Raw genomic sequence first — 72,089 nt, forward strand, 5'->3', positions numbered from 1 at the left:
TCCTGAAAGGCAAACATAGTGCTGGAGAGAAAAGCACGAAGCTACAAGTATCCCCAGAAATCAAGAATGACTGGGGGCAGTGAGGCAGGGATGAAATCTAACAAAGGGCATTTCAAACACATGGGTGTTTGCAAGAAGAGGAAATGAGAACAGGACCATCCTCCTCACCCCATCGTATTGCCCCTTGGTTGATCCCAGTGGTAATTAGGGTGAGAAAAACCAGCAAACAACAACGAACAGTCCCCACTTGAGTGGGCTGAAGAGACAGCAATGTCCTCAGGGAAAGCAGAGATCCTGAAAGAGTACGAACATTAGGTCACATTTAGTGAGAACTTAGAGAACACAGAGAAAGTTGCTGACAGGACTGAGTTCCAGGGCACCAAGTGGAAGGGTTTGGAGGGGTAGAAGTAATGGGTGATGGACTTCCATGAAGGGCTATAAGAAGAGGCTGGGAGGCTTGGAGCTTTGGGTGGTGACTCCAGTAAGCAGGGATATTGACAATGGTATTGACCTGGATGCTGTATTGGGAGAAGGTAGGTTATCATTTCTACTTAGTCTCTGGAATTGATTGTCAGGTGGGATTGGGAAGCAGGGTCAGTTCTTATAAGGAGATCACAAAGCTGTGGGCACCCCCCATGCACCCCTTAACCACGCTGTAGGCAGAGTTGAAGCTGGAAGGCCTGGATGAGTCATTTCCTTGCTCTGTCCACACGCCTTCTTTGGTAAAAGGTCATTAATTTAAATTAATTACTGCTAAATTTCATCTTACTAAATCAAGTCCATATTCTCAGCCAGCTGAGATGTCTTTGACATTGTATGCTTTCCCTGTGGTTTACAAGTTTTTTTCAAGAATTAAAAAAATAGTACAAATAGTACAGAGAGCTTTTGTTTGAAAAGCAATCCTCTCCCACATACACCCCACCCACAGCCCTGCTCTCCAAAAGCCGTTTCACACTCTTTGATTGTAGGTTTCCAATTGGTTCCTTCATTTTTCTAGATAATATGCTTATGTTGGTAACTCTTCATTTACCCAACACAGATCCATTCTCCCCTACCCTGTGCCCAGGAGATGGGGGCAGACTGCAACAGCTTCATCAGCAGAACACGCAGGTAGGTTAGACCAGAGGGGGCCCCACCTGCCCCAACCTCTCTCTGTGGTTCTGCAGTGCTGTGGTCTGCTAAAGCAACAGGGGAGGGGAGGCCCCTCACCCAAGGTCCCCACCATGCCCAGCTCCATAACAACATTCCTCTACTGTCGCTTAAGATCTAAGGATGGCGCTCGTTTACAGGTGGCGCTCGTGTCAGGATGTGAGGCTCTTAACCCAGCCCACAGCTCTGAAATGAGTCCCCCTTAAAACACTCTGTGCCTCGTTCACCTCTTTGAGTGCATCCATCATCTTTCTCACTCCAGGATGCTGCCGACTCACCTCCCAGAAGAATGGCGGCAGCTCAACACTTTGACATCACTCCTCACGTCTTTTTCCATTGCTTTCTCCAAATACTGGACATTTTTATTGTTATATTCGCTTCTTCCCTGGGTTAATAGTCTTTGCAACTTTAAACAGTATGGTAAAGCACACACTCCTGCATGATCCAATGTCATCTGCCTCTCAACCTCCCTGTGCAGAGTGGACTATCAGCATCCTCCCCTTTCCTTCCACTTCTCACCTTCTACTCCTTCTATCTGCTACAGATGGGCCTTGACTTGCACAATTCGGTCTCACCAAAAATTGCATTCGGTTCGGTGACCCTGGTTGTCTTCAGTGTGTGTGTGTGTTTCCGTACAGGCTCATTCTAAACCCAATTACCAATTAACAGTGACAGCAAGTAATAGTATCAGGTTTTCCCACTGCAAAGCCAAGTGGGGTGAGAGGTTTGTCTCCTGTTCTTGAGGTTCCTCTTCTTGGCCCCTGCACTTCCCCAGGGAAAGCACCACCAGCCTGGGGCTGCAATGGATTAACGTGCCTCACACTCTGTCAGTAGCTCGAAGCAATGCTGTACTTTAGTTCGCTTCAGATTTGGCCCATGGCTTATTTGTACAGCTTTTTGTTTGTTTTCTGAGGTTTTAGCCAACATGTTTTCCTTGTGGAAAAACAAAGCGTGCATTCTCAGCACATTTGCAGGTGTCTCCAGCCGCTTGATCGTCCTGTTTCGCCTGTGGAGCCTCCTTTTCATTTTTCTCTGCCCCGCTGTCCCTCCAGAAGTTTGCCATCCTCCAGAACCAAAGCGAAGCCCTGCGATCCCTCCCCTGCCCTCCAGGCACACCACTGTGGCCCGACCCTGGGGCTCCTCTTCTTGCTGTTCTCCCTGCTCGAATGGATTTTCTTTTCCAACAGCTTTCTTCTGTGTAAAAAACTTTTTCAGTCTTTACATTTCCAAAGACGTCTTTATTCTTCTCTCATAGTCCATTGATCTTTCAGCCAGGTATAAGATTTAAGGTTCAAAGTCATCTCTACTCGAACTTTGAAAGCACTGGTCTGTTGTCTGCTAGCTTGTTCATTACTGATGTGAGTTCTAATGCCCGTTCTAATGCCAGTGTGAAAACTTTATTTTCTGTAGAAGCCTCTCTCTCTCAACCTCATTTGCAAAGCTTTTGAAACCTTTCTCTTTAAAATATTTGTTCTGTAGTTACCTTATATATATGTGTGTGTGTACATACATACATACAGATGGATGTATTCTTTTCTTTTTGCTGGCCTTATCTGCATTTATTTATTATTTATTTATTTTTATTATAATTTATTTATTTTACTTTAGGTGTATACTATATCTGGCACTTCTCCCCATGTTATCCCTCCCTCCCCTCCCCTCCCTCCCCATCCCCCATTGTCTCTCCCCTACCCCCCCAACTTCCCCCAGTGTGTGTTGCTCCTCTCCCTGAGTCCACATGTTCTCGGTGTTCAACACCCACCTATGAGTGAAAACATGGTGTTTGGCTTTCTGTTCTTCTGTCAGTTTTCTGAGAATGATGGTTTTCAGATTCATCCAAGTCCCTACAAAGGACATGAACTCATTTTTTATGGCTGTGTAGTATTCCATAGTATATATGTACCACATTTTCTTTGTCCAGGATGTATTCTTTAAATTCAACCATTTCAGTCTGAAGACAAGACATATCAGTGTCTTTCATTAGCTCTGAGACATGTTCTTCTGTTTCTACTCTTCATTCTTCTTTGTCTTCTTTACATAGATATATACATACATATATAGTTATGCCTACAGATATATATAGTTATATATATAGTGTAATATATATATAGTTATATAGCCATAGTTTTATATATATAGATGTCTCCCATTTTTTTCTGTTCTCTCTTTGGGAAATTCATGTTAGTTGGAGGTCCTTATATTATCTATCATTTTTTTCTCTATTATTTTCTCTTGGTTTGCTCTTAGTCTAGACTTTCTTCAGCTTTTACTTCCAATTCATTTTTATACTTTTATGTTTATTTTTGAGACAGAGTTTTGCTGTCACCTAGGCTGGAGCACAGTGGCACAATTGTGGCTCACTGAGGCCTTGACCTCCCGGGCTCTGGTGATTCACCACCTTGGCCTCCCAAGTAGCTGGGACCGCATCACACTTAGCTAACCGGTTCTTTAACTGTATGTTTATTTCAGCCATTATATTGTTCATACTCAAGAATTTCCTCATTATTTTCTTTACCTTTTTCATAGCATAATACTCTTATTTTATGGTTTTTATGTTTTCTCAGACCTCTGAGTGTATTAAAGTTCTGCTTTGTTTGTTTGCTTTAAATTCTCTTAGTTGTTCCTGTCTTTTTTAACTGAGGTGAGATTTTTCTTTTATTCAACTTCTCCTTTTTCTTCCGTGTTCAGACTTGGGTATGTGACTTGGTTGTTACCCACAGTTGTCTTTTAACATTTACACATAAAAGACCAGACTGATTATTCTAAAGGGTGGTTAAGGGTTTCCTCTTCAATTACCTGAATCTGTCTCCTGATCAGCCTCTTTGCTGAGTGAGAGTGTGGGCTGAGAGATCTGTTTCCAAACTGTGTGGTCTCTGTTTCGCGGAGCAGCATGGGGGGCTGACTGACAGGCCATGGCCTCAAATCCTAGGCTGTTCTTGCATTGCTATAAAGAATCACCCAAGACTGGGTCATTTATAAAGAAATGAAGTTTAATTGGCTCACGGTTCTGCAGACTATACAGGAAAGATAGTGTCAATATCTGTTCAGCCTCTAGAGAGGCCTCAGGAGGCTTCCAATCACGACAGAAGGTGAAGTGGGAGCAGGCATTTCACATGGCAAAAGCAGGAGCAAAGCCAGGCGCAATGGCTCACGCCTGTAATTCCAGCACTTCCTGAGGCCAAGGCAGCCAGATCACTTGAAATCAGTAGTTCAAGACCAGCCTGGCCAAAAAGCAGAAACCCTGTCTCTACTAAAAACACAAAAATTAGCCAGGCATGGTGGCACACGACTGTAATCCCAGCTACTCAAGAGGCTGAGGCAGGAGAATCGCTTGAACCTGGGAGGCAGAGGTTGCAGTGAGCCGAGATGGTGCCACTACACTCCAGCCTGGGTGGCAGGGCAAGACTCTGTCTCAAAAATAAATAATTAAAACAAGTAAAGCAGGAGTGAGAGACAGAATAGAAAGGTGCCACATACTTCAAAAGAGCTAGATCTCAGGAGAACTCACTATCCTGAAGACTGTACCAAGAGCAATGGTACTAACCCACCCATGAGAATCCCACCCCATAATCCAATCACCTCCCTTCAGGCCCTGCCTTCAGCACTGGGAATTATGTTTCAATATGAGATTTGGGCAAGGCACACATCCCAATTACATGAGGAGGTGTTTACCTCTCACACTAGTGGCTTTCTTACACAGTTTCTTAGAGACATCCACACTCTTCTGTCCCTGTGGACAAATTTCTGTGGCCTGCCTGACATTTTATACCCAGAGGTGAGGAAGTGGGGAGGATATATACTCCCGCTGCAAGCAGAGATCTTCAACCCTTGTCTTCATCCCAAGTTTCAAACCCCACCTTCCAACCAGCCATCTCTGAGCCCAGACCCCTGTGACTCTGGCAGGCTTAGACCCCCCCCCACCGACTCCGCAGACACATACACTCCTCCTCTAGGCTTCCTCTGGGCTACTGCCCCAGCTCCCTGTTGCCTCCCTCTCAGCATACCTTCACACCCCATTCAGCAGCCGGGAATTCCTGACCTCTCCCAGGTGGCTGGAGGAACCCCACACACTTATTTCTTCCAGCATTCCTTTGTATAACTGGAATGGGCTCTCAAAAGGGAGAGAGTACAGAACATGATAAATCTACTAACTTGAGCCAAATACTTAAAGGAACTTATACATGAGAAAATAAATAGTTAAGAGAATAAACAGTCACCCATGTCCCATGGCTTTGGCATGACCATTCCCACCTGCCGGTGGACATAGTTATATCTGGATGTGGTCATGGCACAGCTAATCCATGCATGTGTGCTTGTTTCACATGGTATTTTTTAGTTTTTTTCTACAGTGTTATGAAGGTGCGAACCTCCCAGGGGAGCCTGCCCCAATCCTTCCTTCAGAGCACATCAGACACAGATGTCATTAACCTATTTGGGGGCAAAGTCACTCAGCAAAGCAGCAGGTGGTGAACCAAGAATGAGAGGCACCTGACACATTCTAAATCCTGTCTGTGCTTGCTTGTGAGACCATTCCGGAAATTGAATGAAGTTACCTATGCAAAGCTTTTAGCGACAATGTGGCAAACACAATTACCATTCGGTTCCCCATTCTTGGTCACTGTTGGGGCTCAGAAAACAATACCCCAAAGTGTGAGTCCTGGTTGGACTTCCAGCTCAGGCATGGAGCCGCTGTGTGAGAGTCACCTCTCTGGACCTCGGCTTCTGTAAAATGAAGAGTGAGCAGGAAAACAAATGAAAACGAAGCAGCATCTGTGGTGACAATTAGCTGTGACAGTTAATAATACCCACATGAGAGAGGACTAGTAGAGCACATTCTAGGTGCTCAGGAAACTGGCTCTATAATCCTGTGCCTGCTGCTATGCATTTTTAGGGAAAATTGCAGACTTTCTGAAGCATCTGAATCACCCAGCTTGTCTATATGTTGTCTCCTTTTTTTCATTGACTCTTTTTCTAGAAATTCAAGCTCCTCCTGACATTTCTCTGGGCTCTTTTTTTATTCACAGACTGTAGCTTCCCAACTTTTCACAACCTCAGTCCATAGAGGTCGGCTTTTAGGGCCCACACCAGAAGTTGAGGCTGGCCTACGCATCACCTCAGTCCGCCCCAGACCACCCAGTGTTCCCATTGGGTTTTATGCTGTTCCTGTTCCCTTAGAGATGCCCATTGGGAAGCTTCCAGAAGAAAGCCATTCTGTATCCCGAAAGATCTACCCTTGAATGAGATGCTGCTGTAAGTCAGGGGAGAAGACTACAGCTCCCATAGCTTCACACAATGTTCGGGTGCTATTGGGGCTCACAAATCGATACCTCAAAATATGGCCCTTTGACATGCTGAACTGAAGAAGCCTCAAAGTCCCTCTGGCCTTCCCCTTTCTCATCTCCCCCTGCAACACCTCCTGTCTCAATCCTCTGTCTCTCCAAAGCCCAGGATGCAGTTGTTCTCTGAAGTTCCCTAATCTGCCTAAAATCTGGACCTTCCTATGAAGAAAGCAATGACCCCTGGTCCTTTCCCTGAGTTTTCATTAACTGAACTCACATGGCAGGAAGAAAGACTGAAGTCTGTCAATGCACCTGGGCAGACTTTTGTCACAGACTAGCAGGCACAACAATTTGTCACAGGCCACTGTATGTTCTTCAAGCCTATTTGGGTTTCCCTCAAAATCATCTACTACTCTCCTAAAATTGTCCAGACTTCCTGATGTGCTTTGGGTTTGTAATCCCCAATGTTGGATGAGTGCCCTGGTGGGAGGTGACTCAATCATGGAGGTGGATTTCCCCCTTGCTGTTCCTGTGATAGATTTCTCACAAGATCTGGTTGTTCAAATGAGTGTAGCACCTCCCCCTTCTCTCTCTTCCTCCTGCTTCAGTCATGTAGAACATGCTTGCTTCCCCTTCTGCCATGATTGTGAGCCCCAGCCATGCTTCCTATACAGCCTACAGAATTGTCTCAGGTAGTTCTTTATAGCAATGCGAGAATGGACTAATGCATTTCTCTTTCTCCTAAGAAGAAGGATATAGAAGCACCCCATTGGTTGACTGGGTAATCATTCCACAATTCTCCTATACTGTGCATGTTAAAATAAGCTTTTAGACCTTTTCTCCAACTAATCTGTCCTTTGCAAGTTAATTTTTCAGTGAACCTTCAGAGGGCAAGGTCGTTTTCTCTTGGCAACTTCAGCGATTTCCCATCCATCTGCCTTGCATGGTGAGAGCCAGCATATAGCAACTTTTAAAAGAAAGAGAATCTAGCAGCTCAGTCTGAGCAGGGATGATAAGGTCTCTTCTCTTGCCTGGAGGCACTCATTTGAGCCTTCAAACTGCCCCATTAATGAATCCTCAGAAAGATGATTCTGCTGGGAAAGAGGATAGGTTCCCAGTCAGGGCTGGGAGCTTGTGTCCACAGAGCTCTCTGTGTCTGGATCAGGTACAAAACTGTCTCTCTGTCCCCACACTCTCCAGTCCCCACCTCTTACTTGTCCACCTCTTTAGAAAGAGTCTGTGGGAGCATGAACAAACCAAACTCCTCCTTCTTGTCCACATTCGTCATAAAATATGTATAGCTGGACTTGGGTTTTCTTAAAAGCTACCAACTTGACAATTGTGTAAATCAAACTCTGTTTCTGTGTTAATTGGAAAGAACCAGATAAAGGCCAAAAGAGAAGTTATTTGAAATACACATGAAAAGGTGATATTTTCTTTTGTGTGTAAAAGTTCAAATAAGTCAATAAGAAAAATATTTGCCACTCCTATATTAGTCAGGGTTCTCTTAGAGGAACAGAACTAATAGGATATATATATATATTAGAGGAACAGAAAACCGAAGGTCCCACAATAGGCTGTCTGCAAGCTGAGGAGCAAGGAGAGTCAGTTCCAAAACTAAAGAACCTGGAATCTGATGCTCGAAGGCAGGAAGCATCTAGTACAGGAGAAAGATGAAGAGTGGGAGGCTAGGCCTGTCTCTTCTTTTCATGTTTTTCTTCCTGCTTTATATTGGTTAGAAGCTGATTGGATTGTGCCCACTAAATTAAGGATGAATCTACCTTCCCCAACCCACTGACTCAAATGTTAATCTATTTTGGCAACACCTACACAGACACAGCCAGAATTAATACTTTGTATCCCTGAATCCAATCAAGTTGACACTCGGTATTAACCATCATAAGTCCACCCCTCGTCAACTTGAACCCATGCACGTCTCCTGAGATCATACATAATCTCCAAATAAAGACAATAATAAGGTCATAATTACACCCAACATAATGCAACTACCCTTCACACAACCCAAAACATGCCAATCCCCAGCCCAAATACTATTACATACAGTAAACAATACTTAAATATTGATGTGAATTCAATAAACCCTACATTACATGATAAAGGAAAAGGAAATAAAATAAAGATATTTTCTTAGTACAAGTATATACTTGCACAAACATGTTTTTAGCAAAAAAATGAGGAAATACTCATGACAATTACAGTCCCCATTTCTGCAGCTGGTCACGTGGTCATAGCTGGTATTGATGACTCCCTTCTTCTACTACCCTTTCTGTATTCCTCTTGCTTTCAGCAAGTACCTCTGAAGGTCATGTTTTTTTTCCTAGTGGAGTGACTCAAACCTTCATTCCTGAAGGATCTGGACCATTTGTAGTCCTGCCTGAATTGGGCTGTTGTAGTTTCCCATTGACCTTAATCACAGGGCATGTTAACATCAAGACACCCCAGTGGATCTCTGTATTTCATGCATGCTCTTCCATACCTCCATTGTGAAGTAGTCAACTGATTTCATCTTGATAGTCTGGGTCAATCACCCCAGTCAACATGGTAACTCCATTCTTAGCCTGTTGGCTTAAAGGTAGGAGGAAGTGAAGATTGACAAACTATCCAGTTGGCAACCTTCACTTCCAGTTTAATGAAATCATGCTTGTCTCCTGGTGGCAGCATTCCTCCATCTGGTATTAAGACCTCTAGGCCAGCAGAACAGAATATCATGAGAACAGTAAGTAAAATTTTTGAGGGATCATGGTAAGTGGTGCCATTTCCAATTCCACCTTTTGATTTCTGGACCCATGAATCGTGGCTAGGGGAGAAGCAGCACCATATATTGGATGCTGATGCAGAGCATACATGGCCTTCTGGAGAACTTTGCCCCAGCCCTGCAAAGTATTGTCACCTAGTTGGCATTGTAATTGTGACTTCAAAAGGCCATCCCACCATTCTATCAATCCAGCTGCTTCAGGATGATGGGGAACATGGTAAGACCAGTGAATTCCGTGAACGTGAGCCCACTGCTACACTTCTTTAGCCATAAAAGGAGTGCTCAGTCAGAATCAATGCTGTGTGGAATACCATGATGGTGGATAAGACATTCTATGAGTCCAAGGATGATGGTCTTGGCAGAAGCATTGTGTGCAGGATAGGCTAACCCATATCCGGAGGGATGTCTATTCCAGTGTGGACAAACCTCTTTCCTTTCCATGATGGAAGAGGTGCAACATAATCAACCTGCCACCAAGTAGCTGGCTGATCACCCCAAGGAATGGTACCACATAGAGGGCTCAGTGTTGGTCTCTGCTGCTGACTAGGCACTCAGCAGTGGCCACAGCCAGGTCAGCCTTGGTGAGTGGAAGTCCATTGTGCTGAGCCCATGAGTAACCTCCATCCCTGCCTCCATGGCCACTTTGTTCATATGCCCATTGGGCAATGACGGGGTGGCTGGGGAAAGAGGCCGAGTGGAGTTCACAGAACAAGTCATCCTATCCACTTGATTATTAAACTTCTTTTCTGCTGAGGTCACCCATTGGTGAGCACTCACATGGGATACAAATATCTTCAGTTTTTGATCACTCAGAGGGGTCCATCTACATATCTCTTCCCCATATTCTTTGCCACCAATTTTCCAAACATGCTTCTTCCAAATTTCTGACCGTCCAGCCAAACCATTGGCTACAGCCCATGAATCAGTATATAATCACACATATGGCCGTTTCTGCTCCCATGCAAAGTACACAACCAGGTGCGCTGCTCAAAGTTCCGCCCACTGGAAAGATTGTCCTTTGGGGATGTCCTAGAAAGCTGTAGTGCCACAGCTGTCCACTCTGGGTGGTGCCTGCATATTGTGCAGAACCATCTGGGAACCAGGCCTTAGTCTTCTCTTCCTCTGTCAACTGATCCTAGGGAACTCCTCATAAGGCTATCATTTGCAGGCTGGGGAAAGAAGGCAGGTTGGCAGGAGTGGAGACCATGGACATTTGAGCCATTTCCTCGCATAACTTACTTGTGCCTTCAGGACCTGGTTAAGCCCAATCATGTATAAACCACTTCCATTTGATGATGGAATGCTGCTGTGCACAACCCATTTTATGGCTGGATGGGTCAGAAATCATCCAGTTCATGATAGGCAGTTCAGGTCACGTAATGACTTGATGACCCATAGTCAAACATTCACTTTCCACCAAAGCCCAGTAACAGGCCAAGAGCTGTCTCTCAAAAGGAGAGTAGTTATCTGCAGAAGATGGCAGGGCCTTGCTCCAAAATCCTAGAGGCCTCCTCTGTGATTCACCTATGGGAGCCTGCCAAAGGCTCCAAACAGCATCCCTATTTGACACCTCAAGTATCTGACACCTCAAGTATCATTGGATCTCCTGGGTCATATGGCCCAAGTCACAGAGCAGCTTGCACAGCAGCCTGCACCTGCTGTAGAGCCCTCTCCTGTTCTGGACCCCACTAAAAACTGGCAGTCTTTCAGGTCTCTAGATCAATGGACCAGAGTAACACACTGTTAAAATGAGAAATGTGTTGCCTCCAAAATCCAAATACGCCCACTAGGTGTTGCGCCTTTTTCTTGATTAAAGGAGGGGCCAAATGCAGCAACTTATCCTTTACCTTAGAAGAAAGATCCAACAGCTCCCACACCATTGGACCTGTAGAAATTTTACTGAGGTAGACGGTCCCTGAATTTTAGTTTATTTCCCAACCTCTGGCACACAAATGTCTTACCAATAATTCCAGTGTGTTTGCTGTGCTCACTGGATCCAATAAGCTTAATGTCATCAACATGATGAACCAGTATGATATCTTACAGAAGAGAAAGTGATCAAAGCATCTCTGATTAGGATTACGACGCAAAGTCGGAAAGCTGATATACCCCTGAGGTTGGACAGTAAAAGGATACTGCTGGCCTTGCCAGCTGAAGGCGAATTGCTTCTGGTGGGCCTTATCCACAGGAATGGAGAAAAAAGGATTTGCCAAGTCAATGGCTGCACACTACCTACCAGAGATGGGTTAACTTGCTCAGGCAATGAAACCACATTTGGTACAGCAGCTGTAATTGGAGTCACTTGGTTAAGCTTATGATAATCCACTGTCATTCTCCAAGATCCATGTGTCTTCCACACAGGCCAAATGGGAGAGGTGATCCAAGGTGTGGTGGGAATCACCACCCCTGCATCTTTCAAGTCCTTGATGGTGGCACTAATCTCCACACTCCTTCCAAGGATGCATTATTATTTTTGATTTACTATTTTTCTAGAGGCAGCTCTAATGGCTTCCATTTGGTCTTTCCCACCATAATGGCCCTCACCCTAACAGTCAGGGAGCCAATGTGGGGGTTCTGCCAGCTGGTAAGTATGTCTATGCCAATTATGCATTCTGGCACTCAGGAAATGCCCACAGGATGAGTCTGCGGACAGACTGGTCCCACTGTAAGTCAGACCTGAGCTAATACTCCATTAATTACCTGACCCTACTTTAACTGGAGAACCACAGTGACAGTTTGGGTCCCCTGAAATCAACATCAGTTCAGAGACAGTGTCCAATTGTTCCTGAAATGTCTAATTATTTCCCTTTCCCCAATGCACAGTTACCCTGATAAAAGGCTGGAGGTCTCCTTGGGGGAGGATGGGAGAAAGATTCACTGCATAAATTGTCAGTAACGTAGTGGAGTCCTTCCTTAAGGGAACCCAGCCTCCCCTTCACACAAGGGGTTCTGGATCTGTAAACTGGCTCAAGTCTGGAAATTGATTGAGAGGCCATGATTCTCTGTTTTTGTAACTCAAATTAGTCTTTTGTCCATTTGACCTAGAAGCTTTTCATTTGTATAATTTAAGTAGGAATGCAGTAGGCTTCCTATCCATTTCACTTCTAGGAACATCATGATTATTTAGCCAATGCCGGAGCTCTACACAAGTCAGACCATTCTGATTGCTGCTTTGCCTCTGTTGTCCATTATGGTAGCTATGCCCACCTTGCCTTTGACAGTTGAGTGCTGCCACTTGGCACCTGACACCTTGGGATCCAATTATTCCCATTGTATTCAAATTTTGTAGTTGAGTGACTGCAATTCCCACCGTTAGATCTGACATACAGAGAAAAGCAATACAGGGCTCTTCAAAGATGCAGATGCTACCCTCACAAATCTATTTCTAGAAGCATTTGTCAAGGATATATCTTCCAGATCATCCCAGCTGGGATGAGCAGGTCTAAAGTGACTAATCCACCCCACCATCCCAATCTCCCTAAGCCTTTGGATCCCTTCCTGTACATTAAACCAAGGGAGATCAGGCATTTCCAACTCACTCACAGTGGGCCATCTTTTAATCTGTATTTCAGATAACCAAGCCAATAAACTATTAGAACTTCTTTTTAACTCCCCAAGCTGCACCATTAAATGCAAATTCCCTACTTAGTGGGCCAAAATCAATAAATTCAGTCTGATCTAACTCAATGTTTCTTCCACCATTAACCCACACCCTAAATATCCATTCTCATGCCTGTTCTCCAGATTGCTGTATATATAAATCAGAAAACTCAAAACAGTTGTTTTCAAATATAGTGCACCTCCTCGTGGATCACACTCTCAACCTCACCTCTAGGGGCCTCCCAAGTCTTTAGTTATGGGTCTAGAATCAAACAAAGGTGTTGGGGGTGGCTTCTGAGGAAAAATCAACATTATTTTTCCTGGCAACTGCTTCAGGGAAGGCCATCACTGTTGCCTCAGGTAGCCTAGGGTTTATATCTTCAGACAAAAATGGAAAGGTTGATGGTAGCATGGGTCAGGGAGGGAATGTTGCCACTACTGGGGATGGGGAAGCTGTTCCTTCTGGCAAAAAAGTTTCATCAGCGTTTACTCAGTGTCCCCAGCTTCATCAGTGTCTTCCCACATGTCCCCATTCCAAGTTGGAGAATCCCATTATTTTCCAATCAATTCCCCCTCTATAACAGTAGACACCTGGTGAGGCTGTGCATGCATCTTTCATTGCAGGTCAGCCACTGGCATGATAAGAGCTTGTGTCTGTTTTCCACTGTTTCAGTTATTTCACTACAGAAGATAAGACTCTCACTCAGGGCAATCTTAGCAGATTTGAGGCTCAGTATCTGCTTCTGAAACCAGGAGACAGAATCCCTGAGTTCATCATTTTCTTTCATCACTTTGTCCCTGAACTTAGGAGCAACCAACCAGCTTCGTTATGTTCCCTGGTTCTCCACATTATGTATAGAGTCACTAAACTTCTTGCCTCTCATGAATGGTGAATTAGGAGTGTCAAATGCACTTATTTTACACAGCTCTCTAAACAGTTCACTCCAAGGATGATCAGTGTTCTCCATACTATTAGAAGTAGAGTCCTTAGCATTTTGGGGTCGAATCATATTAAGCAGCCAACTCCAGAAACCCCAAAACCAATGAAAGAATTCCATCTTTAATATTCTGTTCCTCTAGAACCACTCCTGGTACCAAAATCTTTATTAGTCCTGGTCCCTTTAGAGGGACAGAACTAATAGGATATATATATGTGTGTGCATATATATATGATATATATATGATATATATATATGCATACACATATACACACATATGTATATATATGTACACATATATATGTGTGTATATATGTGTGTGTATATATATATATATATATATTATATATACAAGGACAGAACTAATAAAATAGTTCTATATATATCTCTATATATATATATATGATATACATCCTATATAAAGTGGAGCTTATTAAGCATTAACTTACATGATCACAAAGTCCCACAATAGGCTGTCTTCAAGCTGAGGAGCAAGGAGAGCTGATCCAAGTCCCAAAACTGAAGAACTCGGAGTCCAGTGTTTCAGGGCAGGAAACATCAGGCATGAGAGAAAGACGTAGTCTCGGAGGCTAGGCCCAGCTCTCCTTTTCACGTTTTTCTGCCTGCTTTATATTCCCTGGAAGCTAATTAGATTTTGCCCACCAGATTAAGGATGGATTTGCCTTCTCCAGCTCAGTAATTCAAATGTTAATCTCTTTTGGCAACACTCACACAGACACACCAGGATTAATACTTTGCATCCCTCAATCTCCTCAAGTTGACACTCTGTATTAACCATCACACCTCCAAATGAGGAAACAGTGTGAACAAAATATTAACCTAAAAGAACCTGAGATTTGTAAATAAGCATGTGACAGCATGTTCAGCCTTTCTGGTAATCAAAGAATATGCTAACACAAATAACAACGTATGTTTCTCATGTGCAGAATTAACTATGATTTTAAATTTACTGTTTAATTCTGGCAAGAAACTCTGAGATAAGCACTGGTACTCTTGATTTGGAAGAAGTAAAGGTTATAGCCACAACTTATGAATGTATCAAAAGCTTTAACTGTACTCCTAACCTTTGATTGAGTAATTCTGCTTGCCAGAATATACAGTAAGGACAAAATTATGAAATCCAGATATTTATGTTCATATGGTTTATCACAGCACTATTCAACTAGCAAAGAAAATGAAACAACCTAGTAATTAAAATGAATTAAACAGCTTTTCTACTTTTATATTAGAAAATGTTCATGACATAATGTTTGGTCGTAAAAGCTCAGCACTTGAAATCACATATTCAGTAAAATCTCAAGAGTATAAAGCAAATATTCGTAAATGCATAAAAAGGGCTAAAGGTAAATAACTTTAATGTGCTAGAGATTGCAAGCAATTCTTAGGGTTTAGGTATCTTTTTGGTGTTTTCTCTATTTAATTGTTTTTTTTTTTTTTCACAAAGAGCATGGGTTACTGTGATGAGGGGCAAAACCTTTCATTAAAGGGCCCAAGTAACATCTACCCATTCAGTCTGTAGGGGCTCACCCAGGAGACAGCAACAGCAGCAAGAGACCTCCAACTTTGCTCCCAATAAGGGACCAGCACTGAGGATTCGGAGGGCAGTTTCCCATGGGCAGTTTCTTCCCTGGAGAGAAAGAGAAAATTCACCTTCAGGACTGGATCACAGCATCTCATACCTTGGATGGCACAGCAGTCAATGAAGAGACAGCTAGAACTGTCAATGCCGGCTGCACTGCAGAGAAAGTTCTTGTCACTGCTCTGAACCTCTGGGTTCTCAGCTTCACAATGGACTCTTGGCAATACTCCCTTTAAGAGTATTTATGGGAATTCGTTGAGATAAGAACTAGTTTATTGTTGCAAGATATAACTGAGTTTTTTTTAACTTCATGAAAAAATTTCCAGCACATGAAGACACACTAACAGTGCATTTCTTGACTTAATATCAGACTGTTAACATATAATCAAATTTTTCATATAATTATTTTTTCTTCTTAATATAATAGTCATTTAGTTAACATTAGGAACTTCCACAGTTAAATTTTCTGAAATATATCAAATGTTTCTAATTTGTTACACACTATGAAACACTATTTACTTTCTTTTTCAAATGATCTGGGGTCCTTACTATAAACAAAGTATGTGTTAGAGGAAGAAGGGGGCCAACATCTTTAAGTAACTCCAGTGTGCTCTCATTGTAATTGTCTCACTAATTATTATCAAATATCTTACTTACAACAGCCTAACTTTGTAGATTGCTCTAATTTCCAGGATAAGAAAATTGAGGCTTAGAGAAAGAAAGTAAATTGCTAAAGACTACCCAGCTCGTACGCAGTAACTAACGAAGATTGATTTCCAGAGCCCTTGCTCTTTAATAGTGCAAGGAACTGCCACATCCTCCAGTGAAAGTTGGAGCTGAGAATGCTTTAGTTCTGGAACAAATGCTACTTTATTCTTGTATCTGACTTTTGTAGTGTGTGGGGCTCTCCACTTTCGCTGTTTAGTTTATTAATTTTTTGGCTTCCTTTCTGTAAGGAATTTTCTACAACATTTTGATGCCTTCAGTCTGTCCTACCCTAAGAAATTAAGGAAATCTCTTATGATTATGTCTAAGGCTAGTAGGTTCTAAATCATGTCTAAGGCCAGTAGGTTCTATAAGCATGCTGCAAGGACCTAATGACTTGTTCTTTGGTTACCTGGAAGGAGTTTCTGCCTCTGTCCAATTCTCCAGTTGCATTTCACATAATTAAAGAGAAAATAACTTTAATTATTTGTGAAAATAACATTTCACAACTTTAATTATGTGAAATGCAATTGGAAAGTTAGAAGGAAGGGGAGGAGGACTATTGTCCCACCTAGACATTATTGTATCTATTACCAAAAAAAAAAAATGAAACTGTTAAAGTCATCGTTGCTCGTTAGTTTATTAAATGCCTTTTCTGTTCCCACTGGGATTCTACCATCACTGCCTCTGTAAAACCCTGGCATGCAGGTGATCTTGCCTCCATTTTATGCATGAGGAAATCAAGATTCAGGGCTTCCCCACCAGGCCGAAGGCATTCTGTGAGTAGTTTACTTCAGATCAGCATGCCCGTGCTGCACATGGCAGTTTGACTAAAGATCTGTAAGCAGTGGGGGTTCTTCACGACCTAACAGAAGAGAATTGTGAGTGCTTTCCCACTGCAGCAAGAAGGCCTGGAGCTTGTGCAGCCCACGTAGAGGGGAGCAAAGCTTCTGCGCTGCACATCTCTAGGGGTCAGCCTCTCATCGTATTCAACACAGAGCACAGCCCCAAAGGCACTGCTCACACATTGTACAGACAGCTGGCCTGGCTCTCTAGATTGTGCAGGACAGGCCTTAATGGCAGAAGGTAGAGGAGAGGAGGGAGTCACAGAAGTGCTTGGGAAACTATGAAGTAAACAATGAAAAGCAGCACAGGACGGTTCAGACGTCACACAGGAGAAGTACAGGGTGTTCCCCTGGGCGGGGTTTTAAAACAAGGGCCTCAAATTCCTGGGCAAAATGGGCAGATAATGCTATGATACATTTTTTGTAGGTGGTGACAGTTGACTTGCATTTAACGAACCAAGGTATGTATGGAAATCCATGTGGAGGTTTTCATGTCAAAAGTAGAACAAATTCACAAACTCCACTACTTCTGGCAGCTTCAGACAAAGGCAATGGGAACAAATCACCTGACACTTGCCCAGCAATTCTTCCTGTTTTGGAATAATCTTTGCTAAACAGGCCATCCATGGGTACAGGGCTCGCAAAGGCCAACAAGACAGGGACTCTCCCCAGGGACAAATGCCCCGCGGCAGGCTCAGAGAGGCCACCCAGCTATCCAGCGGCGGCGCAGCCAGCCAAGATTTCAACACAGTTCTGCCCTATTTGGTCACCATCCCCGACAGTGTTGGGCCAGGCCATCATTTCACATCAGGGAGTTTTCCTTGCACTCCAGGGGGACTTCTCAACCACAACCTCTGTATCCGGTAGTGGCAGATGGAAAGAGAAACGGTTAGAAAAGCGTGGTTCTTGCGCAGGAAAGTTGGAGTACAGAAGAGTTCAGAAGTGGGCGGGTGTGTGTTTAAAAAAAAAAAAAAGGGTGGAAACCCCACCAGCCAAGTCTGCAGAAAAAAAATAAATGAAGTCTGCCTATCTCCGGGCCAGAGCCCCTCCCCTCAGCCCTCGCGGGAGGCGTGTGACCCAAGTGGCCGCTTCCTCTAGTCGCTGAGGGTCAGGAGCCCGGGAGCGCGACCCTCCCTCGGCCCGGCCCGGCGGGTCTCCGCTGCGTCTGCCCGGTCTGACGCCCAGGACCGTGGGCCATGAGCAGCCCCAACCGCACGGCGCCGCCCCTCGACCTCGGTGAGTACCCGCCGTGGGGAGGGGTCCTGGGGGCCCGCGGGAGGCCGCGGCCCGCAGCAAGCAGCCGGGGGCCAAGCCGCTGCCACGTACGCCCGGGTGTCCCGATCCGTGCCCGGCCTCTCGGCGGAGGAGGCGCCCGCGGGGCTCAGATCCCCGACTCCAGCCCCCTGTTCCCGGCGCCTGGGCTGCGCCTTGTCCCTGTCCCGCGTCCCGGACACCGTCGCGCAGCGTCCACGCGCCCGGAGCTGGAGAGGCCTCCAGCCCGCTCGCCCAGGGCGCGTCGCCGGCTTTGTGTTTCTTTGTGCGTGGCATGTGAAGTGTCAAGGGCCAGAATCGTCCCCCTAAAGAACAGTTAGGAAAGAGTCCACAAGTTGTGTCTGTGCTTCTGCCCAGCCTGAGGCTGGCGGGCGGGCCCGGGTGAATTTCAGGCAACTCCAGCCTTGCCCAGGGACGTGCTGGCTCCGCTGGGCGCCGCAGGGGCACACAAACGCGGGAGAGTCGCGGGCCTGAATCCTTTGGGGATTTGTAATTCCTCGCTGCTTGTTTTCTTTCTCTTTTAAACCGTCACGTTTTCTTGCTGACGGGAAATCCAATGCGATGAAAGTTTTTATAGGTGCTTGGAAACATTGCTGGGCCTCTCTCTGCCCTTTTCCTCTGCCACTGGGCTTTTGCAATAAAAACTACCATTTTATTTAACCAAAAAGCCGAATGCATGCCCCTGTTATCCCTCATCCTGGCGTCCGATCCTGAGAGTCTGTCAGAGAGGAGCTATCCTGAGCCTATCATGTGATAACGTTACCTTACTAACATGATAACGATATGGGTATTGGAGACACCAACTCTCTTAGAAGTCTTTGAAATCCAGAGGGCTGTGAGGCCTCATCCCTCACCCTGCCGGAGCTTGGCATGGATAAACGTGGCTTCAGTCTACTTGTGTACGCAGCACTGCGTGTGCCCATGGTTCTGCTTGGGCCAGCCTGGGAGTGAGGAACATCAAAGGTGCTTGGGAGTAAGGCCCCTGAGTGTGCACTGGGATCATCTGCACTGCCTCTTAGCAAGGCAGTCTCTCTTAGCTCCAGATTACTCATCTGCAAATTAGGAATAATACCAGGAGAGTCCTCATCTTAGCAGTAAGAAGTGTGTATAAATGGCTCCACACAGAGACGGACACACCCTAAGTGCTGGATCCAGGCCGGGCATCTTCATATAATTGTACGTGGTTTCCAGAGTTCACATGCTTTAGTGTGTTTGCGTATGTGTCTAACTTGAGCATGTATTTGTGTGTGTGTATATGGCGGGGCCTGGGTTAAAGGGACAGAAGCCACTGTCCTTATTCCAATTTAGGCACTGAGGAGGTGAGACTGAAAGACATCCCCATGTCTGAAGAGGATGGGTTTGCTAGACCCCCGCCCCGTGCCCAGCCAAGCCTAGCCCCACAAGCAGTTCTCCAGGACTCAGGTTTCTGACCTTCAACACTTACCTTGGGAGACATACAGCGGTGCAGCCCTTGCTGGCGTGCTATTACACATTAGACTTCCGATTGATTTATGGCAGGATCCCTGCTGTGTGGGAACTGCAGGGGGGTGGGGGGAGGCAGCTATTTCTTGCTGCTAACTCAGGCAGGATGTGTCTATATCCTGTCTCAGTTTATGTAGCTGCTCATTAGATCCAGAGGTTAGAGTGGAGAGGACCCACTTCCTCCAGGCAGGCTTGCTCTGCTCAGGTGGACTAAGTCCCAAAGCCACAGTTACTATGCGTGAGTCATGCACAGCAATTCGTTTACCTTGACCTTGGATGGAAGGGGTCAAGGCTCAGTGAGGAGACACGGCCAGGTTTGGCAGCTTTATATAGAATTCACCACCTCTGGCAGAAGCAGAGGATTCCATTAAGTATCAAATGAAATTCCACCTCAGCCATTGCTCAATTCCTCCAGATGTCACTGGCACTGGGAGTCACATGGTGCTTGCAGTCAGCAGCTGGACCTTTCCAAGGGTGCCTGTAGTTAGGCAAGTATTTCTGGGGACTTGCAGAGCTCCCTGGAGAGCAAAGGGGTGGGAAGTACAAGGCATTCTACGCACTTGCGGTGGGAACAAATGAACCCCTCTGCAATGCTTAGGAAAAGGCCCCTCAGTGCGGGTGAGAGGTTGGAGCATGCCTCTTCTATGACTCAAGTGCCTGTGTGAGGCCGCAGCCAAACCGTCTTCCAGTAACTGAGGACATGCAAAGGGCCAGCAAGCATGCCGTAAACACAAAACCAAACAAACAGTAAAGTTAACAGTGAACAAAGAGTTAAAAATAGGAGAAAGACACCTTCTCCCTACCGCAAAAGCAATTGCTTTATTTCTCGAGAATAATCCTTCCAGAAGTAAATTTGCCAATACAAATATTTCTTATTTTGCATAATAAAATGTATTTGATGTATTTTAGTTCATCTTGTTCTTTTCCATCAGAATATCTCTTAAACATGATACCTCAACACCATATATAGACTAGCCCATTCTTCCCAGGACTGCATAGTAAGAATTGTATTAATATATGAATGACCTTGGTATTTTATTTAACCAATTCCTCTTCTGCTGGGCATTTAGGCTGCGTGCAAACTTCATTTAATTTTTTAAAGCAAACACAGTTTTCCTGTGACAATGAGTAAGTAGGGTTTATGTGCAAGTGACTGTAAACTGTTAGGATAAATTCTCCTACCTCAGCATTTAATGTCTGTATCCATTTAAAATATTAGTAGATCTTGAGTAACTACCTTCCTAAAGGTCATACCAGTTTCTCATGCTCAAAAATAGCCTATGAAAGTCACCATTTCTCTGCATCCTCACACTGCATTTTTTTTTTTAATCTTGGCCAAACTGATGAGTAAAAAAAAAAACACTGTCACTTTGGAATGAGCCTCTGTAATTAAGTGAAGCTAAGCATGATTTCTTACTTCCGTAAGAGGTTGTATTACTTTTCTGGGAAGTGTCAGTTGATGCCTTTGTTCATTTCCTGTCAGCACCCCACCCCTGTGAGGAAACGTGACCCAGAAGTGAAAGGATGTGTCCTCATCACATGATGAGTGACGGGCAGAGCAGAGGCCACAGCAACATCCGTGTTGTGGAGTCGGCCCTGGGTTTGACTGCACTCCAGTGTTCACCAGCTTTGAGAAAGATAGGAAGTACCTCAGCACCTCAGTTTTCCCATCTGTGAGTGGTAATAACTAGAATCACCTGATGAGCAACAGCAGAAGGGCCTGGCCCTGCGCCCATGGCAGAGGCTTGGGAGGTGGCTTATGTTAGCGGAATTCAGTGGAGCAAGCCTGGCCTGAGGATGCTGGTAATTTCAGGAGTGACCCTCCAGACCACTGTTGTTTTTAGCTTTTGGTAAAATAACGACCTTAGTACTTAGACACCAAGCCCTGGTAATGGCCTTACCTGGGTCTCCCCTGCACACCTGCTATGATAGGCATGCTCTTTTTTCTTTTTTCTTTTTTTTGTGAGACAGAGTCTTGTGCTCTATCACTCAGACTGGAGTGCAGTGGTGTGATTATGCCTCATTGCAACCTCCACCTCCTGCATTGAAGAGATTCTCTGCCTCAAACTCCCAAGTAGCTGGGACTACAGGCACTCATCACCACATCCGGCTAATTTGTGAATATTTTATAGAGACCTTTGGAAGAAACACCAGAGGTTCAGTGGGAGATAAGCTGCCACAGGGCGCCCAGGCACTGGGGATACAGCCAGGCTATAGACTTGGGCTGCCGAAACCCACAGGCAACCCAGGCCAACCCAAGGGGAGCATCGCAGGGTGTGTGGTCCACAACCTGTATAAGCCAGGCAGGGCACACTGCTGTGGCTCTGCACACAGAGGGATGCATAAGGCACAGACACTCAGGACCTGCCTGCCACCCCCAGCTCCTCAGACAGGCCTGTGACCCCTCCCCAGTCCACCATTGCACCCACGCTCTGCTCTCTGTGGTCAGGCCTGGACTGCACTGGGCTGCTGCTGCCCTTGCCAGCCTCAACAGCTGGCTCGGGGTGGCCCTCAAGCCCTCCCCCATGCACCATTCCAGGCCTGCTACCTTTCCAGCCTCACCCCTCACAACTGCCCATGTCAGGCTCCTCAACACACCGTGCGCCCAGGGCACAGGCACCTGCTGGTCTGCTAGGACTCAGCTTCCCAAGCCTAGAAAACTACCCATCATGGCCATGGGCACAGTTGCAGCCCTGACAGATTCCTGAGTCTGCCCTCGTCCCAGAATTCTGACCTTCCCAGGGGCTGTGTGACCCTACCTGTCCCCGACTCAGGGCCTGGCACAGAGAGGTGTTTGCTGAACCACTTTGAAGCTGGTGGGTAATTGCAGGGATGACCCCAAACCCACCCACGTTCCCGGGACTGCCACCATTCCAATGCCAAAAGAGCCTTTAAAAAGGCTTCAGTCAGAATCTCCCAGTGTAGAACTTGGCATGGACGTGGAGACCAGTAAATAAGAAGTTGAGATGGACAGGAGTCGAACACAAATTCCAAAGGCACAGTTGTTGGGCCCCAGGAATCCCACCTAGTCCTTCCCACCTTCTTTCCCAGCTGGGGTTCATTTTTGTATCCACTCCCTCTTCCTCTGTCCCTACCTCCCTCTCATCTTGGCCTGGGTTTTCTTCAGATCCTTACGTAATCTGAACTTCTGAGAGAATGCAGCTCCAGTCCTTAGTTACTATACATTTTCATTTTTCTACATTCTTCCAGAATGATGTTTCTATACAAAATCTTAGCCCACGGCAGAAACTGGCAAGAGGCCGTTTTCCATATGCAAGCAGAGTCTGGCCCACCAACACTGGGTTCCTTCTTGGGCAAGGCAAAGGTTGGGTGGGCCCTGACATCACTTCTCCAGCCCCTGGAGGGGCTGTGCATTTCTAACCCCTTCACAAGCGAGCACTGGGCTTGGGGAAGGGTGCCTGCCTCACCTGGGGCCCCACAGCTCCAGATGGGGGCAAAGCAGGGCTTGCTGCCACCTGCCTGGCTCTGTGGTCCCTAATCCCACCCCCGCTCTGCTGACTTTACCGCCTCTCCTTCAGAACTCTCCGTGGAGCTGCATTCTAGTCTCTCTTATTCCGCTTATCCATGTGAAAGCCAGATACACCTTCTCTTGTTGTGAAAACACTGAGGTCACACACTGCTTGGGGCCAGCAAGCACAATACTGACCACTTTCTAGGGTTCAGGGGAGGAAGCTCCATTTCAGGGCATGTAGAGCCAGCCCTGGGCAGGGTGGCCTTGGTTATCTCCCTGCATCCCTGTCCCACCCTGATGGCGCTATCTGCACTTTGCACATGATCCTCCTGACTGACACATCCTTGCAGAGAGTCACTGCCAGAGCACCTCGTACCCGCTGCTCCCACATGCAGTGGGCAATTTTATGAGGGACTCAAGCACAGAGCTTCCAACTGAGCCAGCACTGCCATCTTCCTCCTAGAACTCTGGAATGGTCAATCTTCATGTTTTATCAGCAGTCGATGGGCACATGTTCTCAGCAGAGTCTTAAAAGGGGGAAAATTATAGGTTGCCAGATCAAAACCTTATAAAAAATGATGCGTCTGGTACACCCAGCCAAGCCCTTCTCCTGTGTTCACTGGGCAACAGAGCCCACTGGAGGTGAAATCCACTTTCACTGGAGAAACTCACCCAACGCTCTTGCTGAAACCCACACACAGGCCTTAGCGACGCTAGAATCTTCAAGTTCAGGTTCCGCTTCTGAATTCTTTTAAAACTTTAGCTCAAATAGACTTTGTGTCGATTTGCTAAGTCATGAGGGGTTAGCTTTGAAATCTGAGGATGAGGTTTTGAATCTGGATCCGCCGTGAGCGGCTGTGACCTAGGACAAGTTGCTGGTCCATCGCCTGGCACAGGGATGGCTTCACAGGGGTGGAACCTGCCCAGCAGGGTCCTGCACTTCCTTGGTTTAGTGCTCTCCTGTTGCTATCTTCAAATTCTCTTGTGAACAAGGAACCTCATGTTTTTATTTTGCACTGGACTCTGCAAACTCTGTCGCTAATCGTGATCCTGTCAATGGAGCTAATAATAGCCAAATCCTCCACCTCGGGGCTTTGTTCGGAGGATTCGGTGTACGCTTAATTGCTTCCACTCACTGAGTGCTTGTGTGCGCTTAAATACCAGCTTCCTCCCTGCTGCCCCACTCCCTCCTTGCTCCCCAGACTCCTCTCTGTTTGCTCCTTGCCACAGAAAACCATCCATTTCATCTGTGTGGTCCCATGGAGCCCAGGGCAAGTCCCTCTCCCCATCGATGCTGCTCCATCATGTTTTTATCCAAGAGTCGGCACTGCGGTGGAGAGCAGCCCAGAAAACACACACAGGCCCTGCTGTTAACCACACGTGCCAGCTGTGTAACTAGGAGCAAGCCTCTTACCTTCTGGGGCCCCATTTCCTCACATCACCCCGGAGAGAGGTCATTTTTACCCCCACCTCCTCTGTGCACCAGCCCCTCAACCACTCCTACTTGGGCTGTCTGCTTCTCCGTGGAGAAAAGTAGGCTCTTTGAAAGCATCCTGTGCATGAAGGAGTGAGTGAATGAGTCAGCAAATGGCTGGAGAGATGTGAAGGTCCATCCATGTAGGCAAGCAGGGTCTAAGAGTGTCCTGGACCCCAGCAATCCCCATACCCTCTCCCCACCCTGGGTGAGGCTTGACCCTGATGTACTCTAAGCTCCTCTCAGCTGGGCCCTGACCTCTCCCCTGCCTGCCAGTGCCGCCTCCCCTGGGTGTGAATGGGGGGCCTCGTCCAGCGGCTCACCTGGCCCTAATGCGCTCAATGAAGACCTTTCAACGTCTTCTTCTGGCAGCCATTTCTCCTTTTTCCTTCATGCTCCCCTCTGGGCGAGCTTGGATCTGGATCTCTCTAAGGATCTAATCTCTCTCTCTCTCTCTCTCTCTCTCTCTCTCTCTCTCTCTCTCTCCCCCCCCCCCCCCCCCCCACAGAAGCTCCTTCTCAGCTTTTCCAAGTCCCAGACTCCTGGTAGGGGAGCCAGGCCTTGCTTGACCATGCCCTGGATGGACTTGTCATATGAATCCCCTTCCTTCTACTTCTGCCAAACGTCTCATTTTAGTGAAATTAATTTCAGTTATGGCTGAAAATCCTGAATATTCCCTTTTTAAATTTTTTCATAATCTTTTTTTTTTTAACTGATTCTCTAAACTCTCCTGAGCCATCCTTCTCTTCTGGTGACTGTAGCCCTGTCTCAGAGCAGAGACAAGGCTTCACTCCACAGATGCCATCTCATTTCACCCTCTGGCAGCCCCAGGGAAGTATTTTTATCTCCATTTTGCATGTGATGATACTGAAACTAGCAAGTAGATGTAACTTGCAGAGAGCCTGCCAGCCCCTCACACACCCTTCTCTTCCCCTCCTACATGCAGGCTGTCTGGAAGGCTCCATCAGGGCCTGACCCCCAGGCACACTGCTCAGAGCCCACAGTGCTTCTAGAGACCCACAATAGTGTTTGAGTTCCTTTTAAAATTGGAAAGGAGGAAATGAACCTTTAAGATCAAATAGCTCATTTGCCGTTATACCAATGCAGACATCAAATGTGATTTCTAATATTTGCTAGAAGGGGCCCATAAAGTAAAGCATCTTGGCCCATGGAAGTCACCCTGTGCCCTGAGCTCACCCCACTGGAGGCTGAGGGGACGGAGCCCACTGTCTCTGCTCTCCCTGCTGAACCTGCCCCCTGTTCCCAGGGCTCTGATCCTCCTCTGTGCGGCAGTCCTGGCTCCCTAGCAGTTGGATCTGTCACAGCAGGGTTCCCTGGGCTGGGCACCTGCCGGGGCAGCTCCCAGGCCAGCCTCTACCTCTTCCTGTGGGATTTCACAAACACAGCTGGAGTAGATGCTTGAGAGGCTCAGTGTGTGCACTACTTGCTGTCTTTCTCTCTCTGTCTCTCTGTCTCTTTCATTCTCTATCTTCCTTTCTCTTACTCTTTTGTCCTTTTAAGTCAGAAGATTAGGCTACTCTTCACTTACAAGTTTAAAAATAAGTTGTCTTTGCCCTACTTCATTATTGCAGAAGCAGTTCGTGTTTATTAAAGAATTGCAGGAACGAGATCAAGAGGAGGGATGTAGGTAGAATCTCTCTGGGGACGCAGGTGACTTTGATGGAGTCTCTTGTCCTGATCTAAGCTTTCAGTTACCTGAGGTACAGTGCAGTAAGACAGATAGAGAGAGAGACTGGTTCATTTAAGTTTTATACAGTACATTGTTACAATTGTTTTATTATTTGTTATTGTTGTTAATATCTTACCGTGTCCCATTTATAAAATAAACCTTATCGTAGGTATTTGCAGATAGGAACACCATCATGTATGTAAGGTTCAGTGGTATCTTTGGTTTCAGGCATCCACTGGGGGTCTTGGAAAGCATCCCCCATAGGTAAGGGGGAGCTTCTGATTCATGGGACAGATAGGTGATCACCCAATGGCAGCTCAGAGGGAGATTAGGGCACAGATAAGGCTGGAGGACCTCAGTCAGTGTAAAGAGGCCATGCTGTGAGGAGCCCAGAGGGGAGCCCTGGAGAGCCTCCGGGTGCAGTGATCACCTCAGATTGGGGCCCAAGGAATGCTCATGCAGGGCACAGCACTACAGCACATGCTCGGCACAGGTGCCTGAGGTTGTGCGCGCCCTGGCAAGCGCCCACGCTGCCCTGCTCCACACCTAGTGAGGGCATGTAACCCACACAGTGCCTCCTTTAATGCTGAAGGCGTCACACAGATGCAGATATCATTAATTCCAGTTTAAAAAGAGAGAAAGTGAGGTTCAAAGAGACGATGTCCCCAGGGTTTCCCTGAGCATCACTGACACACTCCCTCCTGGAAGCCAGGGTGCCTTCCTCCAGCTCTGGGACTCTGCAGCATGCCCTGCTGGAAGAGGCTGCCCATGACCCCTTACCCTTCTGCTCAGCTCCTTACAGCCCTGAGGTGGCTCTCCTGGTCTCTGAAGCAAAGGCCTTTCTTTGTTCCCCCCATACCCGGGACCACTTGTGTTCCCTCTGCCGTCCTCCGCAGGCACCCACCTGTGGCCCAGCAGCTGCAAATGCAGTGCTCAGAGTGGAAGACAAGGGCAGCAGGCCTACCCACTCTTCCTCCTGGGAAGCAGTGGGCAGCTGCCTCCCAAGGTCACTGCAGGGGCACTGGGAGAGAATAATGTCCCCACCAACTCCTGGCCAATTCCTGGCATGTCTCCATAGTGGAACCACCCCTGGGCTGGCAGCTTTGTTCTGTGTTAAAATATAACAAGCCAGCCAGAGGACCATTGGCACCGCATGACTGTACTTTCTGTTACACTTTGCTAGGCACTTTCAAATCTGTTTCTTCCCTTCATTCGAGAAATGCTGGTTTCCGTCTTCCACAGGTATGTAAAGCAGAGTTCAGGGAAGTTCAGTGACTTGGCAGAATTTACACAACCAGGTGGCAATGGACGGAGCCAGACTGGACCAGTCCCTTGTCCCTGACTCCTTTGTGAGTACACTGTTTGAGCCACAGAAACTCATTCTTCATTCTTAAGTGGAAAGGGCTGAGGCTGAAGAGTCGTTGGAAGTAAGAAACAGATGCTGGCCTTCTGTTCTCCTGCCCACCCTCCCCTCCCTCCCTGTATACACACATGCACACACACACACACACACACACACGCACACACGCGCACACACACATTTCTTCCTATACACCACTTTCTTGCATTTCTTAGCTGAAGATAGGTATCAGCCCCAGACCTGAGACAGACCCTTGGGGATCTGGTTTGGGACAGAGCAGACAGGCATTTGGTCCAGGGGTCCTACTGACCTCCCAAATGTAAGAACTGCTGCCTACAGCATCTTTTGGCCTTGGGTGTCAGGTGCCCTGTGCTTTTGAAACTTTTTCTACTCCACTATTTTGGGGACCCTGTTTCCATTTCTTTGTCTCAGTACAGAGCACCAGCCATGTAGAATATCTCCGCATGGCCTCCTCTGTCTGCATCTCACTCAAGGTCATCAGACCCCACCTAGCAGACAGAGACACATGGATTTTTAGAACTCAGCAAGGCCGTTTTGCTTATTTTGGCTTTGGGTTCAGCACTAACTCTCTCAGACTATTCTGCAAAGAATCCTCCCTGAGTCTATCATAAAGAAAACAGCAACAGCTTTCCCCAATAACACCCCAGTAGTCAAATATTTGGGTGTTTCCAAATATGACTCCTATGTGCATTTCCCCTTATTCCCAGCCTATCACATGATGCGGAGTCCTTTTCTACATTCCAAGTCTGCAGGGACCTCTTGGGTAGCAGGTGTCATGGGCCCCGAACCTTTAACGTTTCATCTACTTATAGTGAATACAGTCAAGAGCCCCACCGTTAGACATCCCAGTCCAATTAAAAGCTTTGCTTTTAATCCAGGGAGTCCCTACTGTGTGCAAGGCGCCACACAGCAGACACAAAGGGACAAAGACTGTATCTTCAACGAGCCTTCAGCCTAGTTAAGAAGAGGAGACCCAGGAGCATCAGAAAACAGAGCAAGTTGAAATACTGATCAGAGACACATGGCCTGGCAGACTGCTCATTGCACCTGGCTCAGGCACAGGTAGCAGTGCCAGGTTGCTTTGGGATGAAAGCCACATTTGTGTGAACTTTCAAAAGAAGGGACTCCTCACCTGGGATCCCACCCTAAAAGACACACACACAAGAGAGCATCAGAACTACAAACCTCTATTGCAGTATTTTTATTTTTGTAGCAGTGGCAATTTTATACAATTAATTCTTAAATGAAGTATAGAACTACATAAGAGATAAACGTCCATCTGACCCAGCCGAATAAGGAATAAGGCCTGGTGACCACACCCCAAGGGCCCCTTGTGATGACTTACTCCCGAGACAAGTTTAAGTCTCCTGCCTGGTGCCTCCCAGAGCCAGAGCAGTTAACTGATGCTCAGTTCACTAACTGCTGTCAAGGAGGACACTTTGAGGCCTAGATCTGAGGATCCCTTCATAGTAGATGTCTCCCATCCAAGAACTAACCAGGCCTGACTCTGCTTAGCTTCCGAGATCAGGCACGTTCAGGGTGGTATGGCCGTAGACACGTAGTAGATGTCTCTACCCCATGCAGTTGTAAAATGCATTCATTGTGGTTAAATACTTGCCTACAGCCAACTGCAATGAACATACAGCTGTTTATCACTTTACCAACTAATTCCATGAGAAAAATGCTTATCAAACTTCAGAAGCTTTATGCTCAAACTCCAGGAAGAAAACCTGAAATGTTAAAAAAGAGAATACAAAATTCTACTGTGAGAGCGATTCATCCACAACGTGATTACTAATCACTTTACACATCCCCGGTTCCTCCATCATTGGAAACTCCTGAGATTACGGTGGGTCTTCCCTGCCATCAGTCCTCAGAACTGAGAGGTGACAAAGGTGTGGGATGAGATGCCTGCCCCTCAAGCATTGCTGGACTTCGTGGGGCAGCAAGGTTCACATCACGACAGGAATAAGAAGCATCCAGTCTTCCTGCTGAGAAATTTCTTATCACACGAATTCAGGTTTCATATTGAATTGCCTATAACTTATTGTGATTAATTGCTGAAATGGCTAAATAGCTATCTAGCTATTTAGAGAATAGCTTCATGGATTATAAGTCCCCCCTGTGTAAGTGGGTGCTTTTCTAGCTAATATGAAATGATAGTAAATTTTGACCTAGCTAGATACAGTTTCAGCTTATTGAATTAAAATATTGTGCTTGAAAAGACAAGAAGTTGGTGATAAGCACTGACTGATGAGGATGCTCTAACTCTGGAGACTGAATTGGTAAAAAGTAGTTGCAGGGATATATAGCAGGAAGAACAGTGCTAATGTACAGAGCTCACTACATGCAGCAATGTTGCCTGGCGGCCTTTATCCCTGCCCATGATCCTGCGCTGCCAGTGGGTGCTCCAGGCAGTACCCCATCCTCAGGGTACAGGACATGGCTGTGAGCATCAGGGTTGTGATTCGAACCCGGGGTCCGATCCCTAGGCTATCTCTTAACCCTTACACAACACCACCCCTCATATGTGCGGAAACTGGGAGTTTCGGGGAAGAACAGGGTATCCTTTCACAGGAGGAGTCAAAGAAAGTTGGTTCGAGCAGGCTGCCGAGTACATTTATTTATAACAGGCTTTGGTAATTCGCCCTGGGTCATTTCTTATTTCAGAATCCTGGAGCCTCGGAAAAACCCTTTTGGGACAGGCTATTTTTAAACAATTTATTTGAGTGAAATGAAGTTTGTCACTCACTGAGAAACCCAACAATGCTAGGGGAAGTCAAAATGCCTCTTTCAGGACGTGGCGGTCACAGGCGGATGAAATCCATGGTGTTCTTCAGAGTTCCAATGAGCTAGTGTTTCCTGCTCATGGGCACTTCTAAGCCTTATTATTATTATTTCCTGGAGGCTTTTGTCCTCTGCCTGATTCGCTTCATGGTCCTTTTCCCCTCTGTTTCCAGGGTGGTGCTTTTGGTAAAAGGCTTCTCTGAGGTTGCAACATCTCAGAGGCACAATTATCTGAGTTTCTGGCCACATCTTGCCTTCCTCAGCCCAGGGCTATAGGAACAGATGCTGAGCTGTTTGTAATGAAAGGCTGGCCTCCTACTGCCCTGCCTCCTGCCCTGAGAACCCAAGTGATTCTTAAAGATGGTACTCCTTTGAGTTCCCTGCATGTGAGGCCCTCCCCAAAGAGAAACAGGTTCTCTCGGCTGCAGTTCATGATGTCTCCTTCTGAGACCATAGCTCCACTCAGGGAGTCTTGTGCTGCAACCCACCACTGCCCAGAGCTGCTCCAGCCTCCCTGGACCGAGCCCTAAGGGTAGCCAGGCTGTGGCCATTTCCATGACCCCCTTCTGGTACACCCCCATTGCACCCCAGGGTTCAGGATTGCCTGGAGAGTCTCCTGGTGCAGCCCCTCGTCAACCAGTGCACTCACAGACAGGCACAAAGAGCCCAGCAGAGCCACACGCCTCCCATCCCCATTGCTGTCCCGGCCCTGCCATGAGCCAGTGAGGGTGGCCTTGGGGTGCTGGTTTCACCCCTTTGGCCTCTGCTTCCCCAGCAATGCCTGTGTTCTCACAGACACTTCTGTAATCCCTAGCAGGGGCTGAGGCAGCAGGGATGTGCCTGCACTCTGACAAGAAGTGGAATACCGCATGGGCCACAGGCTTCGAGGGGGCCAGGCCGGGCGACAGGCACAGTTCAGCCTCTTGTTGGCCCATAGGCATCTTGCATGAGAGGCTGTGGACGAAGGTCCAGGCCTAGCACAGGGCACACACTCAATAAATGTTGACCAGGGAGGGACCAGAGATCTCAGAGACAGGGAGACTTAAACAAGAGCACTGCGGCTGGGCGCGGTGGCTCATGCCTATAATCCCAGCACTTCGGGTGGCTAAGGTGGGCAGATCACGTGGTCAGGAGTTTGAGACCGGCCAGGCCAATATGGTGGAAATCCTGTCTCTACTAAAAAATACAAACATTAACTGGGCCGTGGTGGCAGGTGCCTGTAATCACAGCTGCTGTTGAGGCTGAAGCAGGAGAATTGTTGGAACGCAGGAGGCGGAGGTTGCAGTGAGCTGAGACCGTGCCATTGCACTCCAGCCTGGGCAACACAGTCAGACATCGTCTCAAAAAAAAAAGAAGGAAAGAAAAAGAAAGGAAGAAAGAAAGAGAGAGAGAAAGAAAGGAAGGAAGGAAGGAAGGAAGGAAGGAAGGAAGGAAGGAAGGAAGGAAGGAAGGAAAGAAGGAAGGAAGGAAGGAAGGGAGGGAAGGGAAGGAAGGAAGGAACCAGGAGGGCTGCAAACAGAGACCCACTGCCAAATCCAGCTGCCTCCTGTCTGCAGACATGGAGTTTTCTTGGAGCAGAACAGCACCTATCATTTACGGAGTGTCCATGGCCTGTTTCCCTGCTACACTGGCGGCATTGAACCTTTGCCATTGAGATCAGTGGTCCCCAAGCCTAAACTATTTACTGTCTAGCCCTCTTTAGACTCCTGACTTTAACCAATGGGAGACTCTCTGATGGCACAACTTCTAGGCCCAGGACCACCTGACCCCATTGCACATCAACCCCATGAATGGATGGGAAGCCACAGAAGCAAAATCCACCCGAGGTCAGGGAGCAGGCAGCAGCCAAGGAGGCCCACTCGGGCCAGGACCCACTAACCTAGACCCAAGAAGAAAGCATCGGTTCCTGTTCCCTGACCTGCCACTGCCCAGGCTGCCAGGGGCTCTCATAGTCTTCCCCTTTCTCCTGCCCTCCTCCTACCTCCTCTGGAAATACAGGCACTTAGGGATTTGCCTCTGCCCTGCAGAAAATCCCCACCTCCCAAGGCAGGTGCAGGAGGGAGAGCCAGAGCAGGTGCACAGCATGCAAGGCAGGCTTCCCTGAGCCCCACAGCTAGGGGCAACCAGCTAGCACCGAGTTCAGAAAACAGCACTTCATCACAGGCATAGGCACAGGGGAGCCACTTCTCTACTCACCAGCCAGGCATCAGCTGTGCACCTTGCACACTTCCTTATTGAAACCCCTCCCTACCAAGAGACCACCATCAGATTTGGAGATGGAGCCTCGGGGGTCAATGTGTATCCACATTTGACCAGGTATAACCTGGTGGCTCCTGAGCTCAACCATGGTCCCCTGGAGTCCACAATTCTGCAACTGCCCCCAGCACACCTGTGGCCTGGGAGCTCACATTCCACAAATGGTCACTGAGCACCAGCCATGTATCAAGCCCAGGCCAAAGCCCTGGAAATAAGACAGTGAACAAATCAGCCAGAATCCCAAGAGGAACTCACACGCTCTTGTGGGGTGGACACATGAGTAGAAGGCTCAGCATGTCAGATGGCATTCAGGGCTGAGCAGACAATGAAGCCAGAAAGGGAGACTGAAGGTGAGGGGCGAGGGGCGTCATCTTATAGGGTGGCCATGGAAGGCTTCACTGGGGATGGTGATGTTTGAGAAAGTGCTGAAGGAGGTGAGTGATCCAGACACGGGGGCATCTGAAAGAAGCATGACAGGCAGAGAGCGCAGAAAGGGCAAGGGGCTCGAGGCAGGTGCAGGCCTGGGCTGACCGAGACACATCCAGGCCCAGGTGGCTGGGGGAGGAGGGAGGAAAGGGATGCGGTTGGACAGGTGAGGTGACAGAGAGATAAGGGGACCATCTCCCAGCACCTGTTACAGTGTCCAGAATGCCACCATCCCTCATGAATCTTGGAGTCTTCAAGCCCCCTCCAGAAGGCTCATGACTCTGAGGGAGGTGCCTTTCTGCATCTCACCTTATCCTTAACAAAGGACTGAGAGGGAAGCCTGGGCAACCTGTGATATGAAGTGGGAGCTGGGAAGGAGGAAGGGGATAGTGAGCCCCCCTGCAGTCCCTGAAATGGGGGGCCTTCACACAGCACCCAATTTGCACATGTACCTGCACACACACATACATACCGAGGCCAGCTTTCAGATGCTGTCTGAAATTGCCACTTGCCTCTTTCAGGCCCTGCAGAAATCAGTGTGAGTGTGGGCCCCCTGTCCCCCCGCACCTGCAGTCCACACAGCACACAGGAGCCTCAGGGAGCAGGGAGAATGTGCATGGGCCCCTCACCCACCGCTCGGGGTAAGTGCAAGTTCTGGGGGCACCAGCCCAGGAAAGAGCACAGAGCAGCGACCTTCTCCCCTTTGGGTGGAGGGGCTGGCCCAGCAGTGAACAGAGAACAGAATTGTGAGAGGGTGTGGATAAGGGAGGTCTCTTCCTGCCGCTTCTAGGTCCAAGCTGCCACCTACCTGGGGGAGGAAGGCCAGGAACCACACTTGGCCCCACCCACTCCTCCCTGGCACAATGAAAGTACAGCCCAGATACATGGCCTCCTTCTCTCTGAAATCAGAGAAGCAAAGAGAGCAACTCAGGCTAGAACCCAGGATTCCACCACCTCAGTCTCACTCACTCTAGGTAATGTAACTCACCCAGAAGATAAGTCACACTCAAAATCAGAATCTGAAGACCCAGAAGGGTGCTGGGAGGTGATTTCCGTCTGCTTACCGTGATGAATGGTCCAGGAAGGGCACGTGAGCGAAGCCCCTCCAGCCAAGCACAAGCGCTCCTTCTGTATGCCTCCTCTCCTCATAAATAATATGATGCCAGGACAAGAATTCAGTTGTTACAGAAGCAACTGACTCCTGATTCCTGCACTTCTCATCTTCACCTAAAGCCTTGAAAGTTGGCCATCTGTCTGTACTTGGAATAGCTCATGCATACCAAAACACATTCACATTTCTTCTCCTCTGTCCTCACCAGAGCCTGGGACAGTGGCGGGCAGGGGGTGGAGAAGGCGATCACGTTCACGGAGCCCTCCCTGTGCCAGGCGAGCTGCCAGTGTGCTCTCGGGAGGAGAGTGTTATTATGCCCTTGTTTAGAAGACAGAGTCTGGGGTCCAAATATAACTTGGTATCCTGAGTGTTCCTGAATAAATGAGATTGGAAAGTGTGAAATAATAGTCTGAAAGCCACAGCAATAGCAAATGGCAGAGCCACAACTAGATTTTAGGTGAGTTTCACAACCCCTGTCCCCCTCAGACTTACGGCAGGCAGACCATGCCAGCTTCTCTTCTCAGCCAAACCACATGCTTTAGGTACCATAATTTTAAGTGGACAAATGGTTTCATGCTTAAGCATTGCCAGATCCTCTCCACGACACGCACATGTGTACACACATACACACACATGGGCACAGCAACACTGTTGAGAGACTTAAATGATACCTCTTAAAATCCAAGAGGGTTAGACTCTTAGATTTATGCTCTAGTCTCTGCTGAGCTTGGACTCTGTGCTGTTTGAGGGCTCCCAGGCCATTCCTGAGCAGGGATGCCTGTGGCGCCTTGTCCTAAGAGATCCTGTCTCTGAGTAGATGGTGAGTTACCTGCCTCCTGTCGGCAACATCAGGACACAGAGCTCGGCCTCACAGGCAGGCAGCTTGGTGGCTGTGTCCGAGCATGCCTGATCACTGTATTATAATATTTCTTCCGAGGTTCTTTTTTCCTCCTCCTCTTATTCAACCTGATGGAAATGGCTCCTGCACCCAGGTCTGCCTCTGATAAGCCTCCAAGCGGGAGAAGCAGCAGAACTGAGCTTCTGTTTATCAGGCAGCTGCAGGGGAGTCTGGTGCCCTGTGCTGGGTGCCCTGGCGCTGATAAAGTGGTCTTGGGCCAGCTGCTCTCCAACTGCTCCCTCAGACCCGTCTTCAGGCCCCTACCTCGCAGAAATGGGAGCAGTGAAAGCTAGAAAACTTCTTTACTTTCTGACATACCAAAGCAAGGCAGGCTTCTGGTGGCCATGGGAGAGAGGACCTGATTGAAAACACATGGGGATACAGACTTGGCCAGGCCACAAGTGGAGAAACGGGCACTAGAGAGGCCCTCGGTCCCTGAACGTGGTGGTGGGAGCTGGTGCCTCCTACAGGCGTGGCAGGAGCTTGCGTGTGGTTTGCGCCTACTCAGAATTCCCTGTGAGGCAGACACTGCTGCTCCCATGTGACGGCACTGAGACTCAGAGAAGAAGGAAGGGTTTTTTAAGTGTTTGTCTGTTTAAGGTATGATGTGGTATGGTCAGGTTGGAAGCCAGGTCTGCTGGTGCCAAAAGCCCAAACACCTTGCTCCTTCCTGGGAGCTCTGGCTGGAGGGGTTCACCCCTCCAAAACCCCCTGCCACACACATACACACCCTGTTTGACACAGCACATTTTACCTTCAGAAGTTAGCTTTTTTCCCTCAGCTTCTGTTGCTGTTAACCCCCTAACATATTTGGCGAGTTCACAGAAAAATCTGACCAATAGTCGAGCTGGCATGCAATAGTTGGAACATACTTATATTTAAACAATTTTCATTGCTTATCTGAAAGTCGGATTTACTGGCTTCCTGTACTGTGTCTGGCAGCTGCAGTCGAACAGGACATGAACATAGGTGTTTCTGAAAATGTTCTCAGATGATTCCAAGGTGCAGCCAGAGCTGAGCACCCGGGGAGAGTGGCTCCTGCTAAGCATGCCCACTTGCCACAGCCATGCCAGGCCCTGCTGAAAAGCCCAAGGTGGACAGAGCCTTCCTTGTCAGAAACATCCTCCGGGGGCTTTCCCAGATTCCCTTCTTCCCATCCTTTGCATCCATTTCATGGATTCTTCCCACAATGGACAGAAATCTATTTTGTATGTAAATGTGGAATCTGAGACGCAGCTTAATTTTTAATACTTTACTGTAATTGTGGCAGTGATTCAATAACCGGGCATATGGAAACATAAAACAATAAATGATTATTCACAACCCTCCTGTATCTCCCATCACACTGACATTCCCTTCATTCACTTCTACTCACACTCCTGCCTAACCCCCAAATTCTCAGACTGCCAGCCTCTCCCGCAGCTCCCATCTCACACCCAGACCCTCTGTCCATCACTCCACCCCTGTGAGCCTTTCATTGTGGATTCATCCTGATTCTTTCTCAGTAGCTTCTCAGTGCTGTTCTAAACAATGGACTCTCCTTTCCAGCACTCCCTGAGAAAACCCAGAGTTCTTAGCCTGGTCTTCAGGACCCTACATTGCCCATTGCTCACCCAAGCAGGTGAGAAACAAAATTTATTCTTGATATTAACCATAGTAGTGATGATGGAAGAAGTAATAAGACGAGGAAAAGAAAAAGAGAAAAATAAGCTAATGGTATCTACTGAGTTTAGCCATTTATATTCTTTCCACTTTTTCTTCCTACAACCATAGCTTTTATACTTCCCCAAACAACTCAGAAGTAGTTACTTTAAAAGTGTAAAAAAAAAAGTCATACATTTGTTTCATTATGAAACCATCCGTACTTTAAATTGATACAGTTATCTGAAATCTGTACTGTTATAGACAATCTGGCTTCTCTAGGAGCCTCTAATGCTGATTGAAGAGACAGATCCACCCTGCAGCTGCCTCGTGTCTTTGTGGACAACTGTCTTCACTCTGTTACTCGATTTGCTTAAGCAAACGCTTCTTGCCTTTATCAAGGAAATTAGCATACCAGTCTGACAGAAGAGGAGATTGTGTTTCTGCTTACCCTTCTTCTCCTAAGATTAAGTGTTAGCTTTCAAAGCTGCTTTTGAAAGTGGTAAGGACCCTGATGAGAAATGGCAAGCAAAGCCTCCTGCTTACATTGGAAGCATCAAAACAGGAGGACTGGGCCAATTCACCCATCCCTGTTGGTCATTAGACATTAATTGGTTGTCCAACTTCAACCACATCACCTACAAAACCCTGCAGTGAAACAATCTAAGTTAGTTGACTTTTCTTTGATTAGTCTCCAGCATATTTATCACTTCCTATGAAAGAAACATCTAATTTAGATGGCAGTTGATTTGTGTCATGGGATTTCATCTGACAGGAGGCAGAGTTATGTATGTGTTTATGGCTTCTTTGCTTTTAAAAGATTAATGTTGGGCAAATATAAATCACAAGACCTGGACAGGGGGCTGGGAAGATGGAGCAGGAGCTTGCCAGGGTGATGGATTGAGATGTATTTTAGAGGATTTTCATCTGCTAGAAAAACAGTGGGAAGATGGGGCTGAGGGGTGGTAGGGCAGGGACAGTGAAGAGAAATGGTTCTTTCTCCCTGAGCACAGATAAAAAACAGAACGGGGGCTTGAGCCAGGGCAGGTGGCTTCCTGGCTCTATTTCAGATGCAAAATGAAAGTGAATTGGTAACTTCCAGAAGCTCCTTTCCTGCCCTGATACCCAGAAGACTGGATTGGAGGACAAAGGAGGGCTCTCAGCACAGATGGAAGTACCCAGGGCACCCAGCTGCTCCAAGAGATTAAAGTGCTCCCTGCCTGCCCCAGTCACAGGAACTGGCCCTGAAGCCAGGCTCCCACACCAGACCCTCCCATAGAGCAAGTCTAGGCTTCTGTCCCCGAGGCTGTGTGTGTGTGTACATGTGTGTGTGCCTGTGTGTGCACATGTGGGAAGAGTATGTGTGTGAGAGGAATGTATGTGTGAGAGTGTGTGTGTCTGCATGTGTTTCCTGTGTGTGCATATGTGGGAGACTGTACATAAGAGGGTATGTGTGTGAGTGCGTGTTACTATGATTGTTAGTGTGAGTTTGTGTAAGTGCAAGAGCGTGTGAGTATGTAAGAGAGAATGTGTGTATGAGAGTGTGTGAGAGTGTGAATGTGTGAGAGACCATATTTGAGTGTGTATGAGTGTGAATGTGTGTCTGCCTGTGTGTGTATGTGACTGTGTGTGTATGTGAGTGTGTGTGTGGGTGTGTGATCATCCTTAAATATATGAGGACAATAAGAATAGCTACCATGTGCAGGGCAATGCCCCAGGGAGCCACACTCTGCTGCGTGTGTGTTGCCTGCCATAATCCTTCTCTAGGAACTAGCGAAATATCCAGGAGGGGTGCGTTGAGTGGGGACACAGGCCCCAGGACTTATTGCCAAATCTCTCTAGCACCAAAACCCATGCTCCCTATGCCACCTATCAGGATGCTCCCTTAAAGCACGTTTAAGATGCTTTCTCTAAGGAGCCATTTGTTGGTGTGCATTTGTCTTTTTCACTACCCCAAACAGTACCTGCCCAATATTCAGATGAAAATGCCCCCTGTCTTTCCTAGCAGGCTTTCAAACATGAGTCTGACATAAATGAAAAATCGGGGCATCTCCAATAGCAATGGCTAACATATACAATGTACACACTCCCCCCAGCCTCACAGGCATCCTCTCCTGCGAGCCTGGTCACCACCCTCTGCTGCAGGCTCCCTCCCCATCCCACAGAGCCAGTGTGCCTCTGGCTGACCTGTGCAGGGAGAAGGCAGTGGCCTTTCCTGAAGCCTTGCATTCTCGTGGAGCCCTCCCTGGCTGGGGAGGAGAAGCCTTGTAGGGAATGAGGAGAAGTGGCTCCTGCGTCCTGCTCCTGCACCTTTCCTTCCTTTCAGCATCCTTCACCACTGCATCTCCACTGTTTGTGCTATAAACCGTGGGTCCTGTGGCCTCCAGGCCACTTTGGCCTCCCCTCCCTCAGCACGTCTCCTGGGGAGGCACGGCCATCTGCCTTGGGAGGCAGACACAAACCCCCTTCTTGCAGCCAATCCTCCTGAATGTTCAAACTGAGGTTCCAGGCAGCAAAATGTCCTCCTGCCTCCAGCTACCCCTGTGGTTCTGCCCACTCCCTACATAGGCTCTGCTGCTCCTGCCTGTCAAACCCAGTGGAGGAAGGAGGTAAACACTTCCCACATCCTGCTCACCAACTGATGAGCCTTCTGGAAACCCAATAACAAAGCGTGCCTAACTAAATCATCATTATTTACACATGCAGCCCGATCAAGGACATTTAGTCATGTCATTAAGTACCTAATTATGCTGAAAATGCAATTATATGATTTTTTAAGTGAATTAAGTCCTCCAGAGAAGTGGTAAAGATTAGCACGCAGCATCTGTCTGGGGAGCAGGGACCTCAAAGGGCACCCAAATGTGACTCCAGTTTGCATAGAGGCCAACCGGTCTGAACCCAGATCACATGTGTGAGCACACAGGGGCCCACACAGGCTCACACAGAGGACTTCAGCTTCACCTCTGTGTCTCCAGAACTCTGCAAAGGTCTGCTGCACACCAGGAACTTAATAAATGACAGCCATTAATGTCATTGGAAGCATAGTATACATCTGTGGAGTGACTGTTGAGCGACTTAGAGAATCTTAGGGAGGTTATTTATCCAGCATCGGAGAGGCAGGTGTGTAGAAAAAAAAATAACAATGAGAGAAAGATCAGCCGGGACATGTCAGGATATTTTATGCAACATCACTCATTCATTCAGATGCTAGAGCAAAAAAAATACAGTCAGTGTCTTCTAGGAGCTCAAAAATGAGCGCAGAGACAGAGAAAGCATCTTAATGGTCATATGAACAGGTTGTACAGCAAACTACAAAAACATTAACCCCGTGGGCTAAATGCAACCTGTGGCCTGCTTTTGTGCAGTCAGCTAGCTAAGAATGATTTGTACCTCTTTAAGGTGCTTCCTCACCTCCACCTCATGCAGCTCAGGTTCCCAGTCCACAGTCTCAATCACTCACTGTACATCCACAGCTCCAGTGGGGGATCCAGAGTGCTCATTACATCCAGGAGCCAAACCTCATATTTCTTCACAAATATGGAAACAAAACTATGAAGCCAAATAGTTGATAAAAGCAAGATTCATTGTGTCTCTGAAAAGGAAGACAACAATGTGGATAAAGATGAAGAGGCTGAAGATGGCCACAGGGATTGTCAAAGGAGGAGATGGAGAAAGATGAGACCAAGAGGAGAAACTGAGTGTGCACACTTCAGTGTAGAGTTTCCCTCCATCAGGCCAAAATCCAAGGACAGCTTGGAGCTTCCCTTCAGAAAATCCTGGCAGAGAACTCGCAATGAGCCTGGGAAGTGAGAGGAACATTTGCAGTGTCTCTAGGAAGCTATTCACACTGGAGACCCCTGAGAGGACAGCTGAGTAGCACAGCAGCAACAAACTCAGGGAACTCAAGAAGGAAAGCCTCTGACCAGCAGCTGTGTGATTCCAAATGGCCAGCCTCTCACCTGCTCCCTGAGAGGTCAGGACCTCCCTTCATTTCCACCTGCAGAAGCAAGGGACTGGGGATGAAGCATGGCCTGAAACCACAGCCCACATTTCTCAATCTGCAATCGCAGCCCAGGGAAAGGGTGACAGGAGCTGTGGTCACTGAATGCACTGTCTCTTTTCTGCAACATGCATGTCTTTCCTGGAAATGAAAATGGCTACTTGGAGCATCTGCTGACCAGATTAGGCAAAGATTATGTGGGCACAACACTGAGAGGGCCATTCAGAGAGGGTGGCCAGCTTCCCACTATCCAACAACAGACTGACGCCAGCCCACAGGAGACACTGCCAAGTGGTTGCAGGTGGCCAGTGGGAACCTGGAGCAAGGCAGGCAGGTCAGGGCAGCAGGAAAGAACCTTCGCAGACCTTCTAGTTGGACACTTTGAAGAATCTTCAAGACAATAGCCAGTTCTGAAGATTCATCCCAATTTCTTCACTGTAAAAGTAGCACATGGTTTTGTAGATGACTTGGAAAATACAAACAGCAATATGTTAGAAGAAAACAAAACCACTCATAAACTGTCCACTACTTAAAAGCTGGCACTTAATATTTTAAGTGTATTTCCTTTCATTCCTTTGTCTTAAGACTTGGTGGAATATTTCTCATCATTTTTATTTAGAGAAATAACACCAGTTAACATCATACCCTAAACATTTCCTCCTGTTGCTAAGTTCAGGTGCACCCCTTCCCTAGTTGTGTAATACTAGGTCATAGGGGCATATCATAATTTGCATAACCAATGCCCGCATATGGAACACTTAGACTGTTTTCTCTCTTTAATTTTTTCATTTTAGACTGCATTTCAATCTACTTTCTGAGCATGGACTTTTGTTCCTGTTCCAGATTATTTCTCTAGGATCCATTACTAGAAGTGGATTGCTAGATTCTTAGGGTGATACATATGCCTGATAGTGTACCAGAGCATTGAAGGTACTTGTTTCTAGGAATTCCACTTTGACATAATTGACTACGTGAATAATTAATATTCAAATAGCCTGATCTATGTCAGGCACTGTGTACCACAAACTAGCTTACAACAAGGCTACACAGTCATGCCACTGGGTTTTATATGTGAAGAAACCGACATTTGCAGTGAGCTGAGTTTGAGCCATTGCACTCCAGCCTGGGCAACAGAGCAAAAACTCCATCTCGGAAAAAAAAGAAAAAGAAAAGCGAGGTAGCATTCCTCAAAATGGTCTGGCCACAAGTGTCCCCGCCCCATGAGTGTCCACAAGTGTCCACGCCTGTCCCCGCCATGCCTGGCAAGTGTGCTGATGTCACAGCGGGACGGCCAGATGCCTGGCCCTGAGCCTGGCAGAGGGTGACCCTGGGAACCCGGGAACACTGTGCTTCCTGAGCGCCTTCACTCTCCTCAGGGAGGTGTCTGTGGAAGTACGTGTGTCCAGGGTGTTCTGCGCTCCAGCCACCTCTGGTGGAGCTCGGAGCTGGCAAGTCAAGCAGACGCTGATTGGGATACCCAGGCCCTCCTGGATCCTCTGCACACAGCCATTTCCTTTGCCATTTTGGTACACCAAACACCTATTTTTAGAGAAGCATTTCCCTGCTACCTCATTGGAGCTCAGCTATCCTTAAATCAATCAGCAGTGGTCTGGTAGTGGCTCAGCTGGGAACCCTTGCTTAAGTGTTGCTGAAACCATCCTCATCCTCACTCTCAGCTCCCCTCCCTAAGCCTTCAGTCTGTGCCTGAATTCTTCCTCCTTTACTGGACCAGATGGACAATGGAAGACAGGAAGCAGGGAACTCCTTCAACAACTCCTAAGGCAGAGGGGAGCCATGAGAGATGAGCTGGGAAATGTAAAGACCGGGCCATGCAGGAAAAAAAAAGAGTTTTAGCACAGCATCATCTGAAAATGCAAGAGAAGAGAGGCTCTTGGTGGCAACAGAGGAGCGTGACTTCCAATCTCAGAAACTATGGAGCAGAAGGGCATTGCATGGACCAGAACCTGGCACAAGGACCCCAAATCCTCAAACCCAGCACTGTGGGGGCAGACAGGGGACAGGCAGAAGGAATATTCTGTCCTCCACTGTGCCCAGTCCCCATTTCCCTCAGGGTGGGGCTCTCTCGAGCCTGGATGCTGACTCATGCTCAGGTGGCATCTCCTGCTTCTCCCCCAGCTTCAGCTCTGTCTTAAGAACTCTGTTCTCCTTCTGCTGTGAAGATCCCTCAGCATGATGAAGACGCATCAGCAGGTCAGTACACAGTGGGGGCTGCCCTGCTAGTGTGCTGAAGACATGCCAACTGTTCAGGGCAGCTTCTCTGCTTCCAGGAAGAACACGTTGACTAGGTTCCTTCCAGCAGTCTGGGCATTGCCTTAAGCCTGAGCTTTTTCAGTTGCCTATTGACCCCAGACACCCCCCCAGTCCCTACCCATCTCCAGCAGCCAGATGCTGACCAATCCCCGGGAGCTTCTCAGACTCAAAAGCCACCCACTCTTCCTGCCTCTTTCAAATTTGATTTCCCTAGAAATCCTCTGGCAGAGTGTGTCTGCTGGGGGACAGGCCAGGGGAATGATGGTTCTGCTTTTCATCACGCTACGCCATGAGTAAAGAAGGATATTTGTGACCAGGCAAGATAGCTCACGCCTGTAATCCTAGCATTTTGGGAGACCAAGGTAGGTGGATCATATGAAGTCAGGAGTTGGAGACCAGCCTGGCCATCATGGCAAAAACCCATCTCTACTAAAACACAAAACTTAGCAGGACGTGGTGGCAGGCACCTGTAATCCCAGTTACCGGGGAGGCTGAGGCAGGGAAAATCACCTGAACCTGGAAAGCAGGGGTGGGGGGCGGAGGTTGCAGTGAGATGAGATGGCACCATTGCACTCCAGCCTGGGATATTTGCTGCTTCCCTGATAAACCACAAATGCCCCACTGACGACAGCTGACAAGGTCCTTCCCCTAGTGGTTGACAAGGGCAACTCCACCTTGTTCAACCAGCCTTTTATCCCCCGATTTTTCCCCTTCAGAGCTCCTTGCTGATTTCCGCTATTGTCAGCATCCTGCACTTAGGAGACAATGGTTTCGTTTTCGTATTCTTACCTCACAGTGGAGAAAAAACTCCCTTTCCTCTTACTGAGATGTTGTAGCTCAACTGAGTCAAATTGGTTATGGTGTTAGGGTTCTGTTTAAATTTGTTTTAAAGGCTTAGGGGGAATAATAGGGAAATCCACACAGAGAAAACCCTGGAACCAGACACTTCGAGTCTAAGTCACGGCAGCCTTGCGTTCTTTCCAGGGAGCACGTCCCAAAAGCAAATGACTAGGTATGAAAAATTCTTCAGCAAGACTCCAAGATGTACATAAGAAAGAGATGTCGTTTCCTGACTGCCTTCTAAGTGTTGAGCCTCTGCTTCATCCCAATTTACTGACGTGGGAATGACCGTCTTCTCCAGGGCAGAGAAGCCACCTCTCCTCCCCACCCACCCTTGCAGGCCTCCACACTTCCATGCAGATTGTGTAGTGCAGCCTGCGAGTTTCCAATCCTGCCATCCATGTGGTGTTTTGATACAGTGGCAGCAGATTAGACCGGATAAGGGTTAGAAGGAGGAAAGCGTTGCTGATCGTCTTATAGAGTGTCAAAGTCGTGCAGCTACATTACACAGCACCTTGGCAGCCCTGGGGACTGGGAACCAGGGGGCGCTCTTTGTAAGGTCACCCGTGAGGACCTTCAGGGCAATCATTTTAACCTGGAGATTTTTAGACAGGTTCTGAACAGGCTGGTCAAGTTCACATCAACCTTACTTGTGTATTCCATCTGAAAGACCAGATGAATGCACATGTGCTTTCTGCACAGATGGGAAGGGTGGCCACACCTGAGAGTGTGGGCAGATTGAAGCCCTCAAAGCACACATCCAGCAGGTCCCTGGAGCCCAGGCTCTGACACACACTGACCAGGCATCAAGGGAGGATGTCTACCTAACCCAGAAGCTTACTGACCACACTATCAACACGGCTTTTCCTTCATGTATCTCTCCTTACCACCATGCCCACTACCACATGGGCGCTGCCCACCCACCATCTCAGAAGGACAGACTTGGGACCACCTCTTCCAGGAAGCCTTTCCTGAGGACACTGAAGGTCTGTGGGCTCCAGCAGAGAGCAACCCTTTCCCCAGCTTACCAGCACTTGCCCTTGTCAGTTACACAGCTTGCTCCTGACTGTGGAGCTTGGCCTTAACGATGGAGCATATGACTGGAGCATAGGAGGCACTATAAAAGGTTTGCTGAAGGAAAGAATGAACCAACCAGCTCAATCATGAGCATCCCCACTGCCGTAGACTCCTAGAGTCCTGGGGCTCAGTCTCATAGTTGTGTCACCATGAGTCCCCCAAGCACCTTGTCAATGCTCATTTTGACACTTCATTACATAGAGACTGTGGGCAGCCTAACTTTTGCACCTCCCCAGCCAAGTCATATGCTTCCTGGGGACACACACCATGTTCTCCTCTTCCCTGTAACTCTGGGGCTGGATAAATGCTAACTGCTCAGCCAACACTGGCTGGCTTCTAGGAGAAACGGGTGGGTGGATAATAAGCTATTCATTTATTTCCTGGGGGCGCTTATATTCTGAGACCTTAGAGCCTGAACACTGCATCTTTCCCAGAAGCGGTAATGGCAAATCCTCAAGGGCAAGTAAATGCATTTGACCATTCCTACGAAAAAGAAAAGTTAGTTAATGTACTTCACCTCTCGTCTGATTTCTCCTTCACTTATGCAAGGATGCTGAGGAATCTGGAGCAGGAAGAAAAACCCCATTGCTAGCCAAGAAGAACTTCCCATGCCCATGAGGTTCCTGTTCCTTCCCCATAGCTCTTGAACCCCAAATCACACTTGCACAAAGCTTTGCTGCTTCAGAGTGCTTGATAAATTGACTTTTCTTTTTTTGGGTGGGGAGGAGAGATTCTCACTCTGTCACCCAAGCTAGAGTGCAGTGGTGCTATCTCAGTTCATTGCAGCCTGAGCCTCCCAGGTTCAAGTAATTTTCTTGCCTTAGCCTCCTGAGTAGCTGAAATTACAGGTGCCCGCCAACACACCCAACTATTTTTTGTATTTTTAGTAGAGATTGGGTTTCATCATGTTGGTCAGGCTGGTTTCGAACTTCTGACCTCAGGTGATCCACATGCCTCAGCCTCCCAAAGTGCTGGGAATACAGATATGAGCCACCACACCCAGCCTGGTAAATTGATTCTCCTACCAAACCTGTAGGTTCCTCGTAGTTGAACACCCCAGGTAACTGGCGCAGCACTTGGCCAACTGTAAAGCAGTCAACACTGCCGCTGTTGCATCACTGTCACCAACAAGGCTTGTCAATGTGGGAACTCTCCAAGGGCCCCCGTGACAAACCTACATGTCCTGTCATGATTTTGAGGCTAAAATCATCTTTCTCCTCCCAGAACACCTAGGTGTTCTAGTCTGAAGCCATCCTCATTCTCAATGCCCCCTCTCAAGCCCTCACTCTCTGCCTGAATTCTTCCTTCATTCCTGGACCAATTGGGCAGTGGAAGACAGGAAGTGGGGAACCCCTTCAACAACTCCCAAGGCAGAGGGGAGCCATGAGAGATGGGCAGGGAAATGTAAAGACCAGACCAGGCAGGAAAAAAAAAAAGAGCTTTTTAGCACAGCATCACCTGAAAATGCAAGAGAAGAGAGGCTCTTGGTGGCAACAGAGGAGCGTGACTTCCATCCTCAGGGCAAGCACCTAACCACTGCTCTCTGTCCACATCTGCGAAACACCACGGGCCCTGAGAATCCATTGCAGCTGAGATCCTGCATCCCAGGAGCTGCACTGAGGCTGCCAACTAAAGTAGAGAGCACTCCCTGCACTGCAGAGTCATGCCTGTGTGCCCTGCTGCCTCCAGGGGTGGCTGCCTTCCACCAGAGAATGGACAGCTGACATCCTGAGGACACAGAAGTTGGTAGAGTTTGACTGCAGTCAGCGGCAAATTCCATGAATGGAAAGGCATTCCCAGCTCCACAAAGATGAGCATAGTGAAGGCTGAAGTTTAGTTGATTCGTGGTTCCCCAGAAGGCTTTCAAACATTCAGCATTCGTCACTCAGTGCCAGGCACCCAGTCCAATGCCGCGCACAGAGTTGTGAGCAAGACAAGCCTGAACTTGTGGAGCTTCCTGTCTGGGGTGGGTATTTCAGGAGGTGGGTGGGTGGGGAGGAGTCCTTGCAACCTGGAGGAGGGCCAAAAAAGAAAAGTAGGTCTTTCCAAAAAAATGGGTCCTTTCATATCTGTCCAGTTGTGCTGGTTAATTGTCTGTTTCTGATACCAGAACCAAGCTTGGCCATAATTAACACTTACTCTGCCATAAACCCACCCCAAGGCTGCCCATGGATCACCCCCACCCCAGTTGCTGAGCTCAGCATGATTCTAATCCCAACCTCATAACTATCCCTCTTCTCCAGCAAGGGGCAGGCTCTTCCAGGCCCCTTAAGCTGGATGCAGATGAACCACCTACATTCTGGGCAGGGTCTGAGCTCACTGAGCGAGTCTTCTCCAAAGACCTGACATCACTGCTGCCAGCTGAATGGGCACAGGGCAAGGGATTGCACTGAGGGGGCTCTCACCCCCCATCTCCAGAGGCTTCTGTAGCCTTGGCACTATGGATGGCAAGCAGACACTGGGGAGAAAGCTGAGAAGTGGGAAGAGGTGCCTTGGATGCTGAGCTGTCTGCCTGGAATGCTTATATGCTTTGTGCAGCAAACTCCTGTTTGTCCTTAAAGGGCCAATCCTGATGTCACCGCTTCTGGAGGCCCTCTTTGCACCAGCGCTTCCCAGCCTAGAGCATGCCCCAGCATCTACTACAGTAATTAGTGGGTCCAAGTCCTAGTGTTTCTCATCAGTAGGTCTGGGCTGGGGCCTGAGAATTTCTATTTCTAACAGACTCCCAGAGGATGCTGTGTACCCAGAGACCACGCTTTGAGAACTGCTGTCTCACAGCATCCGCACCTTCCCAGACAGGCCCAAGCTTCCTCTCTATGATAATTCTGATCTATTAATATGTGGCGGCTCTGGTTGGGCTGAAATGTCACTTCCCTGGAGTCACATTGTGAAACGTGTGAATTCAGCTCCACACACTTGGAGGAGGTGGGGCATGGAGAGAGCAGTTCCCACTGAGAGACCTATCCTGCTCCTCAGTGGGCATGAGCTTGGTGGGAGCCCACATTGGGAAGCACAGCTGGCAATGCCTTGGAGGTCTCAGGTCCCACCTGCCCTCCCAGCCTGGCTGGCCTGCTGGAAGTGTGTGTAGTCTCCCAGTACACAGATTTGGATACAAGGTCCCTAACCACAAGCCAAGAAATGCGCCCCAAGTTCAAGCCAAGTACCTCAGCTAGAAACCAGCTTACCAAGGCTCTCCACTTGGCAGTGCCCTGCAGGGTTAAACACACTGACTCAAAGCTGCCTGGGCTTCAAATGATTGACTTCTGACTCTCATGGTAGTGCTACAAGCTAGGGAAAATAACACGTTTCTGGGACTCAGCTGCCAAATCTGTAAAATGGGGCTAATAATAACTCCTATTGAATGGAACTGTTGCAAGGACTGAGTTAAAATGCATTAAATATTCAAAGCAGCACCTGGTATCTAGTAAGCAATTATTAGTTGTTTTAAAGGAAGAGGAAATAACAGTCTATTCTAACCCTGATTGTGTTGGACAAAGTGTTATAAGAAATACTGGTCTTCATCTGGAAAATTTCTAAGGGCAGTTCTGGGTATTTGAGCTTCTATAATCATCCATGCTGACTTAAGCAAGGTTATTCTTGCTGTCTGAACTTTGAGGTGCTTAGTGATTGGAAAAGTCTAGAACCCCACCACTAAATCCATTCATTACATATGCATGCATTGACTCATGCATTCAGTGGGTATTTATTGGCTAGTTACTATCTGCTAGATATTAAATTGGAGGCTGCACTTGTTCACTCTGTGTAATAAAGTCTAGCACCCACTTGAACTTGCTATGGCTCCTGCTTCAGGTCTTGCTACTAAAGAAGCACTGTGAATACTGGACCCTCCACTCTGCCAGGTCCCTGGCTCTCCAGGCCCTGACTCCTGGTGTGTTCACTGGGTCCCTTTGCTGACTCGATGCATTACATTATGTTCTTCCCCACTTCTAAGCTCCTTACTGATTCCAGACTCCTCTAGCTTGGCCCACCTGCTTCCCGCTGTGGACCTCTAGCCTGGAGTCTGTTTTCCCCTCACGGAATACAACTCCTGACACCAGCAGCCAGTATCTTATAAGAAAGAGGCATCTGGTTACTGCACTGGGGAGAATGATCTCATAGCACTATAATTAAAGTGATTATCTGAGTGGAAATGACTATTATGAAGTATCCTTCTCTGTCTTATTATGTAGAGCCATTATAATGCAAACATGGAATTTCTCATGTTAACACTGATATTTCTGTGGTCCAATAAATCCTTCTTCACAATCACCTCCCAGAAGAGAGAAGGCATTCTCTGTGGTAGCTCTAGGAAACATGCAGGTCCCCGATGGAGACTGGCTCGGATGTCTAAGATATCAGGGACCTGCATGTTTCCTAGATGTGAAAAAACAAACCCAGTAACTTGGACAGTGCCATAAAGTGGTCTTTCCCACAGGAGAGTCGATCTAAAGACCTGGGAAGGGCTTCTCCAAGACAGAAAGAAAGGAAGTGCTCTCCAGAGGCAAGAGCACTGGCTAAGTCCTGACCTGACATTGGATGAGCAGTGTGATCATGGGCACATCACATCTCTGAGTCTTGGTGTTCTTCCTGTGAGATGGGCCAGTAACACCAGGCACCTCATAGGATTGCTGTGAAGACTGAATGATATAGTAGATAGAAGGGAGCTAAAGTAACACCTGGTGCTATGATTTGGATGTGGTTTAATCCTGCAAAAACTAATGTTGAAATTTGATTCCCAATGTGCCAATGAGGGGGTGGGATACAGGGGAGATATTTAGTCTTAGGGGCAGATCCCTCATGCATAGATTAATACCCCCTTGAGGGAGGGAGGGAGTTCTTTCTCATGGGACTGAATTAGTTACTGGAGAGCAGTGTGTTATGAAAGCACGCTCAGCTTTCTAAACTCTCTTGCTTTCTCTATCACCTGTGGTCTCTTTGCAAATGTCTCCTCCCCTTCTGATTTTTGCTGTGAGTGGGAGCAGTATGAGGCCCTCACCAGATGCAGCTGCCCAATTTGGACTTCCCAGCCACTAGAACTGAGAGCCAAATAAACCTCTCTTCTTTATAAATGACCCAAGTATTCTGTTATAGCAATACAAAATGGACTGAGACACCTGGTGTGAGCATCAGGTACTCCACAAATGGTCTGTCTTAAACACAACAAGAGTCCCTGCCTTCATACACACCACGGATATCTGTTGGGCATCTACCAGGTGCAGGCACCACCCTCAGTGCAGGCATACAGCAGAGAACTCAAATGGGCCTGGAGTGACCTGTTGGTTCAGGTTCATACAGTTCCCTCCAATCCATCATTGACCAAGCAGAACCTGGTTCCTGGTTTGTGCACCCCTGCCAGGAGTCAGTGGCTGCACCACACTGCCCCTGTCCACCAGGGCTCATTCACAGAGTTGCTCACACCTGAGCAAAGGATCCAGCTTGGGCCACAGTACTTCTAGGCATGGAGAGTCTTTCTGACCTCAGACTTTTGTCCTCTGTTCACAGAGCCTGATCCAGGGATGGCCTCTACCTCCACTGCAACAGACATTGCCATCATTGCAGGTGAGCTGTCACTGCAGAGCCCTTCAAGCAGCCAGGGTGAGGGGCCTTGATGAAAACATCCAGAGAGAACTGACCTAAGGACTTGGGTAGGGGTGGCTATGGCCATTTTTTTCTGTCCTTCAGTGGTGGTTTTGAATGTGGAATGGAGAAGTCTAGCCCTGGGTGAATATGCATGTATGTACATATGTACATATATTTATTGGCCCCTCATAGGAATTCAGGGGCTAGAGAGACAGCAGCTTTGGTGAGGGAGGTTAAGGGTGGAGGTGGGATGAAGGTAGACAGACCAGGCTTCTTGGACTTCTCTGCCATCTCCCTCATCTCACATTATTTTCTGCCCTGGGTCCATGTGCCCCAAACCTTCTCTCCTCAAGGAAATGTGAGCCTACTTTTACCTTGCTTTGAACCCTGGGCACGTGGCTCCCCATGGGTCATGGCTGTGACTGCGAACTGTGTTTCAGGAACAACCAAGTTTTGGAGGTGCTGTGTGTCCTGTGTCCTTCTTTGAGGTCCATACTTCTCAGCAGCTTATTAATAACTCAGGAAACATCTACAATTTAAAAAGAAAGAGAAAGCAGCAGCAGCAAGCAATCAAAGACACCTGTTGGACTCTGTGTAACCTGGCGTTTCCAACTCATTGCGCCGCTGAGCTCTTTTTCTTCTTAGATGGTATTATTAACATTATGCAGACACAATTGTTCCCCTGAAGGCAGTAGGAAGTTTAGGAAATTGTTCCGTAATGATGGCACTTGGGAGCAGTTTTAGACTTTCCATATTCTCCAGCAGTCCCTCCCCAAGGCCTCCAGATAAACCCTCATTCTAAGAAAAGACAGAGGCTTGTTCTGCAGCTTCAGAGTAAATGCCCAAATTCAAACACCCCACCCCATGAGACTGCTGCCCCCTCATTCTCCAGGCCCTGAATGATCTGATCCCTCCTGGGCAGCCTCACACTGTCCTTCCCCACCACTCTGGAGTCCCAGCAGAAGTGAAGGGTAACCACCCCCAATACATACCAGCTTGGCACCCTCTCATGACCCTCTCCTACTTTGGTCCTTTCTGTGGCCAAGTCCTGATCCTCCTGCAGATTCACCACAGTCCTCACTCCCCAGGAAGGAATGGGAGCAGGGTGGTGAGGAGGGGCCATCAGGCCTTTGGAAAACACAAGCTGTACAACCTGCCCCAAGCACAGTGAATAGCCTAATCCCCCCACCCACCATATACTGTATGTAGAGCAACAAGCGCTGCACTGTTTTCTGGGACTTTCCTGGTTTTACAATGGAAAACCTCCAAAAGAGTTTCAGTCCTGGGATAGGATCCTAGGCTCTCTGCAGAGTGCTTAGTAGCACAACTGTGGGGAAGAAAAAGAGAAGGGAGAGAAGGAGGGAGAGGAGAGGAGAGAGGAGGATCATTTTAGCAAGGCGGAGATCCAGGGCAAGCGCACAACAGGCTGATGACGCACGTGAAAGGAATGAAGTGGCCTGTCTGGGGTTGGTACGGATGTCTCCGACGTACAGTGGTTCAAACATATTCAGTAGGAACCGTACTTTGAATTTTGAGTTTTGATCCTTTCCCAGGCTGGCAATACATAGTGTGATACACTTTATTATAAAATAGTCTCTGGGCCAGATGATTTTGCACAACTTCAGGTTAATGTAAGTGTTCTGAGGCTGCTTAAGCTACTCTAAGCCAGGCCAAGTTTTGCCGCTCAGTAGGTTTGGTGTACTAATCGCATTTTTCACTTACAATAATTTTGACTTATTATGGGTTTACAGGAACTGGTTCCCATCATAAATCAAGGAGCATGTGTTTTGCTTGTGGCAGCGTATCTGTCCTCACACAACCCCTGTGGGTCCTGACCCCCATCAGGACCCAGGGTCCCAGGGCCCCTGCTCAGGCTGACTTTTGCACATCTTCCCACCTGCAGGTGTGATTGCCGCTGTGGCCATCGTCCTAGTCTGCCTCCTCATCGTCATGCTGCACTACATGTGCCGGCACAAGGGCACGTACCACACCAATGAGGCCAAGGGCACAGAGTTTGCTGAGAGTGCGGACGCAGCACTGCAGGGAGACCCTGCCCTCCAGGATGCTGGTGACAGCAGCAGAAAGGAGTACTTTATTTGAGGGGCAACAAACTTTACTTCCCCAAATGCCTTCAGCTCCATCAGGAAAAATGTACCCCACTGTCCAGCACCCCTACTGATACCACCAGGCAGCCGGAGAGAGCATTTGCTCCTTCCCAAGATTCGCACCTGGGAACACTAGGTGCCTGCCCAGGAAGGAATGGAGGAGGACTCAAGCTTCATCAGGCCTCGCCCAGGGACCCATGGAGGCAGTGGCCACCTCAGAGGCCACCCTTTGCTCCACCGAGGTGGGAGAAAGTCTGGGCACACAGGGCCCCTGGGCAGTGCAGGACAACATCATGTCACTAGCAGGAAAGTCCTTGTTGAGGATGAAGGGGTGCTGGGTACCCAGGGGCTGGGGAAGCAAGGAAATAAGTCATCTGTATGCTGACTGGGGATAATGGCATCAAATGTCAGCCCTTGACATTTGCGGGGAACAGCAGATGCCAGAGCTAAAAGGTACCTTTGTCTCCCATTGATCCAGCTCAGAACAATTGGAAATAAATTTGAAACGTAACCGAGCATTCAGAGTCCAACAGTATTACTATAGTTGTCTGGGGAAAGATAAACGCCACCCAGGGCTTGCTTTTCACCTGTCCGATATTATGTTCTCTGACGGGGCCAGGGCAGTCATTTCTGGCTCCTGCAAGGGCCAGTTCTCAGAGAGCACAACCAGTACAGGCAGCTCCCAAGCCTGCCAAGGGAGGAAGGATGAGTGATCAGCTTTCCTCTTCCTGCAGAGGCACCAGCTGTATGAAACAAAACGAAGGGTGATATGTCCCTCTAGAAATAGCCTGTCCCAGTGGCCAGGGCACTGGCTGAAGCACTGATTTTCCAAGATGCAGTGTTAGAACAAATGGACCTGATCCAAAACTGTGAGTGAATCCCACCCATCCTTCCGATAACAGTGACCATGGCAACCAGTGCTGGGAGCAGAGACTGCAGAGCTCCACTGCCTGATTTTGGATCCCAGCTCCCCTTTCCAGCTCCCAGAACCTTGAACAACTCTTTTGACCCTTCTGGCTTTGGTGTTCTCCCTCACATGGAAATGATGCTGATTTCCTCAACACTGACTGCCAGCGTTGAGGATCAAGTGCTCAGAGCTCCCTATCTTCCAGTGTCATCAACTGTGTGGTGCAGTAAGAGAAGATGAACTGGTTAACCATCACTTTCCAGGTGATTTATTCCAAGATTCCCAACAGCTTAGCTGTCACTTCAGGGACCAGCAGCTGTGAGATTAAAGACTGCACACCAGGTGCTGGGATCACCTAGGTACTTCCTGGGGCCCAGGCTTCTCAAGGCTGCACCATCTCCACCTGGGAGTTGGCAGAAAGTCCCATAGATCTCCCTGGGAGGATTATGGGCATGCAAGCTCAGTGGGATGTCCAGCAGCCAGAAGAGCTGACAGTCCTGGAGCCATGGTGGAGAGGATGAGTCGGGAGCTCACAGAAGCAGTGATGGAAGAAGCCTGGTCCAAAAGCGAGACCTTTCCCTGGTGACCCAAGCTTTCAGGCCTTCATCTATAAATATGTACAAGGCAGTTTAGAAAATGATGTATCATGCAAAGTGAAAACCGTGCAGACTCCTCAGCATCTTCACTGGCCCAGTGTGGACGCTGACGCTGGTGGGAGGGGAACAGTGCACACAGCCTTTTCCAAGTGTGTTGAGCCAGAGGCCCCATTTGCTCACAGGATACCTGCTAAGAACTCGTGGACCAAGTGGTCCTTGGAGCACATTTTGAAAACACTTGGCTAAATGGCTTCTAATAGCCCTTCCTGTGGCAATGCCATTTCAGGTTTTTGAGCACCATATCTTCCAGGTTTAGAAGCACAGATCACTGTCCACTAGGCACAGAGGAGGCACCAGAACCCACACGTAGACATGCATTGGGTTGAAAAGGCTCGAGATAGATGATAAGCCCAGAGCTCTCCAGAGCCCCTAGAGTGCGGGTGCCTGTGTGGAGGAAGGATGATGGTAACTCACCCCTTTCTCCCTCATTGGGCCCAGGAGCTGTCTATACTAAGCCTGGCTCCCTGGCCTCTCACCTCCCCTTCCTCACCTCCATTCATCCTCACCCTGCTGCCTGCCCAATGTCCTGGAAAACTATTGAAACACAGTTTGCTCCCAGCCCACTGGGTCCCCAGAACCAGCCAGAATCAGGCTCAGCAGCAGTGGTGATGACATGGAAGCTGCAGAGCAGGGTTGTCCCAGGTGGCCTAGCTCAGGTGCCACAAGAAGGGAGCTGTCACAGGCTAACTGCAGAGGCCAGAAAGCCACATCAGAGAGCAGGGCAACTTAGAGATGATGCCCTGGTGCACATGCACTTGCGCGCGCGCGCACACACACACACACACAGACACACAGGGAGAGTACACACTGGCAAGCACTTAATAATGCTCTCTTAGATTAGGGACCAGGTTTTTAAATCTTTGACCCTTTCTCCAGCAATGCTCTACGTCATTCCGCAGCATGCCTGCAACCATTGTTAGTTGGGGTAAATAATGCACACATTTGCACATACCAGAGTCAAAAAACTGTTAAGAAGGAAGAATAAGGAGAGGAAAGGAAGAGAAGGGATGGGCCAGAGAAGGGCTGGAAGAAGAAGGAAAGGGACAGAGCTCTGTAGAAAATCCCAGCTTCTTTGCACATAAGCCTCCTTTAATCCTCAAAATAATCCTGGCAAGTGGATATCCTTATTCTCCCTTTAGAGCTATAGAAATTAAGGCTCAGAAAGGTCAATGAGCTTTGCTGGAGGTCTCATGGCTTCTAATGGCAGAGGAACCATTTAACTCAGGCCCTTCTGGCCTCCCGTCAGCAGGTGAAGATGAGTCAGCAGGAGCCCCACAGGGAGCAGAGCAGGTAACATCAAGACTCATGGATATTGGCATGATTCATCAGTGCTGGGATCAAAGAATCCCAAGCCAGGTCTCTGCCACCCAGTGGTCCTGGACAATGATGGCCCAGGCACCTCTACCAGCATCCCCAATCCCAATCAGAGCTGCCCTGGGATGAGAGGTCGCTCTTCCTGGTGGGAAGAGATGATGCAGTGGAGCCTACCTGCCCTTGGTGGGATGATTAGCTTGTAGAGATAGCAAGTACTGCCAGCCCGGCACACCTGGTCCACACTTCCAGCAGCCAGGACACTTGCACCCAGGCCACTCTTATGAAAAGGAAAGCAATCATCTAGATTACATCATGCCAAAGCATCCCTACCAACCCTTCTTAGATGATTTGTGCTTCTTAAAAGTGCTCATTCCCAAACTAAGAGTATTTAGTGATTAAATTTCAGATCCAGAGACAGATTGATAATATGTGTGTGTGTGTGTGTGTGTGTGTGTGTGTGTGTGTGTGTGTGTCTGAATATATAGCTGTAATCCACAAACATTTATTAGGTACCATGTAAGTGTTAGAATTACATAGCTAAATAAAGCAGCCTCTGCCTTCAGGGGTCCATGGCTTAGTATATGGATGCTGTATAGGTCCAGGCCTAAAGTATATGGATGCTGAGAGAGAGGTGACACAAATCAATTTAAAACACTAAGGAGAGCAGGATCGGTTCTATCTCGGGAGTGAGATGGACTTAGGAAAGGCTTTAGAGAGGAAGGGAGGCTTGGGTCAGCTGCACAGTTTCTAAGGGCTTCACCACAGAGTGGCTTCTATTCCAAGCTAAGAAATTTGGACTTTGGTGCATAGGTAATCAAGAGCTCCTGAAGGAACAGGTCAGTCTCTATCATATGGATAAGACAGTGATCAAATTAAACAAGACAAAAGCTGAAAATGCAACATGGAAATTCACAAAAGGGCTTCAAAAGGCCTAGCAAGGCTCAGACCCAGGCCATGGAGCTGGAGGCCTCCCCAACCTGGGGCTCGCCTGCTCCTCCAGCTGCCCCATTGTTTAGTCTGAATTTCACATGACTCGGCCCATCCTGCCTGGAGAGAGATGGATCTCATCCATTCACCAGAAGCAGCAGCAGGAGGTCAAGGCTTTGAGCCAACTGTTATGTAAATATTAGAGAGAATTTTCCCTTCTTTTTTTAATGGAAGGAACTCCCCTTTGTGATTTTATCTTTTTATCCTCCCAGCAGAGAGGCTGCCCAATTGTTTTTCATTCCTTACCTAAATATTTTTATCATCATAGCAACGGGAACGATTTAGGGGCCAACAGGATTTTAACTGGCCCAGTGCCACAAGTAGAGCTACAGGCATTTTAATGCTTGCAATTTAGCATGTCAGCATGATGTTAGGAAAAGAGAATTGGCTCTGGAATTGGACAGACTTGGACAAAAATCTCACCTCAGGCACTAACTCGCTCTGGACTGGGAAGAGTTACTTAACTTCTCGGGCTCCAGGGTTCTTATCAGTATTATGATGACCAAAATATTTGCATTTTAGTGTTTTGAGTAGTAATTTAAATGAGGACATAGCTTGCCAAGAATTGTGAAAGGTCTGAGGCTTTGCCCTGCTTTTAAGTGAGCAACTCAGACTATACCAGTTTCACAGATGCGGACAGAAGACATGAGATTCCTGGGTCAGAGACAAAGGTTTTATTACTTACAGCCCAGCAAGCAGCATGACATCAGTGTAGTTGAATGAGATCTCCTCATCACCAAGTTCCACATGGGTGATGTGGGTGATCTCAGAGGATGTTTATCCATATGGTGGGTTGAGTTCCAGAAGAGAAATCTTGAACCAAGAAAATCAGAATCCATAATGGGCAGTAAAATGCCTGCCTTTTGCTCTAGAGGGAGCTACTACTTGGTCTTCCAAGACTGTTTAATACACTAACATCTTGGAAAAGATAGTCAAGAACACAGTGCAGTTCCTGCCTCACTCAACAGATGTGAAAAATGCGAGAGACCCATGGGGAACTGTCTCCCAATGAGGAAGCACTGTCTAACATCATGCCTGGTACCCATGAGTACTCAATAGATAGTTGCTGAATGAACAATGCAATGAACTAAATAACAGAACCCGTCGGTCTTTAAAGTATCCCAGCTTTCTCTCCAGAAAATCAAAAACATCTTCTGTTTCTTAAACCACATGCAAGAGTTGAAAGAAGAAAACTTTTCTCCATCCTCTGGCCAGTGTATGAAAGACCTCGATGCAGGCTTGGTCATTTTCATTGGTTTGCTATGACAGGAACACATAGAGGCATACAGCTGTGAGAATGTCTTGGTTCTTGGGTGGATCCATAAATCCAGAGGCCTGGCAATGAGGTTGGGTGGAGTTCACCAGCCTCTATTCTAAGATCATCCTGTGATCAAGAGGTCTCTTGCCAACATTATAGAGCTCCAAAGCTGATGCTTAAGATATGCAGATCTCCTAGTCTTTTTAGAACCAAATACATTAGCCACCTTTTGTTTTTCAAGTAGCTGAAATTATTATCATTTTTCTCTTTCAAAAAGTACTTAGGACCAAGTTCTATATTCGCTCTCTCAAGATAAAGCATCTCTGGGCTTACTGAGATACCCAGGGTCAGGCCACTCCTTTCTCCAGGGAAGGATCATTTTTTTTTCTTTTTTATTATTATACTTTAAGATATGGGGTACATGTGCAGAACATACAGATTTATTACATAGGTATACACATGCCATTGTGGTTTCCTTTTTTTTTTTTTTTTTTTTTTTTAGTGAGATGGAGTCTCATTCTGTTGCCCAGGCTGGAGTGCAATGGCATGATCTCAGCTCACTGCAACCTCTGCCTCCCAAGTTCAAGCAATTCTCCTGCCTCAGCCTCCCAAGTAGCTGGGATTATAGCTGCCCGCCACCACACCCAGCTAATTTTTTGTATTTTTAGTAGAGATGCGGTTTCACCATGTTGGCCAGGCTGGTCTTGAACTCCTGACCTCAGGTGATCCACTGCCTTGGCCTCCCAAAGTGCTAAGATTACAGGCGTGAGCCACCATGCCTGGCCCAGGAAGGACCGCTTTGCTCATAGCTGCAGTGCATGGGCATTGTCTTCCTAAGGTGACAAATGGAGGTGTTAGGGTAAAAGGATGGTAGGCATCCAGACCTCAGTTCCCAGGCAGAGATAACACCATTAGTTCCTTCATTCAGGATGCAAATGTTCTCTGCATTTACACCACAGGAGGTGCAATGTCAGAGACTTGGAGCTGAACAAGGCCTTGCTGGTGCCCTGGAGGACACTGGCTTCAATAAGAGATGTGTTAAAATAGCTCAAGGTGCAAAGAGTCCATCATGGAGGACCAATTGGCCTGAGGGGAGGTCAGGGAAGGACTGTTGGAGGGAGAATTCTGAGGTGGGTTTTTAAGGAGCTCTCTAGGTACGGGGATGACAAATGTAGAGAAATTGAGGTGATATTGGAACCTGCAAGTGTGCAGTTCTTCCTGAGCTTGAGGAATGGATGGAAGTAATCGAGGATGACTCCAGATGCAGAGACTGCAAAGAACCAGGTAATGAGGGGGCTGACCACTAGGCTGTGGGGCACTGATGTTGCTTTGAAGGTGAGCCCTTTACAGGAGGAAAGTGGGTGTAGATATGGTCGGATTCGCAAATCACGTTGCATCCAAACTGTGGGGCGGAAGACAGCCTAGAAATTAATGAGACCTGAAGAGGGAAAAGCACCTTATGAGAGATGACTCAGCATGGAGGCAAAATCCTCTTTTTTTAAAATAAAAATATGGAATGCTTTATGAATGTGCATGTGCATGTCATCTGTGCACAGGGGCCATGCTAATCTCTGTATCATTGCAGTTTTAGTATATGTGCTGCCGAAGTGAACACCAAAATCTTCTTTTAACACAGTTGTGAATCAATATGACCCTGAACTGGTTATGAAGCACCACATGTACAGAACACACAGCCCCTGGAGCAAAACATCAAACTAGACCTGTTTAGTTTGTGGATGAAGACCATTCATCTGCCTTTGTAACTAAAATCTCTGTGGAAGAAACCAAGTTTTTAAGTATCACATAGACACATCTGCAGCTCCTCTGCAACAAAAGATACCTAACTAGGATCCCAGAGAGAAAATGAAAGCAAAGGATTCACACAGGATACCTCATGAGACCTGCCCTCTATGCGTCTGGGAGGCCAGGGGAAGGCCAAGCTTTTGACCCCAAGTGAGTCAGAAATGCTATTTTCAGCAGGGGGTGGGGAGGGAGGGGAGGGTGGGGAAGGATAACATGGGGAGAAATGCCAGATGTACTATGCACCTAAAGCAAAATAAATAAATTAAAATAAAATAAAATAAAATTTAGAGGAATCACACACACACACACACACAAAGAAATGCTACCCTTCAAGTTTTCTTCTTTGGCAGAGTATTAGAAAGCTCTCTGTCAGGTATGTCCCTCCAGGCAGGGAGGATGCAGGGAGAATAGTGAGAAGGCCCACCACCTTCCCTCTTCATCTGGAGATGAGAGAGCAGAAAAGGTGCCGAGGCATGTGTGTGCAGTGTATGGTGGGATGGACACAGAAGGGAAGAAAACATAGATGACCATTTTCCCAGGCTCAGCTCTGACACCCTTCTCAGGTCAGAATGCCATCCTGCGCCCATGTGAGAACATGAGACAGAAAAAAGGGCTGTGCTCGAAGTGAAGCAAAATACCCGGAAGTGTTTCAGACAAGGTTACAAAATCCAGTATGGGACCTGTCTCCCACTTTCTCACTTTCTTAAAACATGAGGTCATGGAGATGCCAGAGGCTCCACATATGTTGTAAGTACTGGATACCTGTGCAATGCTGGCATCTGTTCTGTACTGGGCACCTGTGCAATGCTGGCTAGCTATGGAATACTAGCCACCTGGGCATTACTGGTGCTGGTACAGTGCTAGCATCTAAGCAGTACTGAACAGCTGTGTACCACTAGCATCTGAGCAATATCAACACCTGTGCCATACAGAATATCTGTGCAATACTGGCCCCTATGCAATACTGAGCACCTATGCAATACTAGGCATCTGTGTAACACTGGGCACCTGAGCAATACTATGGGCACCCATGCAATACTGGACACCTGTACAACATTAGTATCAAACAACATTTGCACCTGGGCAATAAGTACCTGTGTAATACTGGGTATGGTTGTGCAACACTAGCATCTGATCAATACTGGCACCTGTGAAATACTGGATATTTGTGCAGTACTTGAAACTTGAGGAATACTAGGCATCCATTCAACACGGTACTGTGCAATGACTGGACCCCCACAGGTGGACGTGACGATTGAATCTGTTGGTGTCTTACAGTTGATATTCACTAGGTGAATAAGACAAGGAGGATCCTGGGAGAGGACATGGAGCAGAGTCAGGTGGCTCTCCTCTTGGAGCTTTTTTCCTCATTAGTAAAAAATGGATGATAGGCTGGGCATGGTGGCTCACACCTGTAATCCCAGCACTTTGGGAGGCCGAGGCAGGCAGATCACTTGAGGTCAAGAGTTGGAGGCTAGCCTGACCAACATAGCAAAACTCCATCTCTACTAAAAATACAAAGATTTGCGGGGTGTGATGGCACGTTCCTGTAATCCCAGCTACTCGGGAGGCTGAGGCAAAAGAATTTCTTGAACTAGGGAGGTAAAGGTTGCAGTGAGCTGAGATTGAGCCACTGCACTCCAGCCTGGATGACATAGCAAGACTCTGTCTCAAAAAGAAAAAGGGGGGGTAATCCCAGGAGGCTGAGGCAGGAGAATTGCCTGAACCCAGGGGGCGGAGGTTGCGGTGAGCCGAGATTGCGCCATTGCACTCCAGCCTGGGTAACAAGAGCGAAACTCCGTCTCAAAAAAAAAAAAAAAAAACCTTGCTCCCGTCTTCTTCATTAAACTTAGAATTGGCCAAGGCAGTGAGATGCAAAGGTGCCTAAAAGTAAAGAAAGCTCTTTACCATGAGTATTTTTCGTTTTTATCAATACCCTGTTGAAATATACTGTAAGAATGATATTTTTTTGTTTGTTTATGTGGAGAGAGATTTTCCCCTCATAGACATGTTGATTTTTAAACCAAGGCTGGAGATTTTAAACAGCTGAGCTAAATTGGAATTCTTGGCAGCTAACTGCAGCTGCCCCCAGGGACGTAGAAGGAAGTTCTGCAAGTTGTTTATTCCACCCACTATTAATCACCTGCCATTGAAAAATGATTCCAGCAGGAAAAAAATGTGCAGCTGCATCACTAATCAAAAGATAAAAATATAGATATGTATACATAGCACACCGCTGATCCGTGAACAGCACAGGGTTCACTCACGTGTAGATTTTCTTCCACCTCTGCTACCCCCAAGACAGCAAGACCAACCCCTTCTCCTCAGCCTGCTCAACATGAAGGTGAAGATCTTTCGATGATCCACTTCCACTTGATGAATAATAAATGTATCGAATATATTTTCTCTTCCTTATGATTTTCTTTTTCTCTTCATAATGTTTTTAAGCCACAGTCTCTTTCTGTTGCCCAGGCTGGAGGGCAGTATTAAAATCATAGCTCACTGCAGCTTTGGACCGCTGGGCGCAAGCACCCTCCTACCTCAGCCTCCCAAGTAGCTAGGATTACAAGCCCAGGTCACCTCACGCAGTTCTTATGATTTTCTTAGGAATGTTTTCTTTTCTGTCACTTACTTTATTACGAGAACACACTATATAATACATATAACAATTGATTAAGATTATAGGTAAGGCTTCCACTCAACAGTAGTCTATTAGTAGTTAAGTTTTGGGGAAGTCAAAAGACTTATGTATTTCTGACTGTGTGGGGATGGGGGTGGTACTCCTAACCCTCACATTGTTCAAGGGCCAACTTTACAGTTAGAGACACAGATAGATTTGATTTAGATATAGATAGGTATATGCTTATGTATATGTTCATATATATGCATGTATGTGCATACATATGTGTAGTAAATATGGGTGTACATGTGTGTATTGCATTTTAACATATTAATTAGGGCACAGATCATTTAAAAGAATCTTACCCAAGGTCACTAGGCTCACACTGGCTGGTGAACATAAACATGGGCATGACTTCTCTGACAGTACACTTGGCAGTGTGCCAAGAATCTTATAAATGTTCATATTCTTTGATCCAGAACTTCTACCTCTAAAAGTCTATCCTGAAATATAGGCCAAAATTTCCGTTTGAAAAAGGCTTATAATAGCTCTATTTGCCATAGATAAAATACTACTAAATTTGCATCGTTAGGGGAATGTTAAGAGAATTATGATGCAGACTTCCAATTAAATATTCTACAGCAAGAAAACGGTATTACAAAGAATTTGTAATAATTTGAGGAAATGCTTGTGATATAATGTTAAGTGAAAAACATTAAAATACACAATATACCCAATATAAACTCAAGCATGCTACAAAAGCACATAAAAGATTGGAAATGTTCGCCTGCATATTAAGGGTAATTGCTCAGGGTGCTAAAACCATTAAAAGAAGTTTCCATCAAAATGAAGGAAGTTTTTTCAAGAGCCTACCCGCTTCAGAGGCCGAGACAGGAGGGAGCCTCAGGCTGCACCTCTTCTCTTTGCCTTCCAGGATCAGATAGCTTTATGGGTGTCTTTTGAGTCATTGTTTCTGGATCCCTTCCTATCAAGTACTTTTCCACATCCCCTATCAAAAATATATAATAAAAAGAATTTAAAATATTAGATGAGCCTCACCAAGAATTGGTACTTTTGTAAATTTCACAGTATTTTCCAGCCCACCCCCAAGGGGGTGGTCTTCAGAACCAAAAGAGAAAAAGTGAATCATCTTGATTATCTATGATAAGAGAGAGAAAACTGCAGGATGCTTCAATGCATGACCTGGAAGATGGCAAGATGGAGAGAGAGGAGTTGACCAAGAAAACCTTCTTAGAGGAAGAACTCTGTCAGTACCGAATGGGTAAGGAGGCATGATTGAGTTATCAGAGTTATCAGTTATCTGAGCTAGCGAATGGGGGATTTCAGGAAGAGGGAAATGATTAGGTAGAAATGGCCAGGACATGTCCAAAGTGCTATGAGTAGCTGGAGCTTATAAGTGGAGCGGGGACGGCAGCAGGAGGCAAGGATAGGGAAGGAAACAAGAAGATGCTCACTGACAGCCTTGTGGGTCCAGCTATGAAGTTTCTACTTTGCTCTGTAATCAGTAGGCTCCCCAGGAGGATTCTCAGCAGGGAGTGGCACCATCAGACTTGGAATTCAGAAACTCCACTTTTCATGTCATGAGATGGACTAGAGGGAATCTGCCTTCACCACAGGCCAGAATGATGGAAATTCCTGCCATTTTTCAAAGTCCCTAATTCAGAAGAACCCATTATCTCCAGAAAAGAAGTGAAGAGCATGAAAATTCGTTTCCTGGGTATCTCACCATACAATTCCTTAACATCCACCTACTAAGACATTAAGGCCCACAAACATGTGAACACTTACAGCACATGAACCCACACTCCTTTATCAGATTACATGACAAAGCAAAACTGGGAGCAAAGATCATGCAACAAAGGAAAGCTCATTTAATTTGTTTAACATCATTATTATCACTTTTTATATACTTTTAGAAGTAATGTTTTCTGTCAAGATAGCACAAGTAAACTTCCTCTTCAGATGCATCACTTCTGTTCTAAACATATGGTGATATGAGATAAAGCACAAAAGATGGAAAGTAGCCTCAAACTCAAGAAGGATGTTTCTGTGGACTCAGAAAAGAAGCAAAGATGCAGAAAGGCACCAGCTTGCTGACTCAGGAAGTAAAAGTATTTGCCTGGCAAGGGAGACCCAGAAAACCAGACTCTCCTAGCAAATGGGCTCCCTGAGCACCAAGTATGTTGAGCAAAACTAAGTCCATACTTGAGATGTGCATGAAAGATACGTGGACAACTCAGAAAGGAGAGCTGGACTACATCTAACCAGATTTCCAGAAGGGGAAGGAAGAAATGGTAGAAGGTGATAGATAACTGAGAACTTTCCAGGATTAATTAAAGACACCAATTTTCAGAATACAGAAATCTCAAAGACCTAAATAGGATAAATACAAAGAATTTACACCTGGATATATCATAGTGGAAGTGCTAAATAGTGATGAGAATAAGAATGTATTAGCAGTAATGTGAAAGGAAATATATGCTAAATTTTAACGTGTCAACAGTATTTTGGCAAACGTCTTCTCAACAGCAACAAAGGAAGCCACAAAAACTGAAATAATACTTTCAAGGAGAAAGTATAGAAAACTGTCAACCTAGAATTCATATTCATCAAGAACATGATGACAAAATGTAAGTAAATCTAAACAAATACTGATTTTACAAATATAACAATTATTATTATATTCAATAAGGTTAGAAATATGGTAAAACTGAAACACTGGGCAGTTAAAATTAGCATGTTCTTGGGTCCTGTATTGTTTGGGAAATTATAATTTTTTAAATTTTGACTTTGATAAGTTACACAAACCTGTTAAATAAGTAAGAGGAAAATATATCTGAATTCTAAATCAGAGCCCAAAAAAATGGATAAGAAAAAAATGTCTAATCCATTCAAAATAAAGCAAGAGAAACAAATACAGAAAAGATTGGACAGAAAGTACAAAGTGAGTTATTAGAATTATTAGAAATCAATCAGTTATATTAGAAATATAATTAATGGAATCTATTAAATTTTCCACTTAGAAGATTGTCATTGTCATAATAGGAAAGTAAAACATGCTATTGTTAAAAAATAGTTCTAAAACTTAATGCAGAAAGGATAAAAGTAAAAAAAAAAAGTGTGAATACCAACTCCCCAAAGCTAATATAAAAGTTATAAACTTGTATGCATCTAGAAATACAGTTTTGAAACATATAAAGCAAATGTTGGCAGGAACTTCACAGAGAAATAGACAAATCCACCATTATTTCAGGATATATTGACACAGCTATCTTTCAAAGAGGGAGTGAAGAAGGAAGGAAGGGAGAGAGAGAGAAGAAAGGAGACACATAACACTTGAAAAATACACCAGTCTTGATATAATGGAGATCAAGAAGGAAGGTAGGTAGGTAAGTGGATAGAAGGTAGATAGAGATGACAGAAGATGAAAAACAACAATGAACAGGTAAATAAATAATAGTTAATATCCATAGCATCCAACAGTAAACAAATACATACTCCCTTCAAAGTCTACATAGAATATTTACAAAACTTGGTCTGGGCACAATGGCTCATACCTGTAATCCCAGGACTTTGAGAGGCTGAAGCAGGTGGATCACAAGGTCAGGAGTTCAAGACCAGCCCTGGCAATGTGGTCAAACCTCATCTCTACTAAAAAATAAAAAATAAAAATTAGCCAGCCATGGTGATGTGCGCCTGTAGTCCCAGCTACTTAGGAGGCTAAGAAAGGAGAATCACTTGAACTAGGGAGGCAGAGGTTGCAGTGAGCCAAGATCATGCCACTGCACTCCAGCCCAGGCAAAGGAGCAAGACTCTGTCTCAAAAAAACAAAAAACGAACAAAAAATATTTACAAAACTTATTAACATACTAAGGCCAAAAAAAAAAAAAAAAAAAAACAAGTCTCAACTACTGTCAAAGGATTGGTATCTTGGGATCTTATAAACCCTATATTCTGGCCATGACGAAATTAAGTTAAAAATCAATAACATAAAGATAATATATACACACACACACACACATATACATAAATTCAACAAAATACTTCAGAATAACACATGAGTCAGAGAAATAATAATGGAAATGAGAAAATGTTTAAAAGACCGCATATGAAAATAAAATAAAATGCTAATTTGATTAAAAAATCAAAGGGTCTTCAGAGTGTTCATAGAAAATGCATATTATAAAAAAACTAAGCACGGATTTCAAACTTTTTTGCACCCAAATAAACTCATACTAACTTGTTATAACATGCAGTGAGGATCCAGTTTAAGGCATTAAGAGAATTCTGCAAAAATCGAAGCAAAAACAAAGAGCAAATTTGTAGTGAGGCTTACATGGAAGAAGGATGAAATAATTGATGCCTTATGAAAAGTCTGTGGAAACTGCCCCCCCCACTCCACAAAATCAGCAGTTTCCAAATGGATAACTTCTTTTAAGAACGGACAAGAAGACATTGAAGATGAAGCCCACAGTGGCTGACCATCCACGTCAACTTGAGGGAAAAGAATTAATCTTGCTAGTGCCCAAATCAAAGAGGACTGATGATTAACAGCGGAAACGAGAGCCAACACCATAGGCATCTCAAATCTTTCAGCTTACAAAACTCTGACTAAGAAATTAAAGTTTAACAAACTTTCCACTTGTTGGGTGCCCAAGCCATTGTGCCCAGATTTGCTGCAGACAGGACAGATCTCCCAATGGAAATTTTAAACAAGTGGCATCAAGATCCTGAAATATTCCTTCAAAGAATCACAACAGGAGATAAAACATGGCTTCACCTGAAGACAATGCACAATCAAAGCAATGGCTACCAAGAGGTGGAAGGGGTCCAGTCAGAGCAAAAGCACATGGGTCAAGAGCAGAGGTCGTGGCAACAACTTTTTGAGATGCTCAAGGCATTTTGCTTGTGGAATTTTTGGAGAACCAAAGAACAATAACATTGGCTTATTAGGAGAGTATGTTGAGAAAGGTAGCAGTTTCTGCTTTAGCAAAAAAATAAAAATAATAAAAATTACCTTGGGGTAGCTTCACCAGAGAGTCCTTCCCCACCACTGCAATGACCCTGCTCATTCCTCACATCAAACAAGGGCAATTTCTCAGAGTTTTTATGAGATATTATGAGGCATCTACTTTCCATCCTGATTGTGCTCCTTCTGACTTCTTTTTGCTTTCTAATCTTAAAAAGTCTGTAAAGGGCGCCCATTTTTCTTCAGCTCATAATGTAAAAAGACTGCATTGACAAGGTTAAATTACCAGGACCCTCCGTTCCTTAGGGACGGACTAACTGGTTGGCTTCATTGCTTACAAAATTGTCTTGAACTTGATGGTGCTTATGTTGAGAAATAAAGTTTATATTTTTAATTTTTATCTTTTAATTACATTTTCCATGAACTTTTTGAAGTTATCCTGTGTAGATGGAACTTTATATCCTTAAACATTAATAGTATGAACAAGAAAGTCTACAATTTAATGAACTAAACATCTTAAGAAAAACAACAGAACAAACCTAAAGAAAATAGAGAGTATACCAAAGATGAAAGCAAAAATTAATGAAAAATAAGCACATACAACAGACAAAAAATGCTAAAGCTGGTTCTTCGAAATGGACAATTTTAAAACTTCAGGCAAAAACAATCAAGAAAAACATGAGAGAAGGCATGAATAAATAATTTAGGAGTAAAAGAGAAAACATAACTTCAAATTCTGCAGCTACTAAGAAGGCAATACAAGAACAGCAACATTATACCAATAAACTTGAAAACTTCGATAATATGTGCAAACTCATTAAAAATGTAACCTACCAACACTGAGGAAAGCTAAAAAACAAAAAATCTGAATGGTCCTATAACCACTTAATGGAGCAGTAGCTAGAGAGCTCTCTTCCTGCAGAGAGAGCAGCAGGTCTGGGTTCCATAGAGAGCTATACCAAATACCCAAGAGAGGAACAATTCTAAATTTGCTGGGGATCCTCCAGAAAATAAATAGACAACGGGATCATTTTATGAGGCTGGCATACCCTGGATACCAAAATCCTACCACAACAGTGTAAGAAAATAAAATTACAGGCAATCTGTCTTTTATGAACCCAGATGTAAGAAAATCTTAAAATGAATTAGCAAATTTTTCTTCTGGCAATGTAAGGTGGATTTAACATTTTTGTTAAATAATGAATGAAAGTCAAGCATTCACAGTTCAAAGAGAAGGATTGTAAGAGTACCTATTAGTTGAAGAAAAAGCATTTGATACAACTTTACTTTCATTATAAAGTAGAAATAGCTAGCTAGAAATAGAAAGTTTCTCAACCCAGTAATGCAAACATCACATAGAAGAGTAGCGTGTTAAAAGCATTTCCTTAAAGTTAGGGGAGGTAAAGGGCCCACTATCACCACTTCCACTGAGCATTATATTGTGAGTTTCAGATGGCAAAGAAAGGCAAGGAAAAAATTGTTATGAAGATCAGGCAAGAACAGCCAAACAGTCAGTACTTACAGATAATAGGACTATTCATGTAGAAAACCCAGAGAATCCACAGGTGAATTATTGAACGAATAAGAGAATTTAGCATTACTCTCTTATTAATGAGATTACTAGTAGAGGTCACTTTTTAAAATTGCATTCCTTTACACTAACAACATTTTAAAATGTCATTTTTCAAAGTATCATTTAAAATTGTCTCCAGCTTATAAAGTCCACAAGAGTATATTTAACAAAAGATGTACCTGACCTATATAGACAAAATTATAAACTTGATTTAAAAACATTAAAGAATATCTGCTATGTCTTTAATGCATTCCAATCAAAACACAAAAGTGGTTGGATGTTAAAGAAAAAAACAAAAATAAAATAAAATTTAAAAAAATTTTTTTAAAGTGGTTGGATGTTTTGTTTTTGTCGTGTTATTGTTGTGGCTGTGTAGCTTGATCTGCTGCTTCTGATACTGACAAAGAGAAACAAAGAGTAAGACTAACCAAGACGGTCCTGAAGACGCAGACCTAGGCTGGAGGACTTACCCTGTCAAAGACAAGAATTATTACATGTCTCGAGTAATTAGGCAACAAGGTATTGGTGCAGAAGGGGAGAAAAGACCAATGGAAATGAGGAGGGAGCCAAAAAATAGAGCGGCACTTCCATTCAACCTAATTTGTGACAGAGCTAGATAGAACTTCTATGAGAAAACCCGGACTTTTGAGGAAATAAAGAAAATACGTTTTCTACAGGTCTCAATCCTTCTGTGAACTTTCTCATCTCTGCTACTGGTGCTGGTGTCTCTGTGCCCAGGAGGAACTGGGGCCCAGGACTCAGGAAGAGACCTGCTTGGGTGGTCCTGGTCCATCTCAGGGGAACAGTTCAGAGGCTGCAATGGAAAGGAACTGTCGCTACTGTGAGGAAGAACCAGGGCTGGGTGATTCTCCCAGGAACAGGAAGGCCACAGGAAACAGGAAGGCCACAGGAAACAAGGAGGATCCATTCCCACGCTTGCCTCACAGAGGTTCAGGGGCTCTCTACAGCCCCCAATTGGAGGAACCAAACAAAGAAAAGCTGGCAAGGCAGAAGGCTGGTTTGCAGTGTCAAGCTCAGCATTGCAGAATGAGTTGTAAAAGGGTGGAGCTGGGGCTGAGAAACAACAGCTTCGTATTAAACTGAAACAACCATAGGCTTCAAGAGCCAGGGGGACCTGGTGCCTGGGTCTCTCTTGTGGACTCCCTGTCTCTGCAGTTCTGACCCACATTTTGCTCCAGGCTTTTCCTCACTTCACGCCTCTACCTCAGGCTCTTCACCACTCATTTTCTTCCTCTATCCTACTTACTCTTCGAGGTTCAAGCCAAATGACAGCACCCTCCCCAGGTGGACCTCAGCCCGCTCCCAATTCCTTCCTGGACACCCTGAGAACAAGGCTCCTGCACGCACCACCTCCATCAGCTTTGCCTTGTCTGTGAGAACCCTGGGACACCAGCAGGCCAGAGCACAAGACCCAGGGTCAGGGATTCAGGAGAAAGTCCTGATGCTTGCCCAAGAAACATCATCTTCCACTTGTCATCCACACTGGCCCCAGAAACCAGAGTTGAATCAATCCCTGAGCTTTGCTCTGGCAGTGCAGGTGGACAAGGCTTCCCCTGAGACTCATCAATCAAAACACCCTTTCACTGTCAATGATGGTCCCGTGAAGTCCAAGCTACCTGAAACCTCTGATCCTGCTGTCCATCTTCCCAGAGTGCCATGGGACCATCAGCACAGTGATTGATACCATGTTTATGCCAAAGTAGCACTAAGTTAGCAAATGAGGCAAAGCAACAAATGAAGTAGATTCCTGTGGTCATTGCTGCCGTGTGTGAAAACCAAACCCCAGCTCTCCAGCATCAGCAAAAAAATGTCCAACAAAAGTCATGGCAGTAGTAAGAGTAAGAGGAACAACAGCTGTTATTTAACGTGCTAAGGGCTATCCTAGGCATTTATGAAGTATTATCTCATTTAATCCTCACACAGCACCAGGAGATCATTATAATTATCCCCACTAGAGAAATTCAAGCTCTGAGACTCAGGGAGTAAACAAGACAAAGAAAAACTTGCCCAAGGTGACAGAACTGATAAATGTCAGGGCATGGTATTAGCAAGGATGTCTCCAGCGATTAGTTCACGTTCAGGGAGATAACGGGGACGATTTTCCTAACAAGTGTCTAGTTTGCCTATGGCAATGTCTTAGTCAACTCAGGCTGCCACAATAAAATGCCACAACTGGGTGGCTTCCACAACAGACATTTATTCTCACAGCTCTAGAGGCTGAAAGTCCCAGATCTAGCCTCTGATAAAAGCTCTCTTCCTGGTTTGCAGACAGCTGCCTCCTTGCTGTGCCCTCACATGGTGGAGGAAGAGAGAGATTAAGGGAGAGAGAGAGAGCTCTCTGGTCTCTTTCTATAAGGGCATCAGTTCCATCATGAGGGCCCCTCATGACCTCATCTAAACCTAATCACCCACCAAAGAGCCCCATCTCTTCTTAATTCCATCGCATTGGGGGTTAGGGCTTCAAGGCATGAATTGGGGGGATGCATCCAGTCCATAACATACAGGGTCCCTCTGTTTCTATCTACTGGGGATATCTCATTTTCCTTCTTCAAGGACACACCCCTCCCACTGCTCCTCTGCGATTTACAGAGGACCCTCCTGGTTCACCAAGACATGCCCTCCAGCCACAGTTGATCAATCCAGGAGGAAGTGCCTGACCTAAGCTCAGCCAATCACAGCACTTCACACCCCACCCCATTTATAGTTGATTCCTTCCAAAGAGGGCATTTGACTCAAGTTGGGCTGACTCAGAGCCCTTCAGTGGGATTTTTCAAATTGAGTCCAGAGAACATATGCCTCAGTCCTCCCATGCTGGTGGGATGCAAGGTGATGTCAGGCAACTCAGCTGAAAGCTCTGGGCAGGCATGTTGACCTCCACGGACACAGTGGAGAAAATACTATTTTTAAAATGAAATCCTACAGAGGACCAGTATTATCTGGTCACAGATGCAGGTATCATATGCTCTGTCCTCCTCACGAATACCACTTGAAGAAACCAGGGGAAGGAAATTGGCAGTCTCCTGCTCTGATCCTCTAAAACAGAGCTCCACCTCCTACCCACAGCTATGTAGGCTTTCGATCTCGCAGTGCACCCCTGCATAGGGTTTTTAGAAACATTGGATTACCTGCCCACAGTTAAAAATTGGAAGACAATCCATAAATATCTGGATTTCTGGATTCTCTTAAAATATTAGAGAAGCTGGAAATAGTAGGTATTTTCCTTTGCTGCAACAATATGCCAGAAGCACATTGACAGCACCTGCTTCAGGCTGGGCACATTCTCCTGTTGACTCCAGTTCTCTCTA

At 46.5% G+C, this 72,089-nt stretch overlaps 1 protein-coding gene and 1 non-coding gene across 2 annotated transcripts; one reads left to right on the forward strand and one right to left on the reverse strand.

The window, feature by feature from the left end:
- Positions 1-17,946: 17,946 nt before the first annotated feature.
- GYPC (glycophorin C (Gerbich blood group)) lies at positions 17,947-53,168 on the forward strand. Its single transcript, XM_008999045.5, has 3 exons — positions 17,947-18,128; positions 50,473-50,529; positions 52,454-53,168. The coding sequence occupies exons 1-3, from the start codon at positions 18,089-18,091 to the stop codon at positions 52,648-52,650; spliced, it is 294 nt and encodes a 97-aa protein (XP_008997293.1). The 5' UTR covers positions 17,947-18,088; the 3' UTR covers positions 52,651-53,168.
- Positions 53,169-59,282: 6,114 nt separating this feature from the next.
- On the reverse strand, positions 59,283-59,392 carry LOC118154943 (U6 spliceosomal RNA). Its single transcript, XR_004745193.1, has one exon. It is a non-coding gene; the product is annotated as a U6 spliceosomal RNA (small nuclear RNA).
- Positions 59,393-72,089: the final 12,697 nt, after the last annotated feature.

Source organism: Callithrix jacchus, chromosome 6 (genome assembly GCF_049354715.1).
Source record: "Callithrix jacchus isolate 240 chromosome 6, calJac240_pri, whole genome shotgun sequence".
Classification (NCBI taxonomy): domain Eukaryota; kingdom Metazoa; phylum Chordata; class Mammalia; order Primates; family Cebidae; genus Callithrix; species Callithrix jacchus.

Coding starts and splice junctions, on each gene's coding strand:
- GYPC (XM_008999045.5), top strand. CDS start 18,089: ATGAGCAGCCCCAACCGCACGGCGCCGCCCCTCGACCTCG. Junction 18,129..50,472: donor GGCGCCGCCCCTCGACCTCG/GTGAGTACCCGC, acceptor CTCTGTTCACAG/AGCCTGATCCAGGGATGGCC. Junction 50,530..52,453: donor AGACATTGCCATCATTGCAG/GTGAGCTGTCAC, acceptor TCCCACCTGCAG/GTGTGATTGCCGCTGTGGCC.